Here is a 60948-nt window from a genome sequence, read left to right as displayed (position 1 = left end):
AACAACCTCCATACTGTTTATCCCTTAACAACCTCCATACTGTTAACCCCTTTCAACCTCCATACTGTTAACCCCTTAACAACCTCCATACTGTTAACCCCTTTCAACCTCCATACTGTTAACCCCTTAACAACCTCCATACTGTTTATCCCTTAACAACCTCTATACTGTTTNTAACAACCACCCCTTAACAACCTCCATACTGTTAACAACCCTTTCAACCTCCATACTGTTAACCCCTTAACAACCTCCATACTGTTTACCCTGTTAACCCCAACCTCCATACTGTTTAACCCCCCTAACAACCTCTCCATACTGTTAACCCCTTAACAACCTCCATACTGTTTACCCCTTAACAACCTCCATACTGTTAACCCCTTAACAACCTCCATACTGTTAACCCCTTTCAACCTCCATACTGTTAACCCCTTAACAACCTCCATACTGTTAACCCCTTAACAACCTCCATACTGTTAACCCCTTAACAACCTCCATACTGTTTACCCCTTAACAACCTCCATACTGTTTATCCCTTAACAACCTCCATACTGTTTACCCCTTAACAACCTCCATACTGTTTACCCCTTAACAACCTCTATACTGTTTACCCCTTAACAACCTCCATACTGTTTACCCCTTAACAACCTCCATACTGTTTATCCCTTAACAACCTTCCTAATATATGCCATTTAGCAGACGCTTTTATCCAAAGCGACTTACAGTCATGTGTGCATACATTCTACGTATGGGTGGTCCCGGGAATCGAACCCACTACCCTGGCGTTACAAGCGCCATGCTCTACCAACTGAGCTACAGACATTGCCTACTGTTTACCCCTTAACAAACGTGTGTGTGTGTGTGTGTGTGTGTGTGTGTGTGTGTGTGTGTGTGTGTGTGTGTGTGTGTGTGTGTGTGTGTGTGCCTCTGTGAGTCAATTATGCCTTTAGTAGCACAACACATGGTACAAACATTATTGGGCATAGACAACAGCACAACGGGCAAGAAGGTTGAGACAACAATACATCATGTAAAGCAGCCAGAACTGTCTGTAAGAGTGTCCATGATTGAGTCTTTGAATGAAGATGATGGAGATAAAACTGTCCAGTTTGAGTGTTTGTTGCAGCTCGTTCCAGTCGTTAGCTGCAGCGAACTGAAAATAGGAGCGACCCAGGGATGTGTGAGCTTTGGGGATCTTTAACAGAATGTGACTGGCAGAACGGGTGTTGTATGTGGGGAACGGGGCTGCAGTAGGTATCTCAGATAGGGGGGAGTGAAGGGGTGTTATATGTGGAGGATGAGGGCTGCAGTAGATATCTCAGATAGGAGGCTAGTGAGGCCTAAGAGGGTTTTATAAATAAGTATCAACCAGTGGGTCTTGCGATTGGTAAACAGCGATGACCAGTTTACAGAGGAGTATAGAGTGCAGTGATGTGTCCTATAAGGAGCATTGGTGGCAAATCTGATGGCCGAATGGTAAAGGACATCAAGCCGCTCAAGAGCACCCTAACCTGCCCATCTATAAATTACATCTCCGTAATCTTGCATGTGTAGGATGGTCATCTGAATCAGAGTTAGTTTGGCAGCTGGGGTGAAAGAGGAACGATTATGATAGAGGAAACCAAGTCTAGATTTAATCTTAGCCTGCAGCTTTGATATGTGCTGAGAGAAGGACTGTGTACCGTCTAGCCATACTCCAAAGTACTTGTATGTGGTGACTACCTCAAGCTCTAAACCCTCAGAGGTGGTTACCAAACCACATGACCTTTGTTTTGGAGATGTTCAGAACAGGGCTAAATCCAGGGATGGGCCAGCTAAGTGTAAGTATAATACTGTATCATCTGTATATAAATGGATGACAGAGCTTCCTACTGCCCTCACTCTTTCTTTCTGGTGACCCTTTTGGTTTTTCCCAGTAGAACCCTTTTGGTTTCCCAGTAGAACCCTTTTGTTTCCATGTAGAACCCTTTTGGTTTCCAGGTAGAACCCTTTGGTTTCCAGGTAGAACCCTTTTGGTTTCCCGGTAGAACCCTTTTGGTTTCCAGGTAGAACCCTTTTGTTTCCATTTAGAACCCTTTTGGTTTCGCGGTAGAACCCTTTTGGTTTCCAGGTAGAACCCTTTTGTTTCCATGTAGAACCCTTTTGTTTCCATGTAGAACCCTTTTGCTTTCCCAGTAGAACCCTTTTGGTTTCCATGTAGAACCCTTTTGGTTTCCAGGTAGAACCCTTTTGGTTCCAAGTAGAACGCTTTTGGTTCCCATGTATAACTGTTTTCACAGAGGGTTCTTTATGGAATCAAAAATGGTTCTACCTGGAACCAACAAAATGATTTTACCTGGGGGAAAACACTGTTCTCCTATAGGGACAGCTAAAGAACCCTTTTGGAACCTTTTTTTCCTGACAATGTATGTAGTATGCAAAAAGTAAGATGTAAAACCTGCAACTAATGTCATGGCCAGTGTGTGAAGATATGACCTCATCATGTCATCTCTGATTACCACACCATTAGGCTCCATACACACTGCTCCTGGCAACAACAAGGAAGTATTTTCATTGGTTCTAGCCATATTAATCAGGGGGCGTGTCGGTACAAGTTTGCAATTCATTGGTCGAGGGCTTTGCGTATGGGGCTTTACTTGTCATTGTTCTTCTGTAGTGTAGCGACCAAGACGTGCCTGTGTTTCTTTTTCCAGATTTGAGTTGACATCAGAAAGAAGAAACTATTTGCATGGGTTGTTTTGAATAGCTAGGATTACTCTGAGAACTGATGCTGTTGTGATCGGGGTTTCCAGACCTCCACCAGTCTTTATCAATACACCCCAATGTATTCATCTACAGTATCTTTTGTATGTGACAATATGTTAGTGCCTTGGGGTACCTGGAAGATAGTTTGATAAACCGTTTTTAGACTTTGAGGTCAAAATGCACATGACAGAAACACATCACTACCAAGACTTTAAATGAATTACATCACTTTATTTAAATAAAATGCTTTGTCATAACAAAAAAAGACATTGGTTAAAAGAGTACATAAATTACAAGTTGAATAAATATTACACAGTGATATTCACTTTAATAGTTTGAGATTTTTTTGTCTTTTTTTATTATTGTTGTTGTTTCACGAGGAGTTGCAAATGCTGACCATTTTACGTCACTGTCCTCTGGCACCAATGGATATTTTAATCACAAGCCAGTTAACACCACATGTTATTAAGGTAACTGATTGAATTTGTCTCATTTCATCAATAAAAACATTATGCATAAAAATAAATGCTGTAGTTACCTACTATTGTATCATGAACTGTGAGTATGAGTACATAACCAGGTGTGAGACGAGGAATCTGAATAAGGCAGTGTTAGGAGTTGGAATCAGATGTAAATTACACTTTTAAAAGGAGGATAAGCTTTCGATACAACCTCTCCAACACCTCAATCTACCACCATACCGCAAAGAAAATTTCAACAATTCATAGCTTGGTTGAATAGTGTCAATTGGTTAATTTGACGCCAAAGGATTCAATGCCCTTATCCACATTTTCTTTGACCCAAGAGACAAATCTTGATTTAGAAAGCGCCCTGTTAGACTAGACCATATGGCTGTCCAACTGCTTCAATAGGTCTCTGATGGTCTGGTGCTCAAATGGAAGCTGGAGAAGGAGTCAACATTTAAACTCTTTGCTGTGTTCCTATTCCTCACATTTCCCTGGTCTCCTTGTGTCTGTTCCTAACTGTGTCTACTGTCATGCGATTGGTGAGCCCTCTGTGATGAGGGTGTGGCTAGCCCCTAAATGCGGCCACTGTCCATGGTTCTCTCTCTCTCTCTCTCTCTCTCTCTCTGTCTGTCTCTGTCTGTGTGTGAGAGCAGACATATGAAAGTGGGACTGTTGTGTGGTTGTTAATGTACGGTGTGTTACTATCCCTTCATTCTTATTGGACGTTGGTGACAGTATTTCCAGGCATGGACCACATAAGCCCCCGTCAACCATGACCCAGGAGACCTTGCAGACACCCTTAACCTGTATCACACTACATGATTAGCTTGTTTTGTTTTTCTACCCAAGTGGCAGTTTTACTGTATGTTATCTGTGTTATCAATAAGTGGCAAGCTGCTTTCTTTCAATGTGGACTGGGTGGAGGTGGGGAAGGGTGCTACGCTGCTAGTTTATCTGGGGTTTACCAAAAGGTGGAGGAGTTCACTTCCATGTAAGAAGACATTTTGGATGTGAAGGGTAGCAGGGTATAGTAACTTATTTTTCCCACAAATTCTCTCTCAAAGTAACTGAGGCTATAAAGCTATAGGCCTGACATTTTGACCAATCCATTTTTGATGTTACAGCATCTCATTTATGAGCCATTAAAAACAACAGTATCCTATTCAACACATTTGTATTACAAAAAAACGGATAATTTCACGTCATTATTGGACTACAGACTTAATTGAGGCTGGAGTACAAGCTCCCTAACTTGTTGTCTGTTGATGGCCTGGCTAGAGTAATTACGACCAGCCACACAAGCTGTGGAATAGGATCTGATGGCTAGTAATGCCTCGTCCATCTCTTCTCCGACTACTGGGAGAGGCAGTAGTTTGCTAGTCTGCGTGATCAACTATGATGTGAATCGAAATTCTAACATCACCTGCCTATTCTCTGGCAATCAAATACATTAGCAGTCAACTTTGAAAGCAATACTCTAGTGTTTTTAGTGCTTTTTGAAAATAAGAGACAGAGACGGGCACTCTGATCTTCCTTGCCATCACACTCAAACACAGGAAGGGTTTAGCAACAGATTCACAATGTGTTTGTGGCAAGAGCTATACCACATGACTAGAGCTATACCACATGACTAGAGCTATATCACATGACTAGAGCTATACCACATGACTAGAGCTATACCACATGACTAGAGCTATACCACATGACTAGAGCTATATCACATGACTAGAGCTATACCACATGACTAGAGCTATACCACATGACTAGAGCTATACCACATGACTAGAGCTATATCACATGACTAGAGCTATACCACATGACGAGAGCTATACCACATGACTAGTGCTATATCACATGACTAGAGCTATACCACATGACCAGAGCTATATCACATGACTAGAGCTATACCACATGACTAGAGCTATACCACATGACTAGAGCTATATCACATGACTAGAGCTATACCACATGACGAGAGCTATATCACATGACTAGAGCTATACCACGACTAGAGCTATACCACATGACTAGAGCTATACCACATGACTAGAGCTATATCACATGACTAGAGCTATACCACATGACTAGAGCTATACCACATGACTAGAGCTATATCACATGACTAGAGCTATACCACATGACTAGAGCTATACCACATGACTAGAGCTATACCACATGACTAGAGCTATACCACATGACTAGAGCTATACCACATGACTAGAGCTATATCACATGACTAGAGCTATACCACATGACTAGAGCTATACCACATGACTAGAGCTATACCACATGACTAGAGCTATACCACATGACTAGAGCTATATCACATGACTAGAGCTATACCACATGACTAGAGCTATATCACATGACTAGAGCTATACCACATGACTAGAGCTATATCACATGACTAGAGCTATATCACATGACTAGAGCTATATCACATGACTAGAGCTATACCACATGACTAGAGCTATATCACATGACTAGAGCTATACCACATGACTAGAGCTATATCACATGACTAGAGCTATATCACATGACTAGAGCTATACCACATGACTAGAGCTATATCACATGACTAGAGCTATACCACATGACTAGAGCTATACCACATGACTAGAGCTATATCACATGACTAGTTATACCACATGACTAGAGCTATACCACATGACTAGAGCTATATCACATGACTAGAGCTATACCACATGACTAGAGCTATACCACATGACTAGAGCTATATCACATGACTAGAGCTATACCACATGACTAGAGCTATACCACATGACTAGAGCTATACCACATGACTAGAGCTATATCACATGACTAGAGCTATACCACATGACTAGAGCTATATCACATGACTAGAGAGCTATATCACATGACTAGAGCTATACCACATGACTAGAGCTATACCACATGACTAGAGCTATATCACATGACTAGAGCTATACCACATGACTAGAGCTATACCACATGACTAGAGCTATACCACATGACTAGAGCTATACCACATGTCTAGAGCTATACCACATGACTAGAGCTATACCACATGACTAGAGCTATATCACATGACTAGAGCTATACCACATGACTAGAGCTATATCACATGACTAGAGCTATACCACATAACTAGAGCTATACCACATGACTAGAGCTATATCACATGACTAGAGCTATACCACATGACTAGAGCTATACCACATGACAAGAGCTATACCACATGACTAGAGCTATATCACATGACTAGAGCTATACCACATGACTAGAGCTATACCACATGACTAGAGCTATACCACATGACTAGAGCTATACCACATGACTAGAGCTATATCACATGACTAGAGCTATACCACATGACTAGAGCTATACCACATGACTAGAGCTATACCACATGACTAGAGCTATATCACATGATTGGAGCTATACCACATGACTAGAGCTATACCACATGACTAGAGCTATACCACATGACTAGAGCTATATCACATGACTAGAGCTATACCACATGACTAGAGCTATACCACATGACTAGAGCTATACCACATGACTAGAGCTATACCACATGTCTAGAGCTATACCACATGACTAGAGCTATACCACATGACTAGAGCTATATCACATGACTAGAGCTATACCACATGACTAGAGCTATATCACATGACTAGAGCTATACCACATAGAGCTATACCACATGACTAGAGCTATATCACATGACTAGAGCTATACCACATGACTAGAGCTATACCACATGACTAGAGCTATACCACATGACTAGAGCTATACCACATGACTAGAGCTATATCACATGACTAGAGCTATACCACATGACTAGAGCTATACCACATGACTAGAGCTATACCACATGACTAGAGCTATATCACATGACTAGAGCTATACCACATGACTAGAGCTATACCACATGACTAGAGCTATACCACATGACTAGAGCTATATCACATGATTGGAGCTATACCACATGACTAGAGCTATACCACATGACTAGAGCTATACCACATCGCACATTCTTTGTACTTTACCTAGACCCCTCGTTATGTCAGGCTAGAGAACTACTACCCTGAGAGCCTCTCAGCCTCAGCAGGGTTTCCGTCCCTTAGATAGCTACCACGTCACGCGTCACTATTTACATGTGGATATGCATGTAAGAAGGCACTGCGACTTGCACACAGACGTCATAAAAGTACACTTTCAACTGACCCTGCAGGTAGTGGTCAAAGAAGCCCACTTGAGCAGAAGAGGTATTCCCTTTTGTGTTGCTTGTAACTGTTTTGGGTAATGCAAGTTCTTGTGCTGTTAGGGGAATAACCTGTTTGGGGAATAACCTGTTAAATGTAACAATCTGCTGCTGTATTTTGTGTTATCTGTGATCGTTTAGTTTGTCTTGTGTAGTTTCTTAATCATTGTACTTAAACTGTATGTGTAAACATGTATACGCAGGGCCCAGCTAAAACAGAGTCCTTGGTCTCAGTCTGTGTTCCTTGTTGAAATAAAGGTAGAATAATAATAATAATAATAATAAAAATAAAAGGAAAACTGCTCACCATTTTGAATGCAAGTAATGTTGTGTTGTATAGAAAACAAGTTGTCGAGGGGGGCGGCATGCAAGCCGAGGGGGAAGAAAATAGGTGGGATAGAGATTTTTTTGACTGTCTCATATTCAAATAAGGATGGCCAGGCATCATGGAACCATTCAAATTGTTCACAGGCTAAAATACACACGTCTTTTTCCCAAGCAACAGTACATAGTATTTCTTTAGTTAAAAAAAGAAAACATGAGTTAATTTATAATCTAAAGTAATACACCAAGGTTCCACTGTAGCCGTGGTGACCATGGTAGTAGGCCCGTTGGTTAAGGAACGGCTCAAAAGTGGGAGGTTACTACTCCACAACAGTACAAACAAAACCACACAAGACTAACACCCTCGAGCAACTGAGACAAAAAAAACAGCTAACCTCACTGGTGAATGCAAGTCCGCAACATGCTTAATCCTTGTACTTACAATTTTTGCCCATACTTTAGCAAAACAAAGAATTACTGTTGTCAGTTATTGCGGGACTGTAAGGTTCATTCCACTATTCTTTATGTCCTGGTTGTTGGGCCAAGCAGAGCTCACATCAGATGACAGTATGAGCACTTTGTGGCAGTTTTCCCTTCACCAGTAGGGGCTTCGTTCTCCGATAAGTTCTGTGTTGCCCTGCATGGCAGTGTATGGTAACAATAGGCACAGTTGGCATGTCAGGCTAGATGCAGAGTCAATGAGCCACTAACATAGGTTTGTTTGTCTGTAATGATCTGATTATTGTGTCGAACTTTCTCCATCTCCCATAGACCTAGTTTTACATAGCCTAGTGGAAGAAAGCCATCCTCAAGACTACTTCAAGCACCAGCCATAAATGTTGTAAAAAAAAAAGAGAGATCGAGAGGAAAAAAAGGTCATTCTTGTGTTAAGCTCACTCCCTTTCCCTTTCCCTTTCACACACACACACACACACACACACACGCACGCACGCACACACACACACACACACACACACACACACACACACACACACACACGCACACACACGCACACACACGCACGCACACACATACATGCATTCTCACACAAAATTAGTGAAGTAACACATATCCAAGCAGGTTCCCTTATTCAAAAGTGCTCTGACAGAACCAAATACCAGATAGAGTCAACTGTATCAGAAAGACCCTCTCAAGTTTTTTTCTTCTGCCAATAGATGGTTCAACTATTGTCTCTGACACCTCGATAGAAGGTCCCGCTATCTCCTCTGACACCTAAATAGAAGGTCCAGCTATCTCCTCTGACACCAATAGAAGGTCCAGCTATCTCCTCTGACACCAATAGAAGGTCCAGCTATCTCCTCTGGTACCTCAATAGAAGGTCCAGGTATCCTCTCTGACACCTCAATAGCAGGTCCAGCTATGTCATCTGACACCTTAATAGAAGGTCCAGCTATCTTCTCTGACACCTCAATAAAAGGTCCAGCTACCTTCTCTGACACCTTAATAGAAGGAACAGCTATCTCCTCTGACATCTCAATAGAAGGTCCAGCTATCTCCTCTGACACCCCAATAGAAGGTCCAGCTATCTCCTCTGACACCTCAATAGAAGGTCCAGCTATCTCCTCTGACACCTCAATAGAAGGCCCAGCTATCTCCTCTGACACCTCAATAGAAGGTCCAGCTACCTCCTCCTCCTCTGACACCTCAATAGAAGGTCCAGCTACCTCCTCCTCCTCTGACATCTCAATAGAAGGTCCAGCTATCTCCTCTGGCACCGCAATAGAAGGTCCAGCTATCTCCTCTGACACCTCAATAGAAGGTCCAGCTATCTTCTCTGACACCTCAATAGAAAGTCCAGCTATCTCCTCTGACACCTCAATAGAAGGTCCAGCTATCTCCTCTGACACCTCAATAGAAGGCCCAGCTATCTCCTCTGACACCTCAATAGAAGGTCCAGCTATCTCCTCTGACACCTCCATAGAAGGTCCAGCTATCTCATCTGACACCTCAATAGAAGGTCCAGCTATCTCCTCTGACACCTCAATAGAAGGTCCAGCTATCTCCTCTGACACCTCAATAGAAGGTCCAGCTATCTCATCTGACACCTCAATAGCAATAGATGTGAAAGATCAAAACAGTCCTGTTTATAATCAAAGTGACTTCTATTCATTTTTTCATCCATTTTATGTTAGCTTTAAATGATACAAAGTTTGGTGTTTCTATAAAAATATATCAATACAAGTATATATTTTCATGAATCGTTAGTGAGGCTCCCACCTCTTAGCGGGGGAGGGGCCAGAGCCCAGCTCTTAGTAGGGGAAGGGCCCGAGCCCAGCTCTTAGTGGGGGAGGGGCCCGAGCCCAGCTCTTAGTGGGGGAGGGGCCCGAGCCCAGCTCTTAGTGGGGGAGGGGCCCGAGCCCAGCTCTTAGTGGGGGAGTGGCCCAAGGGTCAAACAAGGGCTTAAAACCTGCTGGGTTCCGTCTTTTAAGAGATGAGCGCACGGTCAAAAAAATAAAAAAGATTTCAGGTGTCCTTTTTTCAAGCCTGTCCTTTCGTTCATTCATTTGATTTGTTTAGTTGTCTTATTTTTTTTCGTCTTGAAAATCTCAAAAAGTGACTGGAGGGCGAAGCAGACAGGTGGGAGGGAAAGGAGGAGGTGAGGCCCTGGGTCAGGTGATCGGGGTGGGGGCGGAGCCGCCTATTCACTCGTTGATGCTGCTGCTCTCTAGGTCCTTGCACTGGATGTCCCCCCCGCTGTAGTCTGTGCCGGGAACCTGCGAGCCGTACTTGTCTACACACCAGCAGATGCCTCGCTTCCTGCCACGAGAGGGCTTGCACTGTGGAGACAATCGATGTGCAACGACAGGTGGCAAAGAAAGAGAGAGAGAGAGAGAGAGACAGTGTAAGCATAAATATTATTAATATGTATAACTTATGTGTTAAACCATGTATAAGGATGATGACATAGGGCTCACCTGTTTGCGTTTGAAGAAGCCCTTCCTGTCACAGTTGGGAAGGTACAGGGACAGGGCCATGACACGGGATGTGTCCTTCATTCCCTGGATGATCCCATCCAGCTTCCTCCTGCAAGGACCCTGTGGAGGAATGGCACAACTAACATTAGCACCCAGTGCTAGCACCATAGGTGGAACAAAATCCTGCACTCAGTCAGCTCTCCTAGGATCAGAGTTGGATATGTTTTCACACTAACAACATCAGCATCAGCACAGCTTCAACATTAGCTCCCCTCTTTCCTTCTCTCCACTCTTGTACTTACAAACTCTGGCTCGTGCTTGTCAATGGGTAGTGGGGAGTAGTCCATCGGGCCAATGGAGCGCAGTTTGGCCTGTGCCCGCTTGCGCTCCTTGTCCTTGCGCATTGCCTGGATCTTCTTACTGTTGATGAGATCCTGCTTGGGGAGGAGCGGCACTTTGGCGGGCTGCAGTTGGTCCTCCGAGATCTCAGTCGTCAGGGTGTCCTCGTGTTCCAGAGACTCATGATCTACACAGGGGAAAGACACAGCATACTTGTCACATTACCCCCACCTAAAATGTTCGAAAAGTTATTCTTGCCCAACCGAAAATATGGACTACCAGATGCTTTTCCCAGGGTTTGGGCCAACAAATGTTGCTTTCCCATTTGTTTACAAAGGAGGGGGCAGGATCAAGGATCGACAGCTGATTAACTACCTCTACCACTACTTCATCCCAGCCCCCACCATACAAAAACATAAAATCCAGCATCTACTAATGGAGGTCAAAGCAAAGAAAGTAAGTCTGGTTAAACAAGTCTGAATGCTGACTGAAAAATACAAAATCTTAGCTCAGTCTCTTCTACATCATATTAAGGAGGTATGTGGAGTTTTTTGTGTGTGACACAGTGGCTTATTAGGTTGATCATAAGCTATTTTAGTAATACATACTTACAGTATCTGGCAAGTCCATGCAAAGACAAAAATAATTGGGTCTAATCAAAGACTTCACATCTCTCACAGATCATACTTGGAGACGTTGATGTCATGGTAACCGAGGAGCCATGGCAACTGAAGCCTACGGCAGAGGTGGACACATCCTAGTCTGAATGTACTGTATCATTTCATATCAAGAACAGAACTGAAGCCAGGAAGAAAGGCCACTGCTCTCCCCCTACCCCATCCTACCCCCCAGTGGTACCTACAGTCCTAGAGGTACATATTGAGGTCTCCCCAGGCTAGAGATTTGGGCTCCTGATCCCTTATCCCCTCTCCCTCGGTCCCTCCTCAGGGCTCAGCCCCCATAAGTCAAGAGCCCTAGCCTGCATGAGGTTCTCTGAGGCCACAGAGATGAGCGCTCCTCTCCTGCTTGTGCTTACTCTATCGTAAGCACACAAGGCCCCAAAGGCCGTCATGGGATTTTGCCAGGCCCCAACTGGCGAGTGGCCGCAGTGCCTGTAGACGACGGGGGTTATATTTATCCAGTGAGGAAACCCACGGGTGGGTGCAGCGGTGGCCATGGGGAAGGGCGTGGTTGGAATTCTGGGGCTGAGTGAATGTGCCAAGTATTGTTGGGGAGAGACAATCACGGGGACATTGACAGATAGCTGAAGAAGGGGATGATTAAAAATGATTAAAACAAACCACATTTCAATGTTAACTTAAGTATAGGCACCACTGGACTAGATTTACATGGTCACCTTGGAAAAAAGGACAGGCATGTCACCACTGAGAGGTGTATCACTGGGAATTGACTTACCACAAACATGAGAACGCATCCCCCACTTCCACTTTACAAATAAAACACACACTACATCATAGGCCTACTTTAAATGCAGCATGGGAGACACTTATGATGTGCCATTATTTTAGAACCTCAAATACAATGCTGTTACACTTCTAATTCACAAGCTGTGCCGCAATTCAAAGACACGGAGACAGTATGTTTGAAGACAACGGGGTATCTCTCTCTCAAAAAAAAACAAAGTTTTTCCATGCTTATGGTCCCCAGCTTGTAAAAGAGGCTTAGCAGGCCTGTGTTTAAGTACTGAAACACTGCCAAGACGCTGGCCTCCAGCCAAGACAGCACAGTCATGTGCAGCCACCTCCACTCAGCACCGGCTGAAGAGGTATTGGTATCTCTCCCACTGCTTGCGCTAAAGTTTTCATTAAGACAAGAGGAACGGGGCAGGCAAACAATGTGCAACTGATATGCCTCTGTTTAAAAATTAACACGTGTGCAGGGTAATTATGCTTCACGAATATCCCAAGTTTCTTGCAGCCAGGAAGCCTAAGCGTGAAAGACAAGCCACTATTCTTTCAGTTGTTTTTCTCTCTAACAGGTCGTTATGAATTCACAGTCATACAACTTTGGGCAGAAAATGCGCCACAACAAAGAGAGGCTTAAATTCTCATTGGCTCACACACCTTACACCACTGAGTGTATCCTAATCAATGTTGATAGCACAGAACACCCTCTGAAATTACACCTTTACAAGATCCTAGGTCTTGAGTAGAGGTGCTGTTAATCCAGCGGACGGGGGGTGCATGCGGTGAGATAGTGATAATGGAGCAGGAAGTCCTCTGTCATTATCTTTAAGCGACAACACTGGCCAACTATGACTCACCCCAGTCTTATTCCGCTGCTTAATATTTCAAGGCTTCTGGACAGAATCCATGGCCTGATACCCCTACCACTGTAGCACAGAGAAGGAGATATGATGGAAAGCCTGATACCCCTACCACTGTAGCACAGAGAAGGAGATATGATGGAAAGCCTGATACCCCTACCACTGTAGCACAGAGAAGGAGATATGATGGAAAGCCCTTGGAATGAAACACTGCACTTCAGGCATTCAATTAGAGGTGATCCAGACCAACAGCATTCATTGTGTAGGGATATGAACAAAATGTAAAGCCATTGGAGCACATTCAATTCCACATCGAATGGCCTTTGCAAAATGCTTACTCGTTGGGGCACAACTCAACCACTGCATTTGCCAATACAGTGTAAAGCATGCTTCAGTTTGATTCAAAAACAAGAAAAAAGTGGCAATAGCACTGTTTGTCCATATTGAGACGCCGTAGCCAGTATTCGCTTCCTTAAAATAGTCAGACTTAATCTAAGATAAGTCACGATATCTGTCATTAATGTTGACGTTTCTCCTGAGGAGATCTTAGTCTCATAATTTTACATCTAACTAAAATGTTTGTTGCAGTATTTCTCAAGTGAAAAAATGAGCATGAAAATGAGTCGTCTCTTTTTGAATGAAAAATTATTTGAAGAATCCCTACTGTTGACCAATCACGGACGAAGGGGTGTAGACTTCAGCTACCAACTTAAAGCTTGCCTAAAAAAAAATGTGTAGTGTGCACGAACAGCTGAAATAACTCTTGCTGTAGACCAAAACAAACCAACATGTCCCCTAATGTCATCATAATATATGCACGGATGGGAAGCAGGTGGACAAATTTAGAAGAACATTAGTCCTGTGACATCAACTCAAAAATATGCTGAGATAGTTCCAATGTAAGTGCTGGTGGATAGTCAAATCATAGCCATGTTTAACTTCATTTCAATTCACTTTATTGACACTTTTAGATGGTTACTACCTGATTTGAATCTGATAAGGAGCCTTTTGGACCTTGACTTGGCGCTTCGGTACCGTTTGCCGTGCGGTAGCAGAGAGAACAGTCTATGACTTGCCTAGTATATAGGTTCTGAATGTGAGGAAGCTTGGCCCTGGTGATGTACTGGGCCGTACACACTATCCTCTGTAGCGAAATACGCTCGGATATCAAGCAGTTGCCATACCAGGCGGTGATGCAATCGGTCTCGATGCTCTTGATGGTGCAGCTGTATACATTTTTGAGGATCTGGGGACCCATGCCAAATCTTTTCAGTCTCCTGAGGGGGAAGAGGTGTTGTCGTGCCCTCTTCACAACTTTCTTGGTGTGTTTGGACCATGATAGTTTGTTGGTGGTGTGGACACCAAGGAACTCGTAACTTTCGACCCGCTCCACTACAGCCACATCGATATAAATGGTCCGTACCATGGGAGTCTCTCCTGAAACTGAATTCTAACTTAATCAGCAACTTTTCCCAAGGTACTATGAACAACAAATATGTACAGTGCAATCAAAACGTTTCCTGCTTTTTGATTCAGAGTTAAAAATAGCAGCAGGAACAATTGAGGGATTAAAAATTCAAGCAAGACTTGTTCCGTGGTGATGGGAGTCCAAATAGGGCACCTCAATGCCCCTCTTGCATCTTCTGTACCGAAAACATGTCTCTGTCCATGTCAAATAAATGTACGACAGCAGTTGAATGAACCCCTCCGAGATGCTACATACCACTGCTCTCTTATGCAAGCGTAATTAGGGTCTGCCATCTCATTCCACATCATTTGTATTATTTTTTTTTTTACAAGCCACTCGGACGCTGCCTTTCTGGGTCACCGTCAACACAACACAATTGCCGGGGTGTGACGAGATTCAGACTCCCTGGTGGAAGAGGATGCTATTTTGGCTTACACGGAACCTCCTCATCCACCGTCCAAAGCTCTTCTCCATACACTCAGGCCAGAGACATTAGGGTGAAAATGACAAAATCCACATTTTGGAGCTGAAACAGGCACCAAAGCTGCAGAATAGAGGACATCTGTTGTTCTCATTCAGAATAGAAACTTGAGACAGGATTTTTTTCTTGAGCTCCTGACAGTGACTTTCAATGAGTTAGGTTCTTCTGTGGTAAGTGATACTATTGTTGTGCTGTCCTGGGTCATGTCCAGTAGGGAAAAAATGTATTGAAATGGAGTGAAACAGAAAGGTAATACTTTATCGACACAATACTTTTTGCTGTCCTTTGCAAAGCGTTCTCTACTGGGCATGACCCTGATGTAAGTGTCAGCTAATGGAGGCTGTTGGGAGGAGCTATAGGAAGACGGGCTCATTGCAAATTCTAGAATGGAACGGTATCTAACAAACAACAAGTTTGACTGTGTTCCATTGATTCCATTCCAGCCATCGCAATGAACCCATCCTCCAATAGCTCCTAACCCCAGCATCCAATGGTGTCAGACTGATTGATGTAAAACTTCACCGAAAAAACTCATTCAAGCGTGCAAACTGCCACATAAGTTCTCTAGCTTGAATACTGTGCATGGGAACAGTTGCATAGCTTGGTCCTAGAGCATGTTAGTAGACCTTACACTGGCAATTGGTTTCCCATGATTAACACATATGTGTCAAATGGCACAGCATTCTAGAAAACCAGAAGAAGAGTACATGATAAACTCTCTCATGTGAATCTGATGAGGTTGGTTATATTTAGCATTCAACAACAACATCCACTTCTGCGAGGAAAGGGATCAGGGTGAGTGAGTTGCAAAATCACCCTCAGCAATGTTCTTCTCCTTATGACCTAGCCATTAAACCATCAAACAGCTGGGGCCATCTCTGGTTGAACTGGAGCAGGACTAATAGTCTACTGTACAGTAGTATGCCATCTATAGTAGATAGGCCAACCAAGCTGCCTCACACCAATGTGTATTGTCACTGGCCTCTTTGTTAAGAGAGCTTGTCTGATGTATTTGGGAATATAAGACATGCAGTAGCAATGTGTAACCCTACCCAAAACCAACCCATGCTGGTCTGTCTGTTCAATTCACACGAGGACAATTGGTGTGGAGCATCCAGGAGCTGTATGAGGGAGGATGGTTATTACAAGAACACAAGAAAAAAATAAATACTTGAAGTTGATCCTGCTACTGTAAAATGTTTTCCTAAGATGGCTGGGGCTGTATCTTAAAAATAATACTTGCTCATCCCCCTAGTTATGGCCTTTCAAGAAGAGTACAGAGCCACAAATCACTTGGTGCATGCATTATGTTGTCAAGTTAACACCGCATTTGGGGTGCCAGTGTTTATTTTGTCCCATAGCCATTGTAAATTGTGGTAACAAAGACAGGTGACAAACGGGCTTCATTGCATTGGCTTGTGATTGCCCTAAAACTTGTAAATGCACCACCAAATAGGCATAAAAAACTATCTCGGGGCACAAAAATAAACCCTGAACTCAAAATTGTTGTGTTCCTTTGGGCTTTGGCTGATGCTATGTTTATAGAGTACTGCGTGCATGTTGATGTGCAAGTCAAGCTTTCTAGATTCATACACTCTCTTTAATCATCTTCTTGTTTCTTGGCAAAGGGAAACCTGTTCAAACATAAGGATATTTCACAAGCTCACAGAGCAAGAGGCCTTATGCCATGTTGTAATATCTGTTGCCATGGAGTCATATCTGTTGGCATAGACTCATATCTGTTGGCATAGACTCATATCTGTTGGCATAGACTCATATCTATTGGCACAGTCATATATGTTAGCATGGAGTCATATATGTTAGCATGTAGTCATATCTGTTGTCATGGAGTCATATATGTTGGCATGTAGTCATATATGTTTGCATAGAGTCATCTGTTGGCATGAAATCATATCTGTTGGCATGCGTTCCAGGTTCTTATTCTTCTGGGCTAACACAGTGAACTGAGTGGCCGGCAACACAAACCAACTCCTATGCCCAGCCATCCGAGCTAAGCATAATTTCCTTGCAACACAGTCAACAAAAGATGCTGGGTGACACCAGACTTCTGTTAACATAAGAGAGAGACAACAGGGTAGTGTGTAGTTTGACAACATTGCATTACAATGTTATAACCATGTCATGCCAATACATTTGTGAGAAAGAAATAAAGAGATAATTTAATGTAATTCCATCTCGTTCAAGAAACATATGCAGAACTGTTATTTAAAGTGGCAGTCCCCTTTTAAATGCATTAAGTCTTTATAATATGTAGTTGGGTTCAACTGGGTCCAAAGTGGCTTTTTTTTCTGCAAGGACGTGGTAGAATTGCATGAATACAGCCCAGAGATGGAAACTATTGGGTCCCCTAAGGATCCGTCTTTGGACACTTGGCCTGTCCTCTCTGTGTTTGCCAGCTGATCAGAGCAGGTTGAAACCCTACACGGCAGGAAACTAAAGACTCATGTCTAACTCCAATCAGAGGAGCCCTTGATGGACGGCCCTTCAGAGAAGAGCAACCGGAGGCATTCTGCTGAATCACTGCACTGTGCCTGAGCGGTCACACTGTCTGGCCAGGGGCAGAAAGACGGACGAGCTCCTGTTACCACTCAGTGCCAAAAGTTTGCATTTGCACACATGCACAGGATTCAGATAGAGTGCGTGTTGGAATTCAATGTCCTGGATCAGAGTGATACTTAATGCTTCACACATGTACTGGGTTTATTTCAGTTATTGCTGCAAGTATTTGTGGGATGTATAGCCTTGCTGCCAGTACTACAGACAATGGTGACCTCTTGAAGGGGCTGAAATCCATTGTTGTGATGTCATGCATTGTCCCCCAAGGGAGGTACAGTACATGTGGGGTGTATCCAAAGCATAGCCTGAGTCTTTCAACCTGGCCAAACAAAGAATAGGCCTAAACCACTGGCATTAACTACATTTGGTTTGTCACCAAAAAACGTATTTAGCCTAATATGATCTGGTAACAAGTGACAATCTAAATCATGAATAATATAATACCATCTATGACCTCTAAATGTTAACCTTTGGTTAATTCAAACCTAACTCCTCTTTCCCCACTGTGCACACACATCCAAGATCACGTCCAAGATCACATCCAAGATGTACAAGTGTGCACAGACTCATGCACACACACCATCAAATGTCATCTTTGAGTGATAATCCGACTCTCAACACCACCCACAGGGACTAAACCTCAAATCAGTTTTGAAAAGGTCTGTAGCTCCAGGATCAGAGGCCTCTTCAGTCAATTACTATAAGAAGGACCCAACCCAATCTCCCAATGCAACGCCAACCCTTGGCGGAACTGCAGCAACATAATTAAACCATGGTTTGAGGTTTTAATTACACCATGTGGTGTCATATTAGCTGTCAGTCAAACTCGGCAAAAGTGAAACTAACATTTAAATGTAGGCATGCATTCAGAATGGTTAAGGTTAGCGATCAATTGACCTTGAATCTTTTATTCGGGGTGGTTACGTAAAGAGTTAAAGGCAAACAAAACACGAGTGCATAGCACTGAGATGGAACACAGCCCTTGGAGCCGGAGACTGTGTTTTAAATATAATCTGGTACCTGCAGAAACCGCACCTCCTGGTGTATCCCAGAATATAATAGGATGGGTTACCATATGTTTGAGACTGTGTTTTAAATATAATCTGGTACCTGCAGAAACCGCACCTCCTGGTGTATCCCAGAATATAATAGGATGGGTTACCATATGTTTGAGACTGTGTTTTAAATATAATCTGGTACCTGCAGAAACCGCACCTCCTGGTGTATCCCAGAATATAATAGGATGGGTTACCATATGTTTGAGACTGTGTTTTAAATATAATCTGGTACCTGCAGAAACCGCACCTCCTGGTGTATCCCAGAATATAATAGGATGGGTTACCATATGTTTGAGACTGTGTTTTAAATATAATCTGGTACCTGCAGAAACCGCACCTCCTGGTGTATCCCAGAATATAATAGGATGGGTTACCATATGTTTGAGACTGTGTTTTAAATATAATCTGGTACCTGCAGAAACCGCACCTCCTGGTGTATCCCAGAATATAATAGGATGGGTTACCATATGTTTGAGACTGTGTTTTAAATATAATCTGGTACCTGCAGAAACCGCACCTCCTGGTGTATCCCAGAATATAATAGGATGGGTTACCATATGTTTGAGACTGTGTTTTAAATATAATCTGGTACCTGCAGAAACCGCACCTCCTGGTGTATCCCAGAATATAATAGGATGGGGACCATATGTTGGAAAATATTGATATTCTTTGAATGCCGCAAATATGTTTGCAAGAAATGCAGGTGTCCAACAAAGTGACAAAGTGAGATGTGTTAACTAATTAGAATAGTAGCAATTACGTATTTCCACATAGCCTACAATGTGTTCTCATACATTAATGTACGTCCAAACAGGCACGTGTCTGTGGGGGGACAGCCCTGTCGAAAAGCATTCAGCAGAACGCTTTCACTCTACAATACGGTATCCATAACGAACACTATACAGCGACTGCAAGTTAGAGCGCAGCACAGCCCACTGCTGCGCACACAAACTCACTCAAAACTAAACTGACAAGTGCGCCAGCAGCAACTTATTGTGAATGTTGATTTTAAGCACATACCCACACGGATAAGATCAACAATAACAACACTCACCAGTAGGCTTATTTGCATATATATCACACTTGCTATTGCTATGGAAGGCTACGCAATAACGGATTTATTCCGCGCACGTGCTGTTATTGTGGCACTGTGATGATTCGGATACATTTTTGCGGTTGAATAAAGACCCAGATTCACAATAAAGCTTGCCGTAATAAGACTGAGAAATCAGACAGTGTATAGAGCAGCTCGTGTAACGTTACCTGGGCCGCTTTTTCAAATGTGGATTCCAAACTTTAGTATGCTAATGTAAATGCTCACAACAGTTGTCTGTGAAACTATGACTTCACAAAACCCGAAACAGCATAGAAGTTCGTTTGCGAGGGGTCATGGAAGAACCAAATGGAACGTTCTGTTAAAATGTAACGAACACAGTTACAATTCCATTTAGCGGGGCAGAGTATAGCTGAAACAGAATTTCAACCCTGCGACAATATCATGCTGTTGTATTTTACACAGCCCCATCTTCCTCCTCTAATCGCATACATGCGCTGCGTCTCCTTACCTATGGGTGGATGGAGGGGTTTGTATCCTTTCTCGTTCGTGCACACCCCCCTACCATGAAGGAGCGCGTGAAGGGGCTTCTCCTCTCCATTCCGCGGCAAGCAGCGCAAGCCATGGGTGCATGTTCCGGTGTAAACACCGCACGCCTGACCTTCTGATAGGGCACAGGTTAGGCAACAACCACAGCCAGGCTCCTTCACGAGTTGACAACCGACGGGGACCGGGGGGCACATAGAGAGCGCCTTCTGGTCGCACGGCTCGCATGGTACATATGAGCCAAAGGACCCGGTCAGCCCCAAGACAAATGTCAGCAGTAGACAAAAACTGAGAAACATATTCGTCTTGCAATTGATAAACACCAAATGTGAATACAATTTACAGGCAATGCCCGTGCGTTAAATTATCCAATTTATAAAGCTAAAAACCAGTCCGCATCCAAATGCGAGAGTGCTTTCAGCACACTTCAGTCAAAATAAACGGAAAAAATATATTCTTTACAAATCAAAGTATTCACAGAACAAGTAAAAATATCACCAATGACTACACTTCGGGGTGCAATATTGTTTCTCTTAATTGACAGAAGTTATGTCCTCTCTGGTTGCAATGCAATTCTTTGCACAAAACCTGGATTTTTCCTCCTTTGAAACCGATTCTAATACTTTCCCTCCGGTTAAGTTTTCTGAGCAGACTGATCAACTTCGGACCAGGCTTGCCTTTTTAAAATCGGCCAAACCCCTAACTATGAATACGCCTAACTAGGGAAGGGAGGCGCACTTGTTCCATGTCTTGGCAAGTGGCCAATCTTTTTTCAGCAATAGGATCAGTCTTTCACGCTAAAGGCTGAAGTGGTGCCAACTGCGAGGGCGCACAGAAGACACCAACGCAACCTTAATCAACACATTTGAATAAAAACACTTAATCTGGAGGCATGATTAGATTCCAGGGGTACTGAATACGTGCTTCTGCTCGGCGAGCACACAAGTCTTTCTACCCCTTAATGTTTTCCGCCTCGTCTCACAGATGAAGCGGTGCACATCGATTGACCTAATCCTACACATGCGAAGCGCAAAACTGTTTTCTTAGACATTAATAAAGTTTGAGCCAGAATGAAGGTCTTGCTAGAATGAATGAACATGGAGAGAATAGAGCACCTGGCTGCTTCTATCAACTACAGTACTTTGGCTACAATGTCGGGGTGAGAACCAATAGCTGTCACAGCCATCAATGTCACTGCATTCTGCATAAACGAATAATGTGAATAGGCTTATCCTATAATGACAATACAAGCACTGTATTGGTTGGATAGGCTACTGAAAGCATTATCTTGCACACTATCAAACGTGTTATGAGGACCAGTGGTGGGGTCATGCAGTATGAATGATCTATTAACATTTCATTTCCCAAACAGGCTGTAAAAATGTGTTAATATGAATGTCGTTGTTTAAACTATGTTTGTACTTAGATCAGTAGGCCTTCGCGAATGTACAGTAACCATCAGGCAATGCCAGAAGACTTTTGCTCTTGCCTTCCATGCTAAGATCTCTGTTTTGTATTTAAATAACGCTGGTTGTGGATGTCTATTTCACTCTAAAGCCTCTACACCTGTCCTCTCCATTGGACACCATTTCTGATACAAAGGTAGCCAACTGACTGTGTTAAATACGTGTGCGTGCCTGCATGCATACATGCGTGGGCGGGTGTGTGGCACATACATGTGCCTGTTACTTTCAGAGGGAGGTGGGAGACTGACTCAGACCCTTTTATGCAGATGCTTATTGGTCTGACAACTCCAATTCAAAATGAGACAATAATTTAATACACAAGAGCCTTCTAGGATCACTTAAGCATGTGTTCCTCAACATATATAATTCTAAAACACATCAGTCACTGTGGTGTTTCCATCCTAGTAGCTTTCAGCAAAAAAACACTCTGCAGTTACAGTAACCTTTGACCTAGGTACAGACTGTTATGTCCCCCCCACACACAAAAACTGGCTAAGTGAAGGCTGCTGTCTTGTTTTTCTGAATTTGAAACATTCTATATCACTCACTTGTTCATCACTTATTAGGAGATTCTTGCTGAGTCAGTTTGACAGTCAACCACTAGGAGGAGCTGTTACCAATGTAAAGAGCTCTCTATTGGACCAATATCCAGAGCTCACTATAGGACCAATATCCAGAGCTGTCTATTTGACCAATATCCAGAGCTCTCTCTCTATTGAACCAATATCCAGAGTCTATTTGACCAATATTCTATTGACCAATATCCAGAGCTCTCTATTGAACCAATATCCAGAGCTCACTATTGAACCAATATCCAGACCTCTCTATTGAACCAATATCCAGACCTCTCTATTGAACCAATATCCAGATCTGTCTATTTGACCAATATCCAGACCTCTCTATTGAACCAATATCCAGAGCTGTCTATTTGACCAATATCCAGAGCTCCCTATAGGACCAATATCCAGACCTCTCTATTGAACCAATATCCAGAGCTCCCTATTGGACCAATATCCAGAGCTCCCTATAGGACCAATATCCAGACCTCTCTATTGGACCAATATCCAGACCTCTCTATTGACCAATATCCAGACCTCTCTATTGAACCAATATCCAGACCCCTCTATTGGACCAATATCCAGACCTCTCTATTGGACCAATATCCAGACCTCTCTATTGGACCAATATCCAGACCTCTCTATAGGACCAATATCCAGACCTCTCTATTGGACCAATAACCAGACCTCTCTATTGACCAATATCCAGAGCTCTCTCTATTGGACCAATATCCAGACCTCTCTATTGAACCAATATCCAGACCCCTCTATTGGACCAATATCCAGACCTCTCTATTGGACCAATATCCAGACCTCTCTATTGACCAATATCCAGACCTCTCTATAGGACCAATATCCAGACGTCTCTATTGGACCAATAACCAGACCTCTCTATAGGACCAATAACCAGACCTCTCTATTGGACCAATATCCAGATTTATTGGACCAATATCCAGACCCCTCTATTGAACCAATATCCAGACCTCTCTATTGAACCAATATCCAGACCTCTCTATTGGACCAATATCCAGAGCTCACTATAGGACCAATATCCAGAGCTGTCTATTTGACCAATATCCAGAGCTCTCTCTCTATTGAACCAATATCCAGAGCTCCCTATAGGACCAATATCCAGACCTCTCTATAGGACCAATATCCAGATCCCTCTATAGGACCAATATCCAGAGCTGTCTATTTGACCAATATCCAGAGCTCTCTATTGAACCAATATCCTGAGCTCACTATTGGACCAATATCCAGACCTCTCTATTGAACCAATATCCAGAGCTCACTATTGGACCAATATCCAGACCTCTCTATTGAACCAATATCCAGAGCTCACTATAGGACCAATATCCAGACCTCTCTGAGACCAATATCCAGACCTCTCTATAGGACCAATATCCAGACCTCTCTATTGGACCAATATCCAGACTCTCTATAGGACCAATATCCAGACCTCTCTATTGGACCAATATCCAGACCTCTCTATTGGACCAATATCCAGACCTCTCTATAGGACCAATAAGACCTCTCTATAGGACCAATACAGACCTCTCTATAGGACCAATATCCAGACCTCTCTATAGGACCAATATCCAGACCTCTCTATTGGACCAATATCCAGTCTCTTAGGACCAATATCCAGACCTCTCTAGACCAATATCCAGACCCCTCTATTGACCAAATCCAGACCTCTCTATAGACCAATATCCAGATAGGACCAATATCCAGACCTCTCTATTGACCAATATCCAGACCTCTCTATTGGACCAATATCCAAATTGACCAATATCCAGACCTCTCTATAGGACCAATATCCAGACCTCTCTATAGGACCAATATCCAGACCTCTCTATTGGACCAATATCCAGACCTCTCTATTGGACCAATATCCAGACCTCTCTATTGGACCAATATCCAGACCTCTCTATAGGACCAATATCCAGACCTCTCTATAGGACCAATATCCAGACCTCTCTATAGGACCAATATCCAGACCTCTCTATAGGACCAATATCCAGACCTCTCTATTGGACCAATATCCAGACCTCTCTATAGGACCAATATCCAGACCTCTCTATTGAACCAATATCCAGACCTCTCTATTGACCAATATCCAGACCTCTCTATAGGACCAATATCCAGACCTCTCTATAGGACCAATATCCAGACCTCTCTATAGGACCAATATCCAGACCTCTCTATAGGACCAATATCCAGACCTCTCTATTGGACCAATATCCAGACCTCTCTATAGGACCAATATCCAGACCTCTCTATTGAACCAATAACCAGACCCCTCTATTGGACCAATATCCAGACCTCTCTATTGAACCAATATCCAGACCTCTCTATAGGACCAATATCCAGACCTCTCTATAGGACCAATATCCAGACCTCTCTATTGGACCAATATCCAGACCTCTCTATTGGACCAATATCCAAACCTCTCTATTGGACCAATATCCAGAGCTCTCTATTGACCAATATCCAGACCTCTCTATTGGACCAATATCCAGACCTCTCTATTGGACCAAGATCCAGACCTCTCTATTGAACCAATATCCAGACCCCTCTATTGGACCAATATCCAGACCTCTCTATAGGACCAATATCCAGACCTCTCTATTGACCAATATCCAGACCTCTCTATTGGACCAATATCCAGACCTCTCTATTGAACCAATATCCAGAGCTCACTATTGGACCAATATCCAGACCTCTCTATTGAACCAATATCCAGAGCTCACTATTGAACCAATATCCAGAGCTCACTATTGGACCAATATCCAGACCTCTCTATTGAACCAATATCCAGAGCTCCCTATTGGACCAATATCCAGACCTCTCTATTGAACCAATATCCAGAGCTCCCTATTGGACCAATATCCAGAGCTCACTTTATTTATTTTTTATTTTATTTCACCTTTATTTAACCAGGTATGCAAGTTGAGAACAAGTTCTCATTTAAAATTGCGACCTGGCCAAGATAAAGCAAAGCAGTTCGACAGATACAACGACACAGAGTTACACATGGAGTAAAACAAACATACAGTCAATAATACAGTATAAACAAGTCTATATACGATGTGAGCAAATGAGGTGAGAAGGGAGGTAAAGGCAAAAAAGGCCATGGTGGCAAAGTAAATACAATATAGCAAGTAAAACACTGGAATGGTAGATTTGCAATGGAAGAATGTGCAAAGTAGAAATAAAAATAATGGGGTGCAAAGGAGCAAAATAAATGAATTAATTAAATACAGTTGGGAAAGAGGTAGTGGTTTGGGCTAAATTATAGGTGGGCTATGTACAGGTGCAGTAATCTGTGAGCTGCTCTGACAGTTGGTGCTTAAAGCTAGTGAGGGAGATAAGTGTTTCTACTTTCAGAGATTTTTGTAGTGATTTTTGTCACTATTGGACCAATATCCAGACCTCTCTATTGGACCAATATCCAGAGCTCCCTATTGGACCAATATCCAGACCTCTCTATTGAACCAATATCCAGACCTCTCTATTGAACCAATATCCAGACCTCTCTATTGGACCAATATCCAGACCTCTCTATTGGACCAATATCCAGACCCCTCTATAGGACCAATATCCAGACCTCTCTATTGGACCAATAACCAGACCCCTCTATAGGACCAATATCCAGACCTCTCTATTGAACCAATATCCAGACCTCTCTATTGAACCAATAACCAGACCTCTCTATAGGACCAATATCCAGACCTCTCTATTGAACCAATAACCAGACCTCTCTATTGGACCAATATCCAGACCTCTCTATTGAACCAATATCCAGACCCCTCTATTGGACCAATATCCAGACCTCTCTATAGGACCAATATCCAGACCTCTCTATTGGACCAATATCCAGACCTCTCTATTGAACCAATATCCAGACCTCTCTATTGAACCAATAACCAGACCTCTCTATAGGACCAATATCCAGACCTCTCTATAGGACCAATATCCAGACCTCTCTATTGGACCAATATCCAGAGCTCACTATAGGACCAATATCCAGAGCTGTCTATTTGACCAATATCCAGACCTCTCTATTGGACCAATATCCAGAGCTCCCTATAGGACCAATATCCAGACCTCTCTATAGGACCAATATCCAGACCTCTCTATAGGACCAATATCCAGAGCTCTCTATAGGACCAATATCCAGACCTCTCTATTGGACCAATATCCAGACCTCTCTATAGGACCAATATCCAGACCTCTCTATTGACCAATATCCAGACCCCTCTATTGGACCAATATCCAGATCTATAGGACCAATATCCAGACCTCTCTATAGGACCAATATCCAGACCCTCTATTGGACCAATATCCAGACCTCTCTATTGGACCAATATCCAGAGCTCTCTATTGGACCAATATCCAGAGCTCTCTATTGGACCAATATCCAGACCTCTCTATTGACCAATATCCAGACCTCTCTATTGACCAATATCCAGACCTCTCTATTGAACCAATATCCAGAGCCCCCTATTGGACCAATATCCAGACCTCTCTATTGAACCAATATCCAGACCTCTCTATTGAACCAATATCCAGACCTCTCTATTGAACCAATATCCAGACCTCTCTATTGAACCAATATCCAGACCTCTCTATTGAACCAATATCCAGACCTCTCTATTGGACCAATATCCAGACCTCTCTATTGAACCAATATCCAGACCTCTCTATTGGACCAATATCCAGACCTCTCTATTGAACCAATATCCAGACCTCTCTATTGAACCAATATCCAGACCTCTCTATTGAACCAATATCCAGACCTCTCTATAGGACCAATATCCAGACCTCTCTATTGACCAATATCCAGACCTCTCTATTGAACCAATATCCAGACCTCTCTATAGGACCAATATCCAGACCTCTCTATTGAACCAATATCCAGACCTCTCTATTGAACCAATATCCAGACCCCTCTATTGGACCAATATCCAGACCTCTCTATAGGACCAATATCCAGACCCCTCTATTGGACCAATATCCAGACCTCTCTATTGGACCAATAACCAGACCTCTCTATTGGACCAATAACCAGACCTCTCTATTGGACCAATATCCAGACCTCTCTATTGAACCAATATCCAGACCTCTCTATTGACCAATAACCAGACCTCTCTATTGACCAATATCCAGACCTCTCTATTGGACCATAACCAGACCTCTCTATTGGACCAATATCCAGACCTCTCTATTGGACCAATAACCAAACCTCTCTATTGACCAATATCCAGTCTCTATTGGACCAATAACCAGACCTCTCTATTGGACCAATATCAGACCTCTCTATTGGACCAATAACCAGATCTATTGGAATCCAGAGCTCACTATGGTTCCAATAACCAGAGCTCACCATGCTTCCAATAACCAGAGCTCACTATGGTTCCAATATCCAGAGCTCACTTTGGTTCCAATAACCAGAGCTCACCATGGTTCCAATAACCAGAGCTCACTATGGTTCCAATAACCAGAGCTCACTATGGTTCCAATATCCAGAGCTCACTATGGTTCCATAACCAGAGCTCACCATGGTTCCAATAACCAGAGCTCACTATGGTTCCACAACCAGAGCTCACCATGGTTCCAATAACCAGAGCTCACTATGGTTCCAATAACCAGAGCTCACAATGGTTCCAATATCCAGAGCTCACTATGGTTCCAATACCAGAGCTCACCATGGTTCCAATAACCAGAGCTCACTATGGTTCCAATATCCAGAGCTCACCATGGTTCAAATAACCAGAGCTCACCATGGTTCCATAACCAGAGCTCACTATGGTTCCAATAACCAGAGCTCACTATGTTTCCAATATCCAGAGCTCACTATGGTTCCAATAACCAGAGCTCACTATGGTTCCAATATCCAGAGCTCACTATGGTTCCAATAACCAGAGCTCACCATGGTTCCAATAACCAGAGCTCACTATGGTTCCAATAACCAGAGCTCACTATGGTTCCAATATCCAGAGCTCACTATGGTTCCAATAACCAGAGCTCACTATGGTTCCAATATCCAGAGCTCACTATGGTTCCAATATCCAGAGCTCACTATGGTTCCAATAACCAGAGCTCACTATGGTTCCAATATCCAGAGCTCACTATGGGAGTTCACATAAAACAAGCTCCCACATCTGTCCCAAAAAAACACCAACAATCAGCTTATCTTTGAAATGTCAATATTCATCGCCACTGTGTGCAAGGCTGACTGAATGAAATGGCCTGTCAGGGAATATGAAGGCAGCCACAGGATGTGATTTGAATGTTGCCTCCTGTATGGAGTGCAGGGCAAATGAGTTCATTTTTTGTCTACTGGTCCTCTAACTTAAAAAGAAAACACAATTATTAATATCTGTACTAATAATGGGGGCCTCAACCACAAAAATGGGCCGGTGTGATGGCCTTGAGGAAGGAAATGGGCCAGTGTGCTTGAAATGCCATGGCTGATTTTTGGTCCCAGTCCGCCCCTGTTGCAATGTATGCTTTAATGTAAATCAATCGGAAAAAAGGGGGAGACAGACGACCAGAAGTGTTGTTTTTCATGTTGTGCGTCTTACACTTGACCTATTTAACTACAACGTTTATTGTGATACATGAATATTAACTATGCAGCACTACCATACTTCTAATTCTATGTTTGTAATGAACCTTCTGTACAAGCGCCACACACAAACGTGTCAAAACCACTTGGGAACATGTCTGCAGTGTCATTTCATAAAACGGATTACAATACATTTTGCATGATATAGTGCCTATTCCTTATTATTCTGATCCATTCATTAAATGAGATTGTACATAGTGGAACTTTCCCAGGACATTGGTTAACATTCCCAGGACATTAGCTAACATTCCCAGAACATTAGTTAACGTTCCCATTAAGTTATAGTCAGGGTTGTATCTAACATTAGAATGATAACATCCCAAAAACATTCAAATAATGTTCCTGGGAAACTTCTTGCAACATCAGCAGAATGTTTTATACAAACATTGTATAATTATCAGCACAACTGGACAGTTTTTGTGTTATTAGAACTTTTGGGGTAACCTAATTAATGTTCTGGGAACATTCACAGAACCAATTTTGGTTTGCAGGGAAGTCTGCTTCTGTATCTGGGCAAGGTTCCCAAGCATTGCTCTCCCCTCCTTCTGTATCAATCAAATGTATTTATAAAGCCCTTCTTACATCATCTGATGTCACAAAGTGCTGTACAGAAACCCAGCCTAAAACCCCAAACAGCAAACAATGCAGGTGCAGAAGCACGGGCAAAGTCTGCTTTTGTATCTGGGCAAGGTTTATTATGCATGGCTCTCCCCTCCTTCTGTATCTGGACAAGGTTTCCCATGCATGGCTCTCCCCTCCTTCTGTATCTGAACAAGGTTTCTCATGCATGGCTCCCCCTCCTTCTGTATCTGAACAAGGTTTCCCATGCATGGCTCTCCCCTCCTTCTGTATCTGAACAAGGTTTCCCATGCATGGCTCTCCCCTCCTTCTGTATCTGAACAAGGTTTCTCATGCATGGCTCTCCCCTCCTTCTGTATCTGGACAAGGTTTCCCATGCATGGCTCCCCCTCCTTCTGTATCTGGACAAGGTTTCTCATGCATGGCTCTCCCCTCCTTCTGTATCTGAACAAGGTTTCTCATGCATGGCTCTCCCCTCCTTCTGTATCTGAACAAGGTTTCCCATGCATGGCTCTCCCCTCCTTCTGTATCTGAACAAGGTTTCCCATGCATGGCTCTCCCCTCCTTCTGTATCTGAACAAGGTTTATCATGCATGGCTCTCCCCTCCTTCTGTATCTGAACAAGGTTTCCCATGCATGGCTCTCCCCTCCTTCTGTATCTGAACAAGGTTTCTCATGCATGGCTCCCCCTCCTTCTGTATCTGAACAAGGTTTCCCATGCATGGCTCTCCCCTCCTTCTGTATCTGGACAAGGTTTCCCATGCATGGCTCTCCCCTCCTTCTGTATCTGAACAAGGTTTCTCATGCATGGCTCTCCCCTCCTTCTGTATCTGAACAAGGTTTCTCATGCATGGCTCTCCCCTCCTTCTGTATCTGAACAAGGTTTCTCATGCATGGCTCTCCCCTCCTTCTGTATCTGAACAAGGTTTCCCATGCATGGCTCTCCCCTCCTTCTGTATCTGGTCAAGGTTTCTCATGCATGGCTCTCCCCTCCTTCTGTATCTGGTCAAGGTTTCCCATGCATGGCTCTCCCCTCCTTCTGTATCTGAACAAGGTTTCCCATGCATGGCTCTCCCCTCCTTCTGTATCTGGTCAAGGTTTCTCATGCATGGCTCTCCCCTCCTTCTGTATCTGGTCAAGGTTTCCCATGCATGGCTCTCCCCTCCTTCTGTATCTGGACAAGGTTTCCCATGCATGGCTCTCCCCTCCTTCTGTATCTGGACAAGGTTTCCCATGCATGGCTCTCCCTCCTGTATCTGGACAAGGTTTCTCATGCATGGCTCTCCCCTCCTTCTGTATCTGGGCAAGGTTTCTCATGATTGGCTTTCCCCTCATTCTGTATCTGGGCAAGGTTTGTCCTACATGGCTCTACCCTCATTTTCCCTGTCTCTTCCTCTGCGTTAACCATAACCCTCACTTACTGCTGTCTGAACTTGGTTACCATTCTCATCATATAAGGTGTCGGATTGCCCCTGGTCTGCCTTGCTTGGTTCTTTACCTTGGAAAGAAACTGAAACTCGCCAGAAAAACCCGAGCACAGAAATGGTTGGAAAGATGCTGGAAATGTCATCCAGTCACTAATGAGGAGATAAACTGTCACAAGTGACTCTGTGGCGGCCGTGGTGTGGAGGGTTGCTGCCATGTTGGCTTTTTTTTCCAGACTGAAGTGTCCACTCACCACAGCAAACAGGTTATGGATATGTAATCAAACTGTCCCTCCATGGCTTTGTTGGGGTTTCCTCACCACAGTACCAGGGGTCAAGGGGCAGGAGTCAGTGAGGGTTACCGACTGTAGTGGCCTGAGAATAGAGCCTCGAGGAACACTGAAACATACAGTAGATTTCTCATTTAAAGCCATTTCCATCCACAGGAATCTAAACCTGGCAAGACTGCGTAAACCACTGTTCAAGTATATGATGGAGAAAATTCCTTACGAATGTATGCAGTTTGCAGCAGACTTTTTCACATTTCAAGATCTGTCCGTCACTTTCCAGTGTGAACGTGATTCTGACTAAAGACAGACAGCAGACATCAGACCTCCAGAACTCTTTGTTGATGCACCTGGTTCACTGTGAATTACAGTTTCATAAAACCACAAATCTTTCACTTTTGTTGAGACAAAGTCTTAAACATACAGTAACACATGGACAACCTCAGGAACAAAACTGGTCTTACCATATTTAGGTGTGAAACCTTGTGACCGGTTCCACATTTGAATCATTCTAGACTAGTGCTGCATGTGGGTGTTGTTTCGTCAGTTAGACAATATTGACTTTTCTTTCATTTCTCTGTGTATGCTGTCACCACATACTGTACTAAATAGATTACTTATTTTCAACCAAAACAAAGAAGAGAACAGCTTCTTCCAATCCCTTTTCCTAGGGAATGAGATTGAGGGATAGAAGTGGGTGAAACTGAATTTCTCCATTAGTCAGCTGTGGATGAGTGTTATAAGATGAATTCATTTGTTATTTTCATGTCAGTGCGGCAATGGGGTCAGACCTTTCATTTCTATGTAGATTTGTTAGTGTCTTTAATTGTTAATAGCAAAGCGGTGGCTAATTTCCTAAAAAAATAAATACCAAATTATTGTAGCCTTTGCATTGTTTAAAGAATGTCTTAACTAATGATTTGATTATGTTAATCCATGCTTGATCTTAGCTCTCGCTCTCTCTATCATGTGTGTGCTGTAAATGTGCCTGTCTGAGCTGCACAGTGGCTTGCAAAAGTATTCACCCCCCTTGGTATTTTTCTTATTTTGTTGCCTTACAACCTGGAATTAAAATGGATTTTTGGGGGGTTTGTATCATTTGATTTACACAACATGCCTACCACTGAAGATGCAAAATACTTTTTATTGTGAAACAAACGACAAAAAAACCCAGAAAACTTCACCGTGCATAACTATTCACCCACCCAAAGTCAATACTTTGTGGAGCCACCTTTTGCAGCAATTACAGCTGCATGTCTCTTGGGGTACGTCTCTATAAGCTTGGCACATCTAACCACCAGATGTGGGAACAAATCATTGTTTAACAAGTCACAAGTAAGTCTCAAGTCAAAACAGACAAGTCCCAAGTCAAGTCTCAAGTCAAAACAGACAAGTCTCAAGTCAAGTCTCAAGTCCTAATCAAGTCATAATGTGCTCTTCACCAAATTTAATACCATGTCATATTTAACAAGAGTAAGAGTTAGTATATTAAGTTTATTCAAATGTCTTTCTTGTCAAATGTCTTTGATGTCTTTCTCATGGCTATCCATGTATTTCCATGGAAACACATGGGTAGACATGAGAAAGACATCAATATGACAACAAAAACAACATATTGTAGTGCTCTCTCTCCAGATACACTCTACACACCTAAATCAATCATGACATAAAGTTACAATCATTTTTTAAAAGTTACATCAGAACAATTGCTACTGAACTTCAAGTAGGCCTACAATTTGAACAGTGGCCTGAATGTCTGAGAAAAAAATACAGATCCCAACCTGAACATGGAGACTACGTGTGTGTGTACAATGCATAAACGGTTACATTTTTTCTCTTATGTCAGGGCCCTATGATGCATTGCATTTGCAGAAGACCAAATTCGATAAAAATCTGTCAGTCATTTGTGCACGATGAGGTCGCAGTATGATACCACCATGGCTAAAGACACGCTCCACCAGAGCACTGGAGGCACTGCCAAGACCCCGATGGCCACTCGGCACAGTGAAGGAAGAGACTTCCTGTTCATTGCCCAGAACAAGAGAGCATTCTGTCCTTCGCATATGTCAAGGTAGTGACTTAGCTGTAGTGCTGGAGGGATCCCAACAGCTTTCTTCTGCCTCTTACAGTATGCTGCAAACAGCCATTCTTCTTGTCCAAGACAATGATCCTCTTGCTATTCCTCAACAAGAGGCACAGCTTGCTCAGTTCCTGTAGCATCTTGCAGAATCAGTTCTGGCAAAACACGTAAAAGCATAGCAGAACCAAAAAGCATTTCGGTATGAGAGTATTGGTGATGCAGTGGGTTAAACTGAAAAAGTATTATTGTTGCAGTCAATTGAATTAAATTCTGATATAAAGTCACATTAAACTCAATAATATTTACCTTTCACTCTTTGTGCCACCTGTTCCTTGATGAGCACATGGTGCTCCACCCACATCAGAGTAAAAGCCTGATCCAAGGCAGCTGCTTTGAGGTAGACTGGATCTGAAAAGTGGGCAGTGATTCCATCTTGTGTCCTGGCCATTTTCACATTGATGAAGATTCCAGGGATGCCTGGACACTTCTGACCAGGCAGCTCAGGAAATGGACTTGAGGCTTCCGCTGTTCCAGCTGATGATTCAGGGACAGGACCGAGGGAACAAGAGAACTGATTGTGACTATCTTCTCCCCATGTGTCCTATCTGTTGCTTCTCCAAATGGCTTCAGGATGTTCAACAACTTCTTCAACTTTTCCACTCCTGTACTGTGAACAACAACTCCTTGTGCTCAGCTTTTTCTGGAACATGACTGAGCTTTAGATGGTCACATTGAACAACTGCCTCCACTTGTCTCAGTGTTGAGATCCATCGTGTGTTGACAGCAGCAGGGATGCCTCTTTCCCCAAATTCAGCCTCAAACACCTCTTTGTATGTTGTGCTTGTATGCAGCAGTGAGCTGGTTTATGATGACTTTGAAAGTGAAGGAGTCATCACTTTTGTTTCTTTCAAGCCATCTCCCACCAGCAGCTGGAGAGTGTGGGCAAAACACTGCAAACACTGTTTTTTTTTGCAATAGCATCATCCACTGTCTTCAAGGGTTAGGTCATTCCAGAGCTCTGGGTCATTAAGGTGATCTTCGTCATTTACTCATCTTCTTGTTCAATGGGGAAGCACACCGTGAATGCTTTTCTCATGTCAGCAGCATTGTCACTAATGATATAGTCCAATTTATCATTAATGCTGTATCCATCACATATGGCCTCAAACCAGAGTACCTTCTTCCATATGTTTGGAGAGTCTCACACATGCCTTTTGGCGAACACCAAACATGTTTGCAAATTCTTTTCTTTAAGCTATGGCTTTACTGGCCACTCTTCCTTAAAGCCCAGCTCTGTGGAGTGTACGGCTTAAAGTGGTCCTATGGACAGATACTCCAATCTCTGCCCTTCAGGGTTATCTTTGGTCTCTTTGTTGCCTCTGATTAATGCCCTTCTTGCCTGGTCTGTGAGTTTTAATGGGCGGCCCTCTCTTGGCAGTTTTGTTGTGGTGCCATATTCTTTCAATTTTTTTAATAATGGATGTAATGGGCCTCCGTAGGATCTTCAACATTTCTGATATTTTTTTTATAACCCAACCCAAATCTATACTTCTCCACAACGTTGTCCCTGACCTGTTTCGCTTGCCAAACATGGTGCTGCTTGCGGTGTTAGTGGTGTTGCAGACTCTGGGGCCTTTCAGAACAGGTGTATATATACTGAGATCATGTGACAGATCATGTGACACTTAGATTGCACACAGATCGACTTTATTTAATGAATTATGTGACTTCTGAAGGTAATTGGTTGTATCAGATCTTATTTAGGGGCTTCATTGCAAACCGGGTGAATACATATGCACGCACCACTTTTCCGTTTTTTAAATTTTTTAAAATTGTTTTAAAAAAGTAATTTTTTTCATTTCACTTCACCAATTTGTACTATTTTGTGTATGTCCATTACATGAAATCCAAATATATTTAAATTACAGGTTGTAATGCAAAAAAATAGGAATAATGCCAAGGGGGATGAATATTTTTGCCAGGCACTGTATGCATGGAGTTTGGTTCTGAGTGTGTCGTGCATGAGCTGTGTGCGTATGTTTAAGCTGTGTGTATGTCCTGTGATACTTCGCTCCCACAGAGGAGAGACTGTTATAGAGCTGAGCCTTTAACGCTTTCCTTTCCTACTTTATACTCATTTACATACACATGATTCAGAAACATATACAAACAATACCTACTGTAGACAAACACCCACACACACACGCCACAAATCCCTACACATGATTCATAAACATATACAAACAATACCTACTGTAGACAAACACCCACACACACACGCCACAAATCCATACACATGATTCATAAACAAACACCCACACACACACACCACAAATCCATACACATGACTCATAAACAAACACTCACTCACACACACCACAAATCCTCACTCACACCACAAATCCATCAGCATAAACGTGCTGTGTGCATGCAGGCTTGGGTAAAACCGAATGATGATTGTAACTTTCCTTAAAAATATATTTGTGTCAGTTATTTGTTCATCACAGAGTATGTGTGTGTGTGTGTGTGTATGTGTGTGTGTGTGCTTGTTTGAGACAGTGTAGTCCACCACCCCATAACAAAACCCCAAATGATGTAATTTGTCATGGAAGAATGGTGTCACATCCCTCCAATAGAGTTCCAGAAACTTGGAGAATCTACGTTGGCGTTTCCTTTATTTTGGCAGTTACCTGTATGTTGAAGAAGTTATCTCCTTGTATGTGTGTGGTGGTGTGTGTGGTATGGTGTGTGTGTATGTGTATGGTGTGTGTATGTGTGTGTGTGTGTGTCTGTGTGTGTGTGTGTGTGTGTGTGTGGTGTGTGGTGTGGTGGTGTGTGTGTGTGTGTGTGTGTGTGTGTGAGTTTGGTAAGGTGATTTTACTGTAGTCGGATCCCAGTCCTTAACTTTAAAAAGTCTAGAGTTTGGCTCTGTTTTAAAAGATGATATTTGTTTGTTCTCTTTCTAATCTTCAGTTCCGAGAAGACTTACCTGAGGCCTCATTTTGTAGGTTAAATAGCTGAATCTGCATCCTGTTTCTCCGTATCTACAGCACATTCGGAAAGTATTCAGACCCCTTGACGTTTTCAACATTTTGTTATGTTACAGCCTTACTCTAAAATGGATTAAATAGTTTTTTCCCCCCTGATCAATCTAAAATTTTAGCACATTTATTTAAAACATTTAAACGGAAATATTACATTTACATAAGTATTTAGACACATTACTCAGTACTTTGTTAAAGCACATTTGGCAGCGATTACAGCCTCAAGTCTTCTTGGGTATGACGCTACAAGCTTGGTACACCTGTATTTGGGGAGTTCTCCCATTCTTCTCTGCAGATCATCTCAAGCTCTGTCGGGTTGAATTGGGAGCGTCGCTGCACAGCTATTTTCAGGTCTTCTGTAGAGATGTTCAATCGGGTTCAAGTCCGGGCTCTGGCTGGGCCACTCAAGGACAATCTGAGATTTGTCCCGAAGCCACTTCTGCGTTGTCTTGGCTGTGTGCTTATGGTCTTTGTCTTGTTGAAAGGTGAACTTTCTCCCGTCTGAGGTCCTGAGAGCTCTGGAGCAGGTTTTAATCAAGGATCTCTGTACTTTGCTCCGTTTATCATTTCCATGATCCTGACTAGTTTCCCAGTCCCTGCCGCTGAAAAACATCCCCACAGCGTGATGCTGCCACCACCGTGCTTCACCATAGGAATGGTGCCAGGTTTCCTCCAGATGTGACGCTTGGCATTCAGGTCAACAAGTTAAATTTTGGTTTCATCACACTAGAGAATTTTTGTTTCTCAGGGTCTGAGTCATTTAGGTGCCTTTTGGCAAACTCCAAGTGGGCTGTCATGTGCCTTTTACTGAGGAGTGACTTCCATCTGGCCACTCCACCATAAAGGCCTGATTGATGGAGTGCTGCAGACATGGTTGTTCTTCTGGAAGGTTCTCCCATCTCCACAGAGGAACTCTGGAGTTCTGTCAGAGTGACCATCGGATTCTTGGTCACCTCGCTGACCAAGACCCTTCTCCCCTATCGCTCAGTTTTGCCAGACCACCAGCTCTAGAAAGAGTCTTGGTGGTTTCAAACTTCTTCCATTTAAGAATGATGGCGGCCACTGTGTTCTTGGGGACCTTCAATGCTGCAGACATTTTTTGGTACCCTTCCCCAAATCTATGCCTCAACACAATCCTGTCTTGGAGCTCTATGGACAAATTCCTCAAACTCATGGCTTGGTTTTTCTCTGACATGCACTGTCAACTGTAGGACCTTATATAGACAGGTGTGTGCCTTTCCAAATCATGTCCAATCAATTGAGTTTACCACACGTGGACTCCAATCAAGTTGGAGAAACATCTCAAGGATGATCAATGGAAACAGGATGCACTTGAGCTCAATTTTGAGTCTCATAGCAAATGGTCTGAGTACTTATGTAAATAAGGTATTTCTGTTCTTTATTTTCAAAACATTTGCAAAATAAATGAAAAACCTTGTTTCGCTTTGTTATTATGGGGTATTGTCTGTAGATTGATGATGGAAAAAAGTAATTTAATACATTTTAGAATGTGGTTGGAATGTAAAAAAATGTGGACAAAGTCAAGGTGTCTGAATACTTTATGAATGCACTGTACATCTTATCAGTGCTCATAATTCACATGGTCTCCCAGTTTGGCATTGTGGAGAAGACAGATGGAATGTTATATTGAATAACCTCCATATAAAGTACTTGTTTCATTGTGATTATTCTGATTGTCAATTGAACCATCTGACAGGCTAGCATGACTTATCTGTCAACATCAGTGGCCTACACAACTTCATTGTGAAAAGGAAAAATAACACTATACAGTATTTTTTAAACAGATCTGTGCTCTGTGGCACCATCAACATGTAGCCCTACAATATTTGAACATTTTACAATTCATACTTGTGATAACTGACAACCCTCCTCTTGATGGTAATGCTGAATCAGCAGTTGTATTCCAAAGCAGAACAGAATGATGATAGTTATATTCTGTTTCTACACAGAACACACAATTTAGTGTTGTAGGATCTCCCTTTCCTCTAACTCATTGGGTGGAATATGATCTGATGCCCTGTGGTACCATCCATCGAAGTTATGTCAATGTGCCCATCCCTCTGCCAATGTCAGCTTGTTGAACAGTTCACTAACAGTGGGAGGGAGAGCTTTTATTCTGGGCATCTCAGGTATGTCCTACATTCAATCCATGACTGGCATTTTGGACCAAGTTCTAGGCCAACAAGACACCCCATCCGCTGCCTGGCATGTGTTCCAGAACGTAGGGCTTCACTGGAAGGCAGAACACAACCTTAGTAAGGAAAGTCAAGATGGAGCTATGCATGGGTATCTGTCTGTCTGTTTGGGTGAGATCTACTTCATGTTTGCACCTGTTCAGAATGTTCTTATTATGGCTCTACTCTCTAGACAACTCTGAAGCTTCAGTTGTCATATAGTCTCTAGACAACTCATTGAAGCTTCAGTTGTCATTGAACTTCAGTTGTCATTGAAGCTTAGTTTGTAGATTGAACAGTTTGTAGACAACTCATTGAAGCTTCATTGAAGCTTCAGTTGTCATATAGTCTCTAGAAGCTTCAGTTGTCAATAGTTTGTAGAAGCTTCAGTTGTCAAATAGTCTCTAGACAACACATTGAAGCTTCAGTTGTCTTATAGTTTGACAACACATTGAAGCTTCAGTTGTCATATAGTTTGTAGACAACTCATTGAAGCTTCAGTTGTCATATAGTCTCTAGTCATTGAAGCTTCAGTTGTCATATAGTCTCTAGACATTGAAGCTTCAGTTGTCTTATAGTTTGTCATTGAAGCTTCAGTTGTCATATAGTTTGTAGTCTCTAGACAACACTGAAGCTTCAGTTGTCATATAGTCTCTAGACAACACATTGAAGCTTCAGTTGTCATATAAGACAACACATTGAAGCTTCAGTTGTCATATAGTCTCTAGACAACACATTGAAGCTTCTTCTAGACAACTCATTGAAGCTTCAGTTGTCATATAGTCTCTAGACAACTCATTGAAGCTTCAGTTGTCATATAGTCTCTAGACAACTCATTGAAGCTTCAGTTGTCATATAGTTTGTAGACAACTCATTGAAGCTTCAGTTGTCATATAGTCTCTAGACAACTCATTGAAGCTTCAGTTGTCATATAGTCTCTAGACAACTCATTGAAGCTTCAGTTGTCATATAGTTTGTAGACAACTCATTGAAGCTTCAGTTGTCATATAGTTTCTAGACAACTCATTGAAGCTTCAGTTGTCATATAGTCTCTAGACAACTCATTGAAGCTTCAGTTGTCATATAGTTTGTAGACAACTCATTGAAGCTTCAGTAGTCTCTAGACAACACATTGAAGCTTCAGTTGTAACTCATTAGTTGTAGACAACTCATTGAAGCTTCAGTTGTCATATAGTTTCTAGACAACTCATTGAAGCTTCAGTTGTCATATAGTTTGTAGACAACTCATTGAAGCTTCAGTTGTCATATAGTTTGTAGACAACTCATTGAAGCTTCAGTTGTCATATCAGTCATATAGTTTTAGACAACTCATTGAAGCTTCAGTTGTCATATAGTCTCTAGACAACTCATTGAAGCTTCAGTTGTCATATAGTTTGTAGACAACTTTGTCAGACTAGACAACATTGAAGCTTCAGTTGTCATATAGTTTGTATTGACAAGTTTTAGACAACTCATTGAAGCTTCAGTTGTTATATAGTTTGTAGACAACACATTGAAGCTTCAGTTGTCATATAGTTTGTAGACAACACATTGACGCTTCAGTTGTCATATAGTTTGTAGACAACTCATTGAAGCTACAATTGTCATAGAGTAGACAAGTCATTTACCAAAGCTTAAGTTGTCATAGAGCCTGGACATGGACCATAGCTCTGCAGTCCTGCATTTCTGAATTGAACTGAACTGTCTGTGTTGTCTGTCTGTCTGCATTTTAGTCTGTGTAGTCTGTCTGTATCTCCTTCCTCTTATTCTCTATCTTTCTAAAATGAAAGAGAGGCCATCTTGTTTAATAGCTTTGATCTTTATTAGGATGGTCCACTATAGATGATCTTCAGATGGTAGATATGCAACTCAAATCAAATCAATTTGTATTTGTCACATGCACCGAATACAACAGCTGTGGACCTTACAGTGAAACACTTACTTACAAGCCCTTATCAACAATGCAGTTCAAGAAATGTAATTAAGAAAATATTTAAGAAATTAATTATATTTAAAAAAAAATCTAAAGTAACACAAGAAAATTACATAACAGTAATGAGGCTATATTGTATACAGGGGCTACCGGTACCGAGTCAATGTGAGGGGGGACAGGTTAGTCGAGGTAATTTGTACATGAAGGTAAAGTGACTATGCATAGATAATAAATAGCAGTAGTGTAAAAGTAGCAGCAGTGTAAAAACAAAGGGGGAGTCAATGTACATTTTCTGGGTGGCAATTTGATTAATTCTTCAGCAGACTTATGGCTTGGGGGTAGAAGCTGTTAAGGAGCCTTTTGGACCTAGACTTGGCGCCCCAGTACCACTTGTCGTACGGTAGCAGAGAGAACAGTCTATGACTTGTGTGACTGGAGTATTTGACCATTTTTTGGGCCTTCCTCGGACACCGCCTAGTATATACATTTCCAGTTAAAGTTTGGACACACCTACTTGTTCAAGGGTTTTTCTTTATTTTTACTATTTTCTACATTGTAGAATAATAGTTAAGACATCAACACTATGAAATAACACATATGGAATCATGTAGTAACCAAAAAAATGTGTTAAACAAATCAGAATATATTTTATATTTGAGATTGTTCAAAGTAGCCACCGTTTGCGTTGATGACAGCTTTGCACACTCTTGTCATTCTCTCAAACAACTTCTTGAGGTAGTTTCCTGGAATGCATTTCAATTAACAGGTTTTTCCTATTAATAATGTAAAATTAACATCTGTACAGAAAGACTCATGTGAAGGCTAAATTACAGAGGAGGAATTTCTTGATGCAATTTAAGTCTTTACGTCTGGGACAACTCCAGGGCTGGATGGCATACCAGTGGATTTATACCAAACTTTTTTTTATATACTCAGAGGACAGGTCTTAACATGTTTTAACCACTCCTATATAGATGGTCGATTATCAGACACACAACAAGAAGGTCTGATTTCATTGTTACTGAAACAGGATCCAAGTGGTATATATATAAAGATCCAGTCATTTAAGAAAATTGGAGGCCTCTTACACTTCAGTGTTGTGATGCAAAAATTCTACATGGACAATACATTGGAGATAATAAACGACAAATACTGGAATCAATAGAACACTATGAAATATCTGGGAAACCAGGCCTGGTATTCATAACTGACTTTGAAAAGGCTTTTGATAAAGTACAACTGGAGTTTATATATAAATGCCTGGAATATTTCAATGTTGGAGAATCTCTTATTCAATGGGTTAAAGTTATGTATAGTAACCCTAGGTGTAAAATAGTAAATAATGGCTACATCTCAGAAAGATTTAAACTGTCAAGAGGAGTAAAACAAGGTTGTCCTCTATCGGCATATCTATTTATTATTGCCATTGAAATGTTAGCTGTTAAAATTCAATCCGACAATAATATAAATGGATTTAGAAATCCAGGGTTTAAAAATGCTGATGATTCATGTTTGCTTTTAAATCCACAATTAGAATCCCTCAACAGCCGCATAGAGGATCTAGATACTTTTTCTAACCTCTCTGGAGTAAAACCATTTTTATTTGAAAAGAAATATCTAGGACCTATCTAGGACCTTTTTAAGATTGGTGTTCACCAAAAGGCATGTGGGAGGCTCCCCAAACATATGGAAGAAGGTACTCTGGTCAGATCAGACTAAAATTGAGGTTTTTGGCCATCAAGGAAAATGCTATGTCTGGCGTAAACCGAACACCTCCCATCACCCCGAGAACACCATGTTTTTTATCGTCAGGGGCTGGGTGTCACGCCCTGACCTTAGTTATTTTTGTTTTCTTTATTATTTTGGTTAGGTTAGGGTGTGACAAGGGTGGTTGGTTTAGTTTTTGTATTGTCTTGGTGTTTTTGTCCTGTCTAGGTTTTTTTGGTATATCTATAGGGTTTTAGTATGTCTAGGTATATCTAGGTCTATGGTGACCTGAATTGGTTCCCAATCAGAGACAGCTGTTTATCGTTGTCTCTGATTGGGGATCCTATTTAGGTTGCCATTTTCCATTTTGGTTTTGTGGGTTATGGTGTACGTGTAGTTGTATGGTCAGCACTCGTTGTATTATCTTCACGGTCATTTTGTTAGTTTGTTTAGTGTTCTTTCTTTATTAAAAGAAGATGTATTCATATCACACTTCGCCTTGGTCTCATCAATACAACGGACATGACACTGGGAAACTGGTCAGAATTGAAGAAATGATGGATGATGCTAAATACAGCGAAATTATTGAGGGAAACCTGTTTCAGTCTTCCAGGGATTTGAGACTGGGATGGAGGTTCACCTTCCAGCAGGACACTTACCCTAAGCACACTGCTAAAGCAACACTTGAGTGGTTTAAGGAGAAACATTTAATAAATATCTTGGAATGGCCTAGTCAAAGCCTAGACCTCAATCCAATTTAGAATCTGTGGAATGACTTAAAGATTGCTGTACACCAGCGGAACTCATCCAACTTTTTGCCTTGAAGAATGGGCAAAAATCCCAGTGGCTAGATGTGCCAAGCTTATAGAGACATACCCCAAGAAACTTGCAGCTGTAATTGTTGCAAAGGTATCTCTCCAAAGTTTTGACTTTTGGGGGGAGGGGGGGTGAATAGTTATGCACTTTCAAGTTCTCATTTTTGAATATTTTTTTAAAAACATATTTCTTGTTTATTTCACAATAAAAAAATTATTTGCACCTCCAAAGTGGTAGGCATGTTGTTAAATCAAATGATATGAACCCCCCAAAAAAACAATTTTAATTCCAGGTTGTAAGGCAACAAATACGAAAAATGCCAAGCCACTGTAAATATATGGATGAGAAATGACAGAGCGGCATAGGCAAGATGCAATAGATGGCATAAAATGCAGTATATACTGTACATATATGATGGGTAATGCAAGAAATGTAAACATAATTAAAATTGCATTATTAAAGTGACTAGTGATCCATTTATAGAAATAGCCAATGAGTGCAAGTCTGTACATAGGCAGCAGCTTCTCTGTATTAATGTTGGCTGTTTAACAGTCTGATGGCCTTGAGATATAATCTGGTTTTTAGTCTCTTGGTCCCAGCTTTGATGCACCTGTACTGACCTCGCCTTCTGGATGGTAGAAGGGTGAACAGGCAGTGGCTTGGGTGGTTGTTGTCCTTGATGATCTTTTTGGCCTTCTTTTGACATCGGGTGCTGTAGGTGTCCTGGCGGGCACGTAGTTTGCCCCCGTCGACAATCTATCTGCAATATTAAAGCTGATCAACCCCCTAAAAAATAGGTTCCTGGTTAAAAGTTCATTTGTGAAATGTCTTTCCTTCTTAATGCGTTTGAATCAATCAGTTGTGTTTTGACAAGATAGGGTTGACTGAAGGTCAGTCAATACTGAAATTTTCAAGAACTTTGAAAGTTTCTTCAAGTGCAGTCTCAAAAACAATCAAGTGTTATGATGAAACTGGCTTTCATGAGGAACGCCACAGGAAAGGAAGACCCAGAGCTAACTCTGCTGCAGAGGATACGTTTTTCAGAGTAACCAGCCTCAGAAATTGCAGCCCAAATAAATGCTTTACAGAGTTCACATCTCAACATCAACTGTTCAGAGGAGACTGCTTGAATCAGGCCTTCATGGTCCAATTGCTGCAAAGAAACCACTAATAAAGGACACCAATAAGAAGAAGAGACTTGCTTGGGCCAGGAAACATGAGCAATGGACATTAGACCAGTGGAAATCTGTCCTTTGATCTGATGAGTCTAAATTTGAGATTTTTGGTTCCAACCGCGGTGTCTTTGTGAGACGCAGAGTAAGTGAATGGATCACCTTCCCATGTGTTTCCCACCGTGAAGCATGGAGGAGAAGGTGTGATGGTGTGGGGGTGCTTTGCTGTTGACACTGTCTGTGATTTATTTAGAATTCAAGGCACAGTTAACCAGCATGGCTACCACATTACCACGCGATTCGACATCCCACCTGGTTTGCGCTTAGTGGGACAAATAATTTGTTTTTGAACAGGACATTTACCCAACACACCTCCGGGCTGTGTAAGGGCTATTTGATGAAGAAGGATAGTGATGGAATGTTGCATCAGATGACCTGGCCTCCACAATCACCCCACCTCAACCCAATTGGGATGGTTTGGGATGAGTTGGACTGCAGAGTGAAGGAAAATCAGCCAACAAGTGCTCAGCATACGTGGGAACTTTAATTAACCCTACTGTTGTGTTTGTTTCATGTTAATTAATTCTGTGTTCCCTGTCCAAAATGACCGCCCCATTATAGTTGATAATAAACCCATAATAATACATATATTATCATTGAATGTTGTATTAGATCTTTTATCAACTTAAGTTCTTGTGAACTTCTATTTGATATTTATGTCCTGTAGGCCTCATTGACCAAAGTTCATACAACTCGTTTTTGAGTTTAAAAAAGCATAATGTAGGGATTATTTTGACTATAACAAATACTCAGATGTAACATATTGTGCTATTTATCACAAACTACTTTGTGTCAATGTTTAACAAGGAATTTCTCCTCCTCACCAGTCTCATGATGAAATATATGATCAAGAGCCTCACATACAGTATATCGTTAGGTCATTGTGCTGCCACAGAATGAATTGTGAGTAAGGCCTCATAAAAGCTTTAAATACCAGAACTGTGAGAAAAGTTATATATATTATTGAAACAATGTTGTGATTGTTTGTGAGAATGCCAACAGGTGTGGTTCCTGTGGGAAAATATTCTATTGGGGAAAGGTTCCCGTGGGGGTTGCCATGGAAGCCAAGAAGGGGAGTGAGGTGTGTGTGTGTGTGTGTGTGTGTGTGTGTGTGTGTGTGTGTGTGTGTGTGTGTGTGTGTGTGTGTGTGTGTGTGTGTGTGTGTGTGTGTGTGTGTGTGTGTGTGTGTGTGTGTGTGTGTGTGTGTGTGTGTGTGTGTGTGTGTGTGTGTGTGTGTGTGTGTGCTCAAACACATACAGTTGAAGTCGGAAGTTTACATACACCTTAGCCAACTACATTTAAACTCAGTTTGTCACAATTCTTGATGTTTAATCCTAGTAAAAATTCCTTGTCTTGGGTGAGTTAGGATCACCACTTTGTTTTAAGAATGTGAAATGTCAGAATAATAGCAGAGAGAATGATTTATTTCAGCTTTTATTTCTTTAATCACATTCCCAGTGGGTCAGTATTTTACATACACTCAATTCGTTTTTGGTAGCATTGCCTTTAAGGGCAGTATTGAGTAGCTTGGATGAATAAGGTGCCCAAAGTAAATGGCCTGCTCCTCAGTCTCAGTTGCTAATATATGCTCTAAAACTGTTTGAATGATGTCTGTGAGTATAACTGAACTCATATGGCAGGCAAACACCTGAGGAGAAATCAAAACAGAAAGTGAGAAATCTGAGGTCGGTATGTATTCAACACAGTTCCCATTGAAATCCCCTTGAGATGTTAATGATGTTGCACTTCCTAGGGCTTCCACTAGATGCCAACCGTCTATATACATTTGAATGAGGCTTCTACTGTGTTGTGGGACTGAATGACAGCAGAATGAATCAGGTGTCTGGCAGTCATCCATTTTCTGGTCACGCAGATTTCACATGACAGCGACCTGCGTTCCATGGCTCCTGAAGGCACAAAGGAATACTCCGGTTGGAACTTTATTGAAGATTAATGATAAAAAAACATCCTAATGATTGATTCTGTACTTAGTTTCAAATGTTTCTTCGACTTGTAATATAACTTTTTGAAGTTTTTGTCCTAACATAATCATTTGTGGTGCTTTTGCCGTAAAGCCTATTTGAAATCGGACACTGTGGTGGGATTAACAACAAGATTACCGTTAAAACGGTATAAAATACATGTATGTTTGAGGACTTGTAATTATGAGATTTCTATTGTTTTGAATTTGGCCCCCTGCACTTTCACTGCTTGTTGTCATATCATCCCTTTAACGGGATTGCAGCCCAAAGAGGTTTTTAACCACTTTAGGATGCAGTGAAATGCTAGGGCCTGGAAATAGAATTGAAAGTTTGGTACAGAGAATCCTCCTACGTCTTTTTCTCTTTGTAAATAATTACATTTTATCTATGATTTTTTATCGCCATATACACTTTGAAAGCAGACTATGAATGTATCCCAATAGCCAGAAGGGGAAGAGAAGGGAAGTGTTGAACCATATAAATTCATTTTGACATTAGATATTCTGCCGGTTAAAGCAATTGGGAAAATATTCCATCTGTCAGATTGAATTGATTTGAGGTCGGATTGAATTGATTTGAGGTCAGATTGAATTGATTTGAGGTCAGATTGAATTGATTTGAGGTCAGATTGAATTGATTTGAGGTTGGATTTAATTGATTTGAGGTTGGATTTAATTGATTTGAGGTTGGATTTAATTGATTTGAGGTTGGATTGAATTGATTTGAGGTTGGATTGAATTGATTTGAGGTCGGATTTAATTGATTTGAGGTTGGATTGAATTGATTTGAGGTTGGATTGAATTGATTTGAGGTTGGATTTAATTGATTTGAGGTTGGATTTAATTGATTTGAGGTTGGATTGAATTGATTTGAGGTTGATTTGAGGTCAGATTGAATTGATTTTTAATTGATTTGAGGTCAATTGAATTGATTTGAGGTTGGATTGAATTGATTTGAGGTCAGAGTTAATTGATTTGAGGTCAGATTTAATTGATTTGAGGTTGGATTGAATTGATTTGAGGTCGGATTGAATTGATTTGAGGTTGGATTTAATTGATTTGAGGTTGGATTTAATTGATTTGAGGTTGGATTTAATTGATTTGAGGTTGGATTTAATTGATTTGAGGTTGGATTTAATTGATTTGAGGTCGGATTGAATTGATTTGAGGTCAGATTGAATTGATTTGAGGTCAGATTGAATTGATTTGAGGTCGGATTGAATTGATTTGAGGTTGGATTGAATTGATTTGAGGTTGGATTGAATTGATTTGAGGTTGGATTTAATTGATTTGAGGTTGGATTTAATTGATTTGAGGTCGGATTTAATTGATTTGAGGTTGGATTGAATTGATTTGAGGTTGGATTTAATTGATTTGAGGTTGGATTTAATTGATTTGAGGTTGGATTGAATTGATTTGAGGTTGGATTGAATTGATTTGAGGTTGGATTGAATTGATTTGAGGTTGGATTGAATTGATTTGAGGTTGGATTGAATTGATTTGAGGTTGGATTGAATTGATTTGAGCATTCTGTTAAAGTTTCAGGCAATAGTTTTATCTAAGCAAGGCAGTATATCTTCTCCCAAACATGTAAAATGGGAAACGATTGGGATTCCATAAGCAGAGATGGAGTCCTCCATCGGGGTCTTGAGCGGCAGTAGGGCTCATTTGGTTAGATAAATTCAGCTTCATCTCAAACTATAAAATTAATCTATGATATTCAATGCAATTGTAAGTGATTGAGATACATTGTCTAGATATAGTAAAATATTGTCTGTGTATAATGAGATGAAGTGATCATTCGATTTTAGGAAAATGTGTGTTATTTCCCTCGATTGACAAATTGCCTGGGCCATGGGTTCCATGGATAATAAGAAAAGCAAAGGCGCAATTGGATCACTGTGTCTGCTTCTTCTAGTGATTCTGAGCAGAGCAAATCAGATATTGCCTGTTATGACTATGACTGAGGGATTGTCATATATACTGCGCAAAAATATAATTGCAACATGCAACAATTTCAAAGATTTTAACAGGTTACAGTTCATATAAGGAAATCAGTCAATTGAAATAAATTCATTAGGCCCTAATTTATGGATTTCAAATGACTGGCGATACAGATATGCATCTGTTGGCAACAGATACATAAAAAAAAGGTTTGGGTGTGGATCAGAAAACCAGTCAGTAAATTAACATCAAATTCTCTTGCAACAGCTCTGGTGGACATTCCTGCAGTCAGCATGCCAACTGCACACCCCCTAAAACTTGAGACATCTGTGGCATTGTGTTGTGTGACAAAGCTGGACATTTTAGAGTGGCCTTTTATTGTACGCAGCACAAGGTGCACCTTTGTAAGGATCATGCTATTTAATCAGCTTCGTGATATACCACACCTTTCAGGTCGATGGATTATCTTGGTAACGGAGAAATGCCCACTAACAGGGATGTAAACAAATTTGTGCACAACATTTTTGAGAAATAGGCTTTTGGTGTTTATGGAACATTTTGGGGATATTTTATTTCAGCTCATGAAACAGTGTTTATTTTAAAGCATTTGTCTGTGCTGTCATTTGAAGCATCTTTTTTAGACGTTGTTGTTTGTATCATTTGCAAAGACAATGTTTTTTTGTAGTCAACTTTGTTCTCAAGTTATCAGTGTTCACAAAGAGATGATAAACCATGTGATTATATGTTTAGCAGAAATCTTCTGTGCATAAATTATGCACTTAGCTTTTCTACAAGCAGTCTGAGGCAGGCGTTAGATTACGAGAGTTTTTAAGATCAACATTAATAATAACGATGGTTTTGAGAAACAGCTCAGAGTTTTAACGATGCTCCTACAAAGAATCTAACAGTGAACTTAGCCTTGAGATTATTTTGGGAAACCGGGCCCTGGACCATAGGCAATTAAACAGTAACACGTTCCAATGTTCAGCAACAATACTAATAAAAATAATATTAATAATAATAATAGTGTTTATTTTACCCAATTGAGGGGGTGTACTCATCATTGACTTATGCTGAGGGCAGCATCACAGCCACGGCTGCGTGATTGTGCGTGGGTATCATACATGAATATTGAGCCAGTAATAATGGGTTTAGCCTAGATCTTTCAGCTCTACCCCTTGCCTGTTGGGCTTGATGTCTTTAGCGTCCTTAGCAGTGGAAAATGTGTGTGTTATATTCTGGAAGATCAAGATGAGTTTTTCCAGGTGGGTGAAGCAGCATCTCAGGTTCAGCTGCTGGGATCTCACCTCGTTGTAGGTTGCCCTCTGTTTTAGCAGTTCAGATGAAGCAGCATCTCAGGTTTAGCTGCTGGGATCTCACCTCGTTGTAGGTTGCCCTCTGTTTTAGCAGTTCAGATGAAGCAGCATCTCAGGTTTAGCTGCTGGGATCTCACCTCGTTGTAGGTTGCCCTCTGTTTTAGCAGTTCAGATGAAGCAGCATCTCAGGTTTAGCTGCTGGGATCTCACCTCTTTGTAGGTTGCCCTCTGTTTTAGCAGTTCAGATGAAGCAGCATCTCAGGTTTAGCTGCTGGGATCTCACCTCGTTGTAGGTTGCCCTCTGTTTTAGCAGTTCAGATGAAGCAGCATCTCAGGTTCAGCTGCTGGGATCTCACCTCGTTGTAGGTTGCCCTCTGTTTTAGCAGTTCAGATGAAGCAGCATCTCAGGTTTAGCTGCTGGGATCTCACCTCGTTGTAGGTTGCCCTCTGTTTTAGCAGTTCATATGAAGCAGCATCTCAGGTTTAGCTGCTGGGATCTCACCTCTTTGTAGGTTGCCCTCTGTTTTAGCAGTTCAGATGAAGCAGCATCTCAGGTTCAGCTGCTGGGATCTCACCTCGTTGTAGGTTGCCCTCTGTTTTAGCAGTTCAGATCTGGGTATATGCTGATCCTCTTCTCCGCATAGGTCAGAGCCCCCCGATTCCGCTGTGAGGCGAACAATTTGCCATTTGACTTCAAAACTATGGATTGTCAGCGGCATGGGACCCAGATTGTCCTGCCCAAACAGTTCATAGAATGATTACTCATGAATGATGTTGGGTTGCCCGCTTCCACAGCAGTTTCAAGTCCTGTGATCCGCACATTGAATTTACAGGAACGATTTTTGAGGGATATATTAGAATATTGAATTCCTCTTCTAGCTTAGTTCGCGCTATTTTCCAGGTCATGGAATTTACCTTCTGTCACATTGGTCATTGTCTCCAAACTTTCCACTTTTTATGAGTGGGTGTCCACTTTAGAAATGAGCAGTTCAAGAGATTAATTGATCAGTTTAATTGCATGTGGATGGCAGAGGTAATATCCTCTCAGACAATCTCTTGGATAGTAGTGGCCAAATCTTTCTGTTGTCGGGTGTTGAGAGCCGCCATGTGTGGAGAATAACGTTATTTAAATCCTACATGTGAACGTGATGTTTTCACAGTTGCAAGACACCAACCCATAACTTCTGGAAACTGTAGTCAAAGTGAAGAGAGAACAAATAAACATGTCAGTATTGGTGCCAACATGTGCCCACCAATATAGATTTTTACTCATTTCAGTGTCAGTGTTTCTGAAAATGGATCAACACAGTCCATCATACTATGTTAAAAATAGTACGGTCCCAGGAAACAGGCTTCAGGTAACTTCATATTTGAATTAAAACTTGATATTTGTGTGTGACATGGGTGATGTATGTGTTTTTGTACTGTCTATGTCTAGTTGCCTGTGTCTGCACATTTGTAGTATAGCTTCACGTTCGTTTTGTAGTTTGTTTAGTGTCCGTCTTCATTAAAATATATAATGTATTCAATTCACTCTGCGCCTTGGGTCTCCTCCCTACGACGAACGTGACAATATGTTAATACAGAGTTAACGCTTTGCCTCTGATTCAAACAAGACCTTGAGTGATTCAAGTTTGTGAGTTCTTATTATAGTTCTCAATTTAAAGATCCTGTGCAATCAATTTCACTTCAGATGTCATACATACATTAGCCGCAAGATAAAGATCTAGCTTATATTTCCAACAGATCAAAAAAGATGCAATGTCCTTATAATGACTTCTAAACAGAGATCTAAGAGATTGAAAGGGTGTGTCATTTCTATAGTGAGTATTCTCAAGATGTGTGAGGGACACTATACTGCAGTTTTGGATATTCATTTGTGATATTTCTGGTCATCATTTAACATTTTGTCACATTTTGGAAACAATTTAAAAGTTGTATTTATATGGTCATATTGCTAACGTAAGCAATTTAGAATTAGGAACGTAAGCATTTATAAAATGATTGACAGCACAACCATCTGTAGAGCATCTAGAGATGGACGATCCGGACGATCAGAATAAAGTGTGACCTATTATTTTAAGATGACATACTGCAATATACTTCTACGGTACATACTTTAATAATTGCAAAGTGATGAAGTTGAGACAATAATCTGCATTGCCAAACATTTTCAAACAAAGTTATTAGAATCGTGTGATAACTAAAGTATTGAACTAAAGTACCAAATCAGTCTATATAGGCCCATTAAAAATCAGACGCTGTGAACGTCCCTATTAAATCTGTTCAAAAATCTCCTCGGAATGTTGCTTGTAGAGCCAACTAAGGCACTTCTCACATGAAAGAGAACTTAATTAAGCACATGAAAAAAAAAAGCTTTTTAATGAGAGTGATTCTATTCTCTTATCAGCAGCCTAGCTTAAACCTACCTTAAGTTTGTATATCCTCCCACGGCTATTCCTTCCTTCCTTCCTTCCTTCCTTCCTTCCTTCCTTCCTTCCTTCCTTCCTTCCTTCCTTCCTTCCTTCCTTCCTTCCTTCCAATGATGACTTCTCCCTCCGTTCTCAGCAGCACCTATCACCTCCGTACAACCCCACCTATCACCTCCTCACAACCCCACCTATCACCTCCTCACAACCCCAACTATCACCTCCTCACAACCCCCCCCATCCTCTCCTCACAACCCCACCTATCACCTCCTCACAACCCCACCTATCACCTCCTCACAACCCCAACTATCACCTCCTCACAACCCCAACTATCACAACCCCCCCCATCCCTCCTCACAACCCCCCATCACTCACAACCCCACCTATCACCTCCTCACAACCCCAACTATCACCTCCTCACAACCCCACCTATCACCTCCTCACAACCCCACCTATCACCTCCTCACAACCCCACCTATCACCTCCTCACAACCCCACCTATCACCTCCTCACAACCCCACCTATCACCTCCTCACAACCCCACCTATCACCTCCTCACAACCCCACCTATCTCCTCCTCACAACCCCACCCATTCTCTCTGCACATTCCCACCTTTCACCTCCTCACAACCCCACCTATCACCTCCTCACAACCCCACCCATCCCCTCCACACAACCCCAGCTATCACCTCTTCACAACCCCACCCACCCCCTCCGCACAACCCAATCCATCCCCTTTTCACAACCAATCCCCTCCTCACAACCCCACCCATCCCCTCCTCACAACCCCCACCCATCCCATCCCCACTGTGCCTTTGTTCTGACAAATGACGTAATGCTGGAAGCATCTCTGTGGGGCCGGTGTGCTACAAGTCCCAACACAGGGCTGCCAGAAGTCTGTTCACACATGATATCAAGATAAATAGACATGTTCTAACAGAAACGCACAGCAGAGAGAGAGAGAGAGAGAGAGAGAGAGAGAGAGAGAGAGAGAGAGAGAGAGAGAGAGAGAGAGAGAGAGAGAGAGAGAGAGAGAGAGAGAGAGAGAGAGAGAGAGAGGAGAGAGAGAGAGAGAGAGGAGAGAGAGAGAGAGGAGAGAGAGGAGAGAGAGAGAGAGAGAGAGAGAGAGAGAGAGAGAGAGAGAGAGAGAGAGACAGACAGACAGACAGACAGACAGACAGACAGACAGACAGACAGACAGACAGACAGACAGACAGACAGACAGACAGACAGACAGACAGACAGGCAGACAGGCAGACAGGCAGACAGGCAGACGAACAGACAGCACAAGGGACTACAATGTATAAATGACAATGATGGGGGAAATATAATAGCCTCTTGATTAGCCCAAGTGCTGTATTTTAAATGCACGAAAAGGAATCGTAAACATCATTCAGCCTACCATGAAATAGGAGCATCTTAAAAACGTGTGGAAGTTATTGAAGATGTTGGCTACTGGTATAAAAATAAGAGAAACAAGGGTTGAAAAGTCCAATGCCTTTTTGATACAGTAATGATTGGCAAGGCTTTTTAATGCCGTGTAACGCAACTTCCTCGCCAGTACCAGACTTGTAACTTCGCTGTCTCGCTATATAAAACACACCTAACCTAGGCAGACTGCCACTCCAGTGGCCCGCACCTTCCACCCCCACGTCCCACCAGGATTCTCACTTGGACCCATAAATGCCTGGTAACATGCAGTTCCTCTTGACCGGAGTGCACAGTTGCCCCCTCTGAGTAGTAGGAGTGTTTTCTGAGGCTGCTTATAACATTTTGTCAAGTCTTTGCTGCGGTTTATTTGCTGTGGTTTCTCCCAAATGAATTAGTGTATGTCTGTGTGTGTGTGTGTGTGTGTGTGTGTGTGTGTGTGTGTGTGTGTGTGTGTGTGTGTGTGTGTGTGTGTGTGTGTGTGTGTGTGTGTGTGTGTGTGTGTGTGTGTGTGCCCGGTGGGGAGGGTTTTGGCAATGAGCAGAGTAAAACTATCAGAGCAGGTCCCTGTGTTTGGAGAACCATACTATGGGTGACCTGATGACCTTCTGGGTTGCCAGCATGGTAGACTGGCACCCTAACCCTAACCCTAACCCTAACCCTCCCCAGAATTTTGAGGAACCAATCGTAGCGCTCCAATGGATAGAAACTGTCGTTGAGTCCGATACCTTGGGCAAGCTCATGTGTGAAACACATGAAAGCCAATGAGGGCAGTGGTAATTTTTTAAATTATATATATACATTGTTTAAATTGTTAAAGATGCACTATGCAGAAATTCGTCGGCCATTTCCTGGTTGCTGAAATTCTAATAGTTGGCCTACATTTATTTTATGTGCCAAAACAAGCAGTTATTGTGTAGAGAATCATTGTACCATCTGAACCACTGTATAATATAATTTCTACAACCCAAAATATTGTATATTCAGCTGTTTGAAGCTGGTGTACAAAACCCAAAGTAAAAGATGCACAAACAAAACTTAATAATGGGAAGCATAGAAATCACCACCTTCCGGAGACACCTGAAACCCCACCTCTTTAAGGAATACCTAGGATAGGATAAAGTAATCCTTCTCACCCCCCCCCCCTTAAAATATTTAGATGCACTATTGTAAAGTGGCTGTTCCACTGAATGTCATAAGGTGAATGCACCAATTTGTAAGTCGCTCTGGATAAGAGCGTCTGCTAAATGACTTAAATGTAAATGTAAATGTAATCTACCCCTGCTTAAACTTGCTTTCAACGGGAATGAAAGACCTATATCTCACTTTTCTATGCCCAAAAAGGTACATATTGTAGCTTTAAATAATTGAACAGTACACCAGGGGTACCTGCTAATGTAATCCCTGAAAGGCAGAGCCTGTTGATGGAATATATTTTGAATCTGTAATTATATTTTTGTTACATTGTTTGCTAGCTCAGCTGGTTAGCTAGCTCTTAGTCTCATTAACCACCAAATGTTGCTAACACTATGCAGCTAGCCTTAATGAATATAATTTGTTTTTGAATATAACTTGTCTTCTAGAAATGTCTGTTAGCTAGCTGTTAGCCATGTTCTTATTACAAACCCCATAAGCTGTTGACAACAGTATATGTTCTGAGAGCAATACTTAACTCCAAGAGTGGTTAGTAGCTTTGACTCCATGCTGACAGTGATGATTCCCAGCCATTCACAGTGGCTAGCTACACTATAAACATCATTTTACCAGGTTCCTGTGAAGCAATTGTAATGACCGTTCACCACGACATACCCGAGAGTTCCCTGAGGGGTCGTCTGTGTTTAATTTCATTGTGTATTAGAAACATTGTTTGAGATCATTGTGAAGGGATTTCGAAGGTGGAATCGGGTTTCCCGGGAAATTGTTGTCCGAGGTTGCAACAGTAACCAAGGGGGGGGCGGGGCTTAGGGTCAATTACGTAAGAAGTATCCTGTAGTAGCCTAACTCAAGTGTGTCTCTTCTCTCAGCACCAGTGCCTGAAGGCACTAAAAGAGTTGATTGAACTGAGGTGAATACGACTCGTCTCAGCACTGGGACGGTAAACGAAAGGTTACTGGCTGGAATCTCTGAGCCAAATTTCTTAAAAATCTGCCGATGAGCTCTTGAGCAAGACAATTAACCCTAATTGCCACTGTAAGTCACTCTGGATAAGAGCGTCTGCTAAATGACTAAAATGTTAATGTAAAATGTGTGAGCTGCTGATTTAAGAGGGCTTGACAGGAATGAAGCATTAGCTCTTGCAATACTCTCTTGACTTGAATTGACGATGAGGGAAATGAGCATCTGACAGACTATCTGCATTCAGTTACATGTACTGGCAACACACTTTATAGCTGCAGGCTCTTCAACAGTTGGTCTTTACTTGTTCTGAATTATCTTCAATCTGACATGGTGTGGTAGGTGCTTTGCAGCTTAAACATTTTCAACTTCTCATGCCCCTGCCTGTTGTGTGAGAGAAAGAGATAAACATTTGGGCAAATTGCTGATTTCATATCACTTTCACTCCACACATTGATGATGGTGCTGTGCCATCTCAGTTTGAGTAATTGGATGTGTGGATGAGGACAACTCGTGTGGGTGTTGTGCTCCTAGTCAGATCTCTGACTGATGCAGGATTTGGCAGGCAGGCCGTGCTAAGCGCCTGTCATGTCATCTGAAGGTCTCCTCATCCGCGGACGGTCGGCCAGCCTTGGCGTCAAGAAAGATCAGCACTGTCCTCGCTGTGTCATACTGACGCGACAGTACCAGTACCGTTGTCAACTCTCTATCTGAAAATATGCACCAAAAATGCAATGGAGCCATGACTGAACGGTTGTATTAGAAGTTGGGCTCTCAGGCTCTCCTTTCTTTTTAGTTGAGTTATTCTTAATGGATGAGTTATGTGCAGTATGCTGTGTCAGGAGCCATCGTCCTTGGTTTGTTGTGGATGTTCCATTAATTTCGAATGGAACCTCATAAACTTCATGGCCATGTCGGTAATGAACTCTGGGAACTATCTGTAACAGTGGAGGCTCCTCAGAAGAAGGATAGGGAGGACCATCCTCCAGGAAATACATTGAAAAAGTTGTCCTTTTTAGATTAACCGATACTAAATACATTCAAGTGACCAAGTAGTAAGTTTTAAGTTCCTCGGCATACACATCACAGACAAACTGAATTGGTCCACTCACACAGACAGCATCGTGAAGAAGGCGCAGCAGCGCCTCTTCAACCTCAGGAGGCTGAAGAAATTCGGCTTGTCACCAAAAGCACTCACAAACTTCTACAGATGCACAATCGAGAGCATCCTGGCAGGCTGTATCACCGCCTGGTACGGCAACTGCTCCGCCCACAACCGTAAGGCTCTCCAGAGGGTAGTGAGGTCTGCACAACGCATCACCGGGGGCAAACTACCTGACCTCCAGGACACCTACACCACCCGATGTTACAGGAAGGCCATAAAGATCATCAAGGACAACAACCACCCGAGCCACTGCCTGTTCACCCCGCTATCATCCAGAAGGCGAGGTCAGTACAGGTGCATCAAAGCTGGGACGGAGAGACTGAAAAACAGCTTCTATCTCAAGGCCATCAGACTGTTAAACAGCCACCACTAACATTGAGTGGCTGCTGCCAACACACTGACACTGACTCAACTCCAGCCACTTTAATAATGGGAATTGATGGGAAATTATGTAAAATATATCACTAGCCACTTTAAACAATGCTACCTAATATAATGTTACATACCCTACATTATTCATACTCTATATCATCTACTGCATCCTTATGTAATACATGTATCACTAGCCACTTTAACTATGCCACTTTGTTTACATACTCATCTCATATGTATATACTGTACTCGATACCATCTACTGTATCTTGCCTATGCTGCTCTGTACCATCACTCATTCATATATCTTTATGTACATATTCTTTATCCCCTTACACTGTGTATAAGACAGTAGTTTTGGAATTGTTAGTTAGATTACTTGTTGGTTATTACTGCATTGTCGGAACTAGAAGCACAAGCATTTCGCTACACTCACATTAACATCTGCTAACCATGTGTATGTGACAAATTAAATTTGATTTGATTTGAAATAATTGATTAAAACACACTGTTTTGCAATGAAGGTCTACAGTAGCCTCCACAGCACTCTGTAGGGTTGAACCATGGTCATCCCTCATCATAAATGGCACTGACAGCTACTTATCTGTAATGAACCTCTCTGGATTGCAGTAGCATTGCTCCGATCATCATTTGAGCCTCTCTTTTCATTAGAGTCCTCCCTCATCTTGTCACTCCAGAAAATGGCACCTTATCTTTTACATTCAACTGCAATATAATGTCCATGTGAATCTATATTACTGTGAAAGGTAGGAATTGTAACACACTGTACAGTATTTTGGGGGTAAATATCATGGTATATGTTTTTTATGTATTGAGTTGAGGGTTGTTCTTGAAGCCAGGTTAGGCACAGGGGGTAATGGCTGCCTCTCTCGATGTTAGTAGAGGGAGTGGTTCTGTTTGCTTTGGATATTTCTCGTATTAAATAGCTCTCCCCACAGCCAAATTTTCTTTACAATTTGGAAGAATTTATTAACAGGAGTCCTTTTTTTCTAGCCTCAATCCCAAGCTGCCCCCTCTTAATGGCCCGTAGACAAGTTTTGACCGTGGACTAGTTACGGCCCATGGTCAGTTAGGACATGTGGTTAGTGCTACAGAGTCTGTCTCCCTTGAGTTGGGCTAATTATTACACTAGTGGTGCTGTGCCATCTCAGTGACACATCATTCATAACGCAACACACCCAATCAAAGGGCTCTGCTAATCTTTAAAGGCACTGTCTGGAGACAGTGCAACATAAATCCACCAGTAACATTGAGATTGGCCTTTTTTCTAATAGTATAAGAGAATATAAAGTGGCTCGTAACCCCTGTAAGCTGTTATTTCTTTTAAGAAGTGGACGGGTGTTTTTCTTCGACCATAGAGGAATGTAAAAACCACCCAGGAATTTAAGGCACCAGGCTGGTAAGATGTACTCTGGGTACTCGACAAGGGCTGTGCCTGTGTAATCCTAGCTTGGCGGTGAGGAAAGTATGTCTGTCACGCCCTGGTCGAAGTATTTTGTGTTTATCTTTATGTATTGGGTCAGGCCAGGGTGTGGCATGGGGTTTTTGTATTGTGGTGTGTTTTGTCTTGGGGTTTTGGTGTGTATATATTGGGATTGTAGCTAGTGGGGTTATCTAGCAAAGTCTATGGCTGTCTGGAGTGGTTCTCAATCAGAGGCAGGTGTTTATCGTTGTCTCTGATTGGGAACCATATTTAGGCAGCCATATTCTTTGAGTTTGTCGTGGGTGATTGTCCTTAGTGTCCTTGTGCCTGTCTGTGTTAGTTTTCACTAGTATAGGCTGTTTCGGTTTTCGTTACATTCTTTATTTTTGTAGTGTTTGTATTTTAGATTCGTGTTACGTTTTTTTGTTCATTAAACATGGATCGCAATCTACACGCTGCGTTTTGGTCCGACTCTCCTTCACCACACCTAGAAAACCGTTACAACGTCAGGGTTGAGCGTGGGAGCCCTCGCGGCGGCCGTTACGGAGGTTGTAGGTCCATGACACCTCAAGCATCCTGGACGGGATCCCTAGAGCACGGCAGCATCGTCAGAGGCTCTGACTGGCTAGTGGCAGGAAGTGGTTACTGGTCTCTAGGAGGAGCACTGTCTCACTGGCCTTCACTGTATAGAACAGTGCTTCATAAAAGCTGTACATTACCGCAGCATTGAGGAAGGAACATTCCTAAATTCTATTGACCGGAATAGTTTGTGTTGGTCACGTTAAACCATAATGTATGAAGGCTAATTGAACTACCTCTTCATGTATGAGAAGTAACTGAACACAGCATGAGCACAACACAATGTAAGCCTCCTACAATAGTACCATTTCCTCTATGAGCGTAAGTTACATGCATTAGAGGAGCCACCTTAAACTGAACTCCTCTCCACTTTGAACCAGGTCAGAGGTGAATAGCCACCAGTTAGATACGTGTCATCCTGTTTGGGTGGACTCCTTGTTTCTGTGGACGTCACAGGATGGGCAGTGCAGGGGCGTCAGGACACACCTCAGCCACCAAGGCTTAATCCAAATGACCTTTGGTGTTATCAAAATAAGATGTCGTCAGATGACTCGTGTTATCAAAAGTAAGAATCTGACAGCTGATGTAATAACTAGACATTTTGGTAAACGCATTTCAAGTTTATTAAACATGCAGAAAAAAGGGGATTTGAGCTAAACTGGTGCCTTTGTAAGAGATAGTCAGTGAGTATTACTTCAACTTATGCCAGCATTGAGCTTTAAGGTTTAATGGATAGCTTTAGGAAGCCAAAAAGGCATACTAGTCTCCAGTTGGTATGATTGATTCACATTTGATTAACATTAACTTATTGATATATCACAAGATCACCCTGAAGAAGTTAAGGATACAGCAACATTGAGATTTGGCTTGAAATGAAAAGCTAAATCCAATCAATCTGTTCGATGTCTGCAAGTCAATCTGTTCAGCCAAAATGTTTTACTGCTTCCAGCTCTCCACCTTAGAATCTCTGATTGCCTATTTCTACACTTGGATACACTTGAAGTTGTTACAGTCAAACAACTACAGGCACTCACATTGAGCTGGCTGTCAAAGTGGGTGTCACACCCTGATCTGTTTCACCTGTCTTTGTGATGGTCCCCACCCCCCTCCAGGTGTCGCCCATCTTCCTCATTATTCCCAGTGTATTTATACTTGTGTTCTCTGTTTGTCTGTTGCCAGTTCGTCTTGTCATGTCAAGCCTGCCCTCCCGGTTCCAACCTGTTCTGCCTGACCTGACCCCGCCCGCCTGACCTGATCCCCACCTGACCTGACCACGCCTGCCTGACCTGACCACGCCCGTGTGACCTGACCCCACCTGCCTGACCTGACCCCACCTGCCTCACCATTCAGCCTACCCTGACACTGAGCCTGTCTGCGTGCCTGACCTCGAGCCTGCCTGCCCCACTGTACCTTTCAGACTCTGACCTGGTTAATTAACTTCTGCCTTTCCTCAACCTGCCTGTTGCCTGACCCTTGAAATGACTGCAACTCGACTCACAGGGTTACAGTATCAAACTCACAGGGTTGCAGTATCAAACTAACAGGGTTACAGTAACAAACTCACAGGGTTACAGTAACAAACTCACAGGGTTACAGTATCAAACTCACAGGGTTACAGTATCAAACTAACAGGGTTACAGTAACAAACTCACAGGGTTACAGTATCAAACTCACAGGGTTACAGTATCAA

At 42.1% G+C, this 60948-nt stretch overlaps 1 protein-coding gene across 10 annotated transcripts; it reads right to left on the bottom strand.

Moving 5' to 3' along the window:
* Positions 1 to 2952: 2952 nt before the first annotated feature.
* LOC118366712 (insulin-like growth factor-binding protein 5) lies at positions 2953 to 21186 on the bottom strand. Of its 10 annotated transcripts, none has more exons than XM_052493048.1 (7): positions 20497 to 21186; positions 11024 to 11247; positions 10722 to 10841; positions 9753 to 10583; positions 9687 to 9719; positions 6886 to 9653; positions 2953 to 6070 (listed from the first exon to the last, which is right to left on the bottom strand). In XM_052493048.1, exons 1-4 carry the CDS (start codon positions 20828 to 20830, stop codon positions 10449 to 10451), a joined length of 813 nt encoding a protein of 270 aa, XP_052349008.1. In that variant the 5' UTR covers positions 20831 to 21186; the 3' UTR covers positions 2953 to 6070; positions 6886 to 9653; positions 9687 to 9719; positions 9753 to 10448. The 10 variants fall into 10 exon arrangements, with proteins under 10 accessions (XP_052349008.1, XP_052349011.1, XP_052349003.1 ...); XM_052493051.1 differs by having other exon boundaries at positions 6886 to 9377; XM_052493043.1 differs by having other exon boundaries at positions 9687 to 10583.
* Positions 21187 to 60948: the final 39762 nt, after the last annotated feature.

This window comes from Oncorhynchus keta, chromosome 34, assembly GCF_023373465.1.
Source record: "Oncorhynchus keta strain PuntledgeMale-10-30-2019 chromosome 34, Oket_V2, whole genome shotgun sequence".
Taxonomy (NCBI): Eukaryota; Metazoa; Chordata; class Actinopteri; order Salmoniformes; family Salmonidae; genus Oncorhynchus; species Oncorhynchus keta.
Note: the sequence above shows the minus strand (reverse complement) of the source record. Positions and strands in the feature narration are given on the sequence as shown.

Coding starts and splice junctions, on each gene's coding strand:
- LOC118366712 (XM_052493041.1), bottom strand. CDS start 20,830: ATGTTTCTCAGTTTTTGTCTACTGCTGACATTTGTCTTGGGGCTGACC. Junction 10,842..11,023: donor ACAAGCACGAGCCAGAGTTT/GTAAGTACAAGA, acceptor ATTCCTCCACAG/GGTCCTTGCAGGAGGAAGCT. Junction 10,584..10,721: donor GCTTCTTCAAACGCAAACAG/GTGAGCCCTATG, acceptor TTGTCTCCACAG/TGCAAGCCCTCTCGTGGCAG.